Below are 72,089 nucleotides of genomic sequence, written 5' to 3' on the forward strand. Positions count from 1 at the left end.
AATATTTCCTTCTTCTGACCATTTTGCTTAAGTGTTGCTACTGTATTGTTCAAACACTCTTGTTGAAAAGAAGTTGAATATTGAAATTTTATAAATTTCTGGCACAGCAACTTCTTGCATTTTTTCAAATTTTGTTAGTTCTTCTTTGGTAAAAGTTTTTTTTTCTCCAATTACATCTCCAAGTTGAATTGCTTATAATTCTTCTTGAGATATTTTTTGACTATCTATGTTAGTCATCATGAAGATTAATTCTTCATTTGAACTTTCTTCATCACTAGAAATTTCATACAAGATTTCTTCTTCATCAAAAATTTCTATTATTTTAAAATCTTGTTCTTCAAGAACTGTGATAATTTTTTTTGCACTTTTTTCCCTTTTTGGGCATTCGGGTGCATAGTGACCTTCTTCGTTACAAATGTAACATTTACAAGTTTTCTTTTTCGAAACACTTGTTGGTTTCTTTTTTCGAATATACTTTTTCTTTTTTGAAAGTTTTGTTCTTTTTCCAAGGTTTCTATTTATATTTTCTGCGTTTTTTAGAAAATCCTTTTCGTTTGGGAAATGTATTACAACCAATTTTTCAATTTTCTTTCAAAATTTTATCACAACATTTTTGACTATATTGTGAGTTGAAAATTTGATTTTTCATTTGTTTTTTCACCTTTGCTTCTAGACATCGATCTGCTATTAGTCTTAGAACATAATTAATGTGAAAACCATGATATGTTTTAATACATAACTCATCCCATAGATTAGGAAGTTTATGGAAAAATTGATCTAACCAAGGTTGATTCGCTGGTGGATCAATAAGATAATAATATTTTTTTAAAGTTTGAACATAATCTTCAAAAAGATAAATATTACATAGTTCTAATTTAGTCAAAATATAATTTGTATCTGCTTGCAAATCCGTGTCTCCTGCAAAACCACATAAGTTTTCTTTTGTGATTTTTGCAAACTCAGCTAAAACTATGTCAAGTGTGAGAAAATTTGCTAACAAAGCCGTTTTTTGACTGTTTTCAATTTTAGATTTTTCCCACTAACCATTGCAACACATCTCCCTAGAGAGTTGGTGCAATATAATTAAGGAATTTTTCCTTTGACTAACTATTTTTGTAATTGGTAATAATGGCAAAGATTGTGCCCAATCATCAATTGCTTGTGGCTGATTCTTAAATGAAACATGAGACAAGTCTAAATAAGTACCATTTTGAGTTATTGGATACTTATGATTATTATCTTTTCTCGATATTATTGGCTCAGGTGTAGGATTGAAGGTACTTCTAGTGTTAGTATCATTTTTAACTTCATTTGTTTGAATAAAGTCAAAATTTTCTCCATCTCCCCATGTGCCAAATAATTTGGGATCAATTGACTCTTCTGCCTTTCTTTTCCCCTTATTTATTTTTGGTGAAATATCTTAATCTAATATTTCTTCAGATGAGGATGATTGACTGTCATCATCATTAATTGACATATTAATATCATAATTAAAGTGTTGTAAAAGGGCTTCATGTTCTAGACAAGTTTCTCTTATCTGATCTAGTAGCCTATTTTTTTCATCAATACCTAACTCTGGATCTTTGTATAAGTTTCTCCAATAATCCAATATTTCAACAACATTTCATATTCAGTCCTATTATAGGTATTGGTTTGAAGTACCATAATATCTTTTGTACCATAAAATAGCCTAGGAATGGAGTTATGTCTTGTACTATTCATTCCATCATTGTTTATGAAGGGTATAGTTTCTAATTTTGTCACCAAATTGTTTATTTGGTTTTTGCTTCTTTGTTTAAGTCAATATTTATTATAGAACCTAAATTGTCTATTTTAGATTCTATAGACTCAACTTTGGTTTCTAGATAATTTTGATTTATTTTTTTATTTTTATCTAATTTAGAAAACCAAGAACACTTAATATCAGTAATATTACTTAAACTAGAACACACACTATTTTTATTTGCAGATTCTTTAGTAGTATGCAAACTATGGTCATGTTTATTATTAACATTATTTTTTGTATTTCCAAAGTATTTTATATCTTCATAATTATTTGTTTCATTTATAGTTGTTGTAAAACATATATGCTTAGTGTATACTAAGAGGGTCTTAGGTACTAACAACAATTAGGCATTTTTGACTAGTGGCCATAATTAGGCATTTTTAAGTCTTTAAGATCATAAAGAGAGGTTTTAGGCACCAGATTATACACTAGAAGGGTCTTAGGTACCAATAACAATCTATAATGGCAATTAACCCTGAAGATATAAAATACAAAGGACACACAATTAAAACTAAACTTGACGAATAATATTTTTTGAATTTTTTTTTTATATCATTAAGAACACCATACACACTTATATATATCAATATATATATATATATAGAAATACTTACATAGCTTGATTTTGCTTTTAAAAGCTCTTCACCAAGCTCTAATACCAAAGGAAAGGAGCTTTATACTATTTCTGTTCTACTATTTTTATCAAGTTAAGCAACAAAAAGAGATCAAGGAGAAGTTAGGCAACAAAGAAGATAGAAAGAATTTTCATTGTCTATTATGTTGGTGTAAAAGCCAATATATAGAATACAAGATGGATACAAATAAAATCAAAAACTTAATATATACCTAACTTGGTTAGACTTATGGCCAAAGTTTGCACAAAACTCCAACTACCTAGTCAAGCCTAGTCATAGGCTTTATAAAATGTCTACATAAAAATAAATATAAAGAGACAAAAAAGTCTAAAGGAAAAACTACAATTATTTGCCATATTCGGACAAACTACAATTATATACACTATTCATTTTTCTTTTGGGATGGCATTCCATTTAAATGAGATGATTGTAGCTCATGTATCTATGAATTGGAGTGATTTAGAAATCCCTCGACAATGGTTAATCCATGACCTAGTGGAACAAGGAGAATCTTCTAAAACAAAAAATCTTGCACAAATGCAAATACAAGCGTCAGGAAAAAAATTATATATTCAAAATACAGTTTCAAAAATTAAAATATCAATATCTGTATTTGAAAAAGATTTTCCTAACAAATCATTTTCAAATTTAAGCATTAGTGAATCGAGTAATAATTCTAATCAAGAATCTATTACTTCAACAAATGTTCAAATTCCTATTTTTCCAAGAACAAGAAGACAATCTGAACATATTAAGTCTGCATATATGTATCATTTTCAAATAAAAAATGATGATATTATTTTTTCTCCTAGCCAAGGAAAAAATAGATACACATATGTATTGGGAATATTTAATTTTATGGGTTATAAACCCTATAGCCACAGTGTTCTCATAGATACAGGAGCTACAATCAGCTTATGTAAATGGAATGTCATCCCAAAAGAAAAATGGACATTAATGAAATATTCAATTTTGATTACTGGAATTGATGGCAACCATACTTCCATACAATTCAAGACTAAAAATATAGCTATTTGGTTAAAAATATAGCCTCAGTGTATCATTCCCGTTCCGCGTGGTGATTTAACTCCCATCATTAAAACTATTAATGAATCACATTGGATTTATAAAATTCTTGAAGAAAATTTTAGTGAACATCCATTAAAACTATGACAACGAAGTCTGCATTATTGTAGTTTGAAATTAAAAGACCATAATGTTATCATTAGAGTAAGACCAATGATCTAATTTGATATTCAACTTCAGCAACTTTTAGACAAAAAATTAATCGAAGAAACTAGAAGCCCTCACTCTAATCTAACTTTTATGGTAAGAAACCATACTGAAATTAAAAGAAAAAAAGTCCGAATGGTAGTTAACTATAAACGGCTAAATGAAAATTTAGAATTTGATGGATATTTTATTTCAAGAAAAGATGTTTTGATTAACTTAACCAAATGATCAAAAATCTTTAGCAAATTTGATTGTAAGAGTAGATTATGGCAAATTCAATTGACTGAAGAGTCAAAAAAATTGACAGCTTTCAATACACCTAGAGGACATTACTACTAGAATGTTATGCCTTTTGGGTTAAATATAGCACTACCGGTATTTTAACAGTGGATAGATACAATTTTTAAAGATCTTAAAGATTGTCGTATAACTTATATTGATGATATACTTATCTTCTCCAAAACCCGGGAGGAGCATAAGAAATATTTAAAATTACTTTGTGAAAATTCCAAGCACATGGAATTATTTTGTCTCCAAAAAAGATTGAACAAGAAAAAGAATCAATTGAATTTTGGGGAATAATTTTAGACCAAAAAGGTTTAAAATTACAAGAACATATTTTGTCCAAAGTACGAGATTTTCCTGATACTCTTGAAAATATAACACAATTACAGAGTTTATTACGTATTTTAAATTATAGACAAAATTTTATCAAAAATCTTTCAAAAATAGAAATTCCTTGGTTCACCAAATTAAGGAAAAATGTTTTTTTTTTTAATGGATAGCAGAAGATGTTGCTTTAATTAAACAAATTAAAGAAAATGTTAAAACTCTACCAGATGTTTATCTTTCTAAAACAGGTGATAAATCAATTTTAGAAACAGATACCTCAGAAGCATGCTGGGGATGTGTTCTTAAAGCAATACCAAGTAATTTATGACATGATAAAAAGATACCTTTATTAGAAAATGAGATTAGACCAAGAAAAAATTCAATACACATAAAATTACAAAAAAAAAATTAATTAATTTATGGATATAATTCTAGAACATTTAAACGAAATGAACAGAAATGTATTGTTTTTGAAAAAGAATTGCTTGCGATAAAATTGGCAATAAAAAGTTTTCATATTCATTTAGCCCTAGAAAATTTTATTGTACGCACTGATAATAAGGCAGCAAGAGATTTCTTGATCAATAAAAAATCTATTGAGCAAGGAAGAAGATTAGCCTGGTATGATAAAATTTCTGAATATACTTTTGAGGTATAACATCTTAAAAGTACTAACAATTTTCTTGCAGATTTTCTTAGTAGGAATTGTTTCAAGAAAATTAAATTACTAAACAAGTAATTTTAATTTTTACAAAAGACCTCTAGACAAAGAGGAAACAATGGATAAGGGTAAATAATCTGCTCAAGGAGATTGGGAGACAATTGCTAAAAAAGCAATCCCCAGACAAGAAAAAATTTATGTTGTTTTTTCAGGAAGACAATCTGGAATTTACATAGAGTGGAGTGATTGCAAAACGCAAGCTATAAATCTTATGATAGTATGTTCAAAGCTAAAAAAAGCTTTATCAAAATAATTTTTGTCAAATAAGAACTAACCTAGTTCCAACTAATATTCAGACATCTAAACCAGATGAATCTGAGATAAAAGATTTTCTCAACCCTGGTATATCCAGAGAAATTTATACATAATTTAATGGAGTTTGGAAAACTCACATTGTAGACAACAAAGTGAAATTTCGAAAACACATGGGAGTTCTGGCCAACAAATTAGTTGAGCAAACAACTAAATTAAAAGATTTGCAAAATCTTTGTTTCAATATCCTTAAACAAATGAATTGGAATGAAGATTTTAATTTTGAAAAAATAAACAATTTTCTTTAGCTATCAGACCTCATATCAAATGAGTTTTCTAATCCAATTTTTGAACAAATAAAAAAAAATTGTCTTTTTGAAAAAGCAAAAACTTTGCTTCCAAAGGAGATTTTTATGATAATAAAAAATCGAGTTGAGGATCATCGTGATAAGATTAGACAAATCTTAGAACGATCCTATGATAAATTAAATTTTAAAGATGGAATTCCCAAAATAACCCTCATGGTAAACTAATCAAGTTATTTTCCAAATTTTAGATCCAATCCAATGGATAGAATATCCAATGATCATAAAAGCAATGCTCTCATGGGTAGTAAAAGGCTTCCGATGGAGTAAATATTTTACTTTCTGGATCTCTAACACTGTTGGTTGGCGAGAACGAGAACATTTTTTCCAACCATACCAAATTTGGTATCTTAATGAAACTGAAGATTTTGAATTTGAAGATGATTATTTGGATGAAGATCGCAGGAGGAAGCGATTGGAAACCAATCAAAAACTTTCTTTAACAGAATATTGGATAGACAATCTTCTGTTTCACAAGCAGCTTCTAATATCCATGGCTTTGCAACGTTGCCATTTATCGTCACAGATGGTAGAATATTATTTGTAACTCACTTTCCCATAATATATCAAAGGTTTCTTGTACAAATTAATGAGGTTCTTGACATGTTATTAAATCTCAAAAAAAGAAATAATTTGGATCTTCCGTTGGAACTAGTGATGACCGTGGATGATGTAGAACATTTTGGAATGAGCAATACAGTTAGGATCCTGATTCTCCTCCATCAGAGAATGATGAAGAGTGTCACAATCTCATCAACATGATGGAAACATAATGGACCCCACTATCACATGCAGTTGTCTCCTGATCGACTCCAACCTTACCTAGGACACATGAAGCAACCTGCATTATTAGGCGGAAAGTGGTCAGACAAATCTTTTCAGCCGACGCTACAAGACAGAAAAGATCAGCCAAATTTTATCTGTTTCAATCTATTCCTTTGAAAACCGGGGAGAGTAGACAGTATATATAATTGTAGTTTGTCAGAATATGGCAAATAATTATAGGCTTTTTACTTTTTTTTCTCTGTTTGTATTTATTTTTATGTAAGACATTTTATAAAGCCTATGACTAGATTTGACTAGGTAGTTAGAATTTTGTGCAAACTTTGGCTGTAAATTTAACCAAGTTAAGTATGCATTAAATTTTTGATTTTTTTTGTATCCATATGATATTCTATATATTGACTTTTACGCCAACATAATAAACAATATAAATTTTTTCCATCTTATTCATTGCCTAACTTCTCATTTTCTTTTTATTACTTAACTTGATAAAAATAGTAAAACATAAATAGTATAAAGCTCTGTACCAGGATTCCCATAAAGATGGAGTTCGGATCCTCGGCCGCACAAGTCTGCAGCCATCCCTGCGGCACCCCCAAAACGACGTCGTTTTGGGAAAAATTTCAATTTAAAAAAAAAAAAAAAACAGAACAGAAACCAGAGGAGAGGGGAAGAAGAGAGTGAGAAAGGGAGAAGAAGGGAGAAGAAGGAAGAGGGCGCCGCCGCAGTCGCCGGAGGCGCAGTGGCCTCGGAAGGTGGCGAGGTCATGTAATGAACAATATAGATTAATGGGTAATAGTTCTATCACCATCTTGGTTGTCTATATATATGTATGTATAAAGTACACCCATGTTAGAAAAAACCGAGTACAAAGCCGGCCACAACTTTCTCACATCAACAACACTGCAAATTATCTTTCTCCATTATCATCTTTTGTTCTTGTTTATTGATTTTGATTTGGGTTTTTCTTTCTCTTGATTGAGCTTATTGGGTTTAGATTTATTTATGTATAGAGAGAAGATGAATCATCTGATTTTTCGATCCATTTTTGATACGATGAGTGGGAGGAGAATATGAAGAAGAGTTTATCCATTTCTGAGCTACATCGAAATTGATTTTAAGAAAGAAAAATAAATAAATAAATAAATAAAAGGGATTTTGGAAGAGGGGTTTTAGATTTAGGAGGGAGAAGATAAATGGGTTGTTTTTCGTGTTTTGATTCAAGGGAAGATGAAAAACCCAATCTTCATAATGAAAGAGATCATCCCAATGAAAGCCTCCCAACAACTCCTTCCAACAAATTTAGATTGTCTTCTGGTTAGTCTCCTCCCTCTCTCTCTATGTGCATGGTTGTTTGATCTGGGCATCTCGATTTTGTCAATAACTTTCATATTTGTTTGATCTGGGCATCTCGGTTTTGTCAATAACTTTCATATTTGTTTTTTCAAATTATTTTAGTTGATTTAATCTAATCAGATTGATGATGTTTTCTTTTTGTTTAATTTGATTTAGGCCCAACAAAACTTAGTTGCAGTTCACTCCCTTCTTCTCCCCTCTTCTTCTCCCTTCCTTTCTCTCTTCTTCCCCTCCTCTTTGATTTCTGTTCTACCTTCTTTTTTTTTTAAATTGAAATTTTTTTTAAAACGTCATTTTGGAAGTGCCGCGGGCTTGTGTGGACGAAGATTCGGACTCATAAAGATGATAGCCTTTTTTAGTGGAAAAGCCTAAAGCTTACGGGCCCATGGTCTAGAAATATCCACCTCCACGATTTTCCCTTCAGTGGGACCCTTTGCAACGATTTCCATTTCCACTCCAAAAACCCAACAAACTTCTTCGCTGCTTTCAATTTCAGGTTGTCTCGGAAGTAGATGTTTTAATTTTTAGTTATTTTAATAAATTAAAATAATTATGATTAAAAAAAATTAATTTTTTTTATAATTAAATATAATATTTATAAAAATAATAAAATAATTATAAATTTAATAGATGTTTTATATTATTAGTTATTTTAATTTATTTTATATTTTAATACTATTTTAATTTTTTTAAAAAGAACTTATTGCCCAAAAAACACCCAAAGCCATCAATCAGGTTTGCTTATTTCTCAATTTTTTCATCTGGGTCTGCTTCATTACTCACTAATAAGTGGTCTCAGTTCTTCGAGTCTCTCGGAAGCAAATCGTTGAACAGTTAATGGGGTCTATTGGGTCTCTTACCATGGAAAGTTCAGTTCTTGTCCATAATGGGAATCACGGGCGTCCGAGGTTACCTTTGTTTGCTTATCGGCTGAGGAGCTCTCTTGATTCTGCGGATTCGAATGTTTCGGCATTTGGGTATGCGAAAGTTTTGTTTAAAGATGTTGCTGGGGCGTCTTTGTGCTATGCGAGATTGATGAGCGGATGTAGAGAAACACGGCGGCGAAGCATGAAGCGTTTGAAAGCAACAGAGAAGGGGCCTGGGGAAGGTGAGGATGGGGACGAACCAGTGGATACTCTTCAGGCCGCAATTGAAAAGAGCAAGAAGGCTCTAGCCATGCAAAGAGACTTAATGCAACAGGTACTTTTCTTCATCGCTCTAATTGTAATGTTTCATTTTAACTGAACCACAGGCCATTGCTTTTGAGCAGTGAATTTCTGTTAAGGTTTCCATGTAAAAGAAGTGCAATTCAAAGCAATATGGCCCCTCCTTTCTTTTTAATCACTCATATATGTAGCCATCTCAACATATGCTAAAAAATATTCTTTCTTGAATACTAACGTTCTGCCATAGAACATTGGCTGGTTGTTTAGATACCCAATAGTATGTGTTAGATTATGTTACTATTGTATCAGTCACACTCTCATGATGATCTATCACAAGATTTCAGACGGTTGTTTCATTTTCCAGTAATGAAGATTGTAATATCTGTTTCTTAATTTTGACTCAGTGAGGATAGCATCTGAATTTGAACACTGTAGATTGTATGTTGTTTTTGTTTCTGTAGCCATACTTTACGTTAGGGTGGAGATTGGGGGAGAATGGACACACTAATGCTATCCTTAATGGCTTGATTGTATTCCAGCTGCTGGTTACTAGTCTGGTGGCCATCGATTTCCTTTCAACAAATATACTCTTTTTTCCATTAAAAAAAACAGAGTTTAATTCCCTTTTCTATTAGGAAATCAAAATCTGATTATCCCAAGCTTTATAGATTCTCTCCTCATTCATTTTTTTGTTGTAGAAAACATGCATTTAAATAAAACAAATAAATTCATATTTAATAAATTAAATTACAGAACAAGAAAAACATGCTAGAAAGTTCACCCAAATTGAACATAAATATATTATACAATAAAATGGTAAAGGAAAACAAATCGAAACCTGTGTGATACCACATTCTCCTTAAAACAGATTCGCTACCTCACCGTGGGTGTTAGAGGTATGTCGGCGTCTGTCTCTCAGGATACGACGGCTTAAATCCGCTAACGCAGAAGTATCTTCTGTTAGCTTTGGCAAACTAACAATGACAGCAGGCAAAAAATTCTATGTATCAACCAAAGAAGTTGGTCTCTATTTATACACCATGTGGGAGAGAGGAGGAGCCTCTAATCATGAAGGCTAGTAACCAATGCAACCCATTACTCTTGCAAAACTGTTAGAGTAATGCATAAAATTGATGGGGATTAATGTGTGAGTTACACACAATATAGGACAAGGTTCTTACGAATATTCGGCACATATAGGATATCATTTAGAGCCAGCTCTTTTCCTGAAATCATCTTCAGGACCACCTCGCCTTTACCCTCAACAGCTGAGGTCGCAGAATTCCCCATAAACAACTTCTCACTGTTTGAAACTGATTCGAAAGTTGTGAACATCTTCTTTTCCGCAAAGATGTAGCGAGTGGCCCCAGTGTCTACCCACCATTCCTTCGGGTTGGACCCCACCGTGTTCACCTCTGAGATGACTGTAGACAGATGCATGTTGTTCATATCTTGAGACAAATCCTCCATCTTAGCCACGTGAGCCCGGCTTTTGTTCTGTGGAAGGTACTTCTTGTAGGGCTTCTTCTTCTTACGACAGTCAACCGCCCGATGCCCATCGCTTCCACATTTGAAGCACTTTTCATTGAACCTAAAAGTAGGTTCCTGCGGCTTGTAGACCGGCCTTTTAGAGACACGGCCTCTTGCCTCCAGCTTTGAGCTTTTGCCTGTCACTGATTTCTTTTTTACCCTCGAGGACTAGCCATGCTCAACCACATTTGCTTTCACAGTGGAGGTATTCCCCCCTTTCCTCCTGTTGTCTTCCTTAATTCGGAGCCTGACAACGAGCTCTTTGACTGTCATCTCCTCTTGTTTATGCTTCAAGTAGTTCTTGAACCCTTTCCAACCATTAAACAGCTTCTCAATCAACGCAGCTGCCTGGAATGATTCACTCAGAAACATTCCTTCTGCATGAATCTCGTGCAGAATTACTTGGAACTCTTGGACTTGACTAATGACGGTTTTTGAGTCTACTATTTTGAAGTCCAGAAACCGGCTAATGACAAATTTCTTCGTCCCAGCATCCTCAATCTTGTACTTCTTGTCCAAAGCATCTCACAGCTCCTTTACCAACTTCTTGGCATAAAACACGTTGAAAAGTGAATCTGCCAAGCCATTCAGAACATAGTTTCGGCAAAGGAAGTCTGATTGCTTCTAAGCATCTAGAGCCATGAGTTTTTGCTTGTCTTGCTCATTGTCCTCCACGGCTGGTGGATTCTTACTCAAAAACCTTGCAAGGCTAAGTAGTCAGGTAGAACAATACCTTCTGCTGCCACCTCTTGAAATTCACTCTCGTGAATTTCTCTGGGCGCTCATGATGGTTAAACGAGTCTCCCGGAACAACAGGAGCGGCAACAAGGTTGACCACAAAGGTCACAGTAGCAAGGGTTGGCAAGCCAGTTTCCCCAGGATTCTGATTCCCCACCAACATTAGCAACAGCAGCATCGGTAACAGTTGCCATTTTTGAAAAATACATCAGAATTTCACTATTTGCTTTTCCAAAAATTAAACTTAACACTAGAAAATCCCAGAGTTGGCAATTTAATTCAAAACTAGCCTCACCACTTCCTTAGAATCGAACATGGTTAGAAATGTTTTCAGGAAGACTGGATGGGTCACATCGATCCCACTTAAAACACAGTTAACCTTAGACAAAACTTTCAAGAGTATGTTGATTCCTAATCCATGAGAAATAATTTTTAGAATTAAATTTTCTAGGGGGATGAACTAGGTTAAAACAAACCAAATTCCAAACTGATATGCAATTAAAAAATTGCTAAAAATTACAAGCAATTAAAAAAAAAAAAATTTGTTACAACAATTATAAGCAAACAAAACTTGCTTCTACAAATTGGTAAACAACCACTATTAAAACTCAAGTAAAAATTGCTTCTTTTTTTTTTTTGATTCAAAGGAAGTTCAAACAAACAAAAGAACAGAAACAGGAAAATAAAGAGAAACAAATATATGAAGAACTAATCCCTCAACACACTAACTCCAGTCATGTCATCAATGATCAGAGCCTTCACTTCTTCAGGAGGTTCTTCAAGCACCAGTACATGTTCATCTTGGGCAACTCCCATATTTGTAAGAAGATCAGCACATTTGTTGCCCTCCCTTGGGTTATGTCGCAGGGAGCAGTTGCACCTTTTCAACAGGAATTTTGCATCTTCTATTAGAGCTTTATATGGTGAGCTAAGGCATGGATCTTTCTGTATTTGGTTGATAGCCAGTTCTAAATCAGATTCAATATCCACTCCCTTGGTGCCTTTCTGGAATAAGATTGTGAGTCCTCTGTAAATAGCCCACAGTTCTGCTTCGAGATTGGAACAATGTCCCAGTTAAAATTGCTTCAATTAAAAGAAAAGTAACCAATCCATGAAGATTCTATTAGATCCAAAATTTCTTTCCACGATTAGGTATTTCTATTCAATCAAAAAGATTAGTAGTCCAAATTTTTATTGCAATCCCAAATTTTATTCAATTGGATTTGTATATATTTTTTTTTTTCCATTCCCTTGCGCATAGGTATTCCTGAAAGTTAGCAAAGAAACACAGCAAATAATTGAAAGAAACTGTAAAAGCAACAAATGTATTTAACCCTTCTTGCAATATGCTATACAAGTTACATAAATAATACTTAAAACTCCACAATTAAATATAAAATTTAATTTACTCAATAAACATGTAAATAACCATAGACAAGTTATAAAATTTTATAACTCCAAATACTTAAATTAAAAATCTAATAGGCAATAGTTATATAATTTTTTTACAAAACAATAACCATGTGAATGTTTCTAGCAATTAACACATGTAAAATATTTTAACATGTAAAATATTTTAGAAATAAGGTCATGCAAATATTTTTATAAACATAAACTAAAATTTAGAAAATTTAGAACATGCAAATAATCCTACAAATCTAGGATCTAATAAACATGTGAAGTAGACTAGAATGTAAAATTATTGAACATGTTGATTATACTAGAAACTAGAAAATAATTCACATAAAAAAATTTAAACACTCATAAGCATGTAAATTATATTATAAAATTATAAAATAAAAAGAACATACAAATCATGGTAGGAAATTAAACATCATGCTCATAAAATAAAATTCTACTAGAAACAAATAAGCATGCAACTTTAGCATGAAGTTCATGTAACTAATTTCATTATTTTAATAAAACACTTTATATCACAAACAGTAACCTTATTATTAAATTGAGTGTCAAGTCAAAACCAGCATGTAAATTATTGAAAGCTATATACATGCTGTAATGGAAGGGGGGGAAAAAACACTCTAATCACGCATTTAAGTACTTGAATAAAAGAGCAGTACAATACTCTAGAATTAGACACTAATAGTTAGAAACAACTAGTATGCAAATATAATTGAATTTTTAATTATGGATTCACATATAAAACAGTGGCCTTTTATGACTGGCATGTAATGAATTCATATTTAAAACAGTGGCCTTGTACACTGTACCACGTCTTGGCTTTTCCAGAAAATAAACATAGCAATAGCAATAAGCAAGTCTAGGAGGAAATAAAATTAATTCAATTTCTTATGCAACTATAGATGCAGACTACGAATATAATAAAATCAATTAATCTATTATACACTGCAAATATGACACAGTGTACAATTCTAATTATATATGAATCTATTTGTTAATTTCATGGAAACATTGAATCTGTTTTAAGATTGTTGTAGAAAACATGCAATTAAATAAAACAAATAAATTCATAGTTAATAAATTAAATTATAGACCAAGAAAAACATGCTAGAAAGTACACCTAGATTGAACAGAAATACATTATACAATAAAATAGTAAAGGAAAGCAAATCGAAGCCTGTGCGATATCATAGTCTCCTTAAGATATATTCGCCGCCTCCCCGTGGGTGCTGGATGTATGTCGGCGTCTGTCTCTCAAGATACAACGGCTTGGACCCCGTTAACGCAGAAGCACCTTCTGTTAGTTTTGGCGAACCGACAATGGCAGCACTTTTTCACACAGGAAGAAGATTATAGGAGCAAACTGACTATATACTATGAAAGGTAAAAAATTTTGTGCATCAACCATAGAAATTGGTCTCTATTTATACACCATGGAGGAGAGAGAAGGAGCCTCCAGCCATGAAGGATAGCCACCAATGTAGCCCATTACTTCTGCAAAACTGTTGAAGTAATGCACAAAACTGATGGAGATTCAATGTGTGAGTTACACATAATATACACGTTTGTATATACCTATCTGCAGTCACTTGATAGACTTGGCCCAAAAAGATTAGATTGGTGGACCACCAATTCGGCCCAACCCAAACCTAACCCATTCCTCAAGCCCAAGATCCGGTCCGGGGCGGGCGCGTGTGGCAATTTTTGCATAACCAACTTGGACCATAGTTTTGGTCCAAGCCCATCCTTGAAGCATCCATAACTCCCTTCCTTCCGAAAATTTAGATGCCCCAAAAGGCTCATGCCCTTATCAAAATTTTGAGATTTAAATACCCATTTAAGTTTTCCACTACAATCAATGTGGGATTGGTAGTTATACACAATTCCCAACGCCTCATTCATAAGGCCAACTTTATGAGACAATTTCTCATTCAATTCTTAATAATTTTTTGTCATTCTTTTTGTGGTGTAAAGATTTTGTTACAAAGAATCTAAATTCATTTAATCCCACCTCAAACAATGGTTGGGACCTATGAAGCACGGATACTTCAAAAATGGTGACGTATCCGTATCGGATACTTATCGGATACCGATACTCCTCGGATACTCGCGGATACGTATCGAATACTTCTTAATTAATTTTTTATTAATTTTGAAGTATCGGATACTTAATTTTGAAGTATCGGATACTCGAAGTTACATATTACTTATAATATTTTGTTTAATTCTTTCATAAGAGGAATATAGTAAGAGCTTAAGTAATAGAATTTGTCAAATTGATGTATCCTTGTTGTCTCTCTCACTTCTCTGTCGCTTTCTCACTCTCTCACGTTTCTTCTCTCTACTCTCATTCTTTTTTTGGTGTTGGCATGTAAGGATGATATTTAATTTGCATTTGCATTTACTTTTGCTTTTAGTTTTGGATGTTTTATGAATGTTTGAGCACTTTTAGGTTAATAGGAATCCCCCTCTTTATTTATTAATTTACTTTAAGTTTTATTTTCATGCATATTACATTATTAAAATAAAAAAATAAAAAAATTATGAATGTATCCCCGCTATACCCGTATCATACTTTTTCAAATTTTGACATATCGCCATATCCACATCTCCATATCACCATATTCGTATCCGTGCTTCCTAGGCTATCATTGATGACTTAAAAAAGTATATTTGCTGAAATTTTTATTTAAGAATGGTTTTTTGGCTTTGGCTTTGGCTTTGGCTTTAGCTATTCACTGATGAAGGGGAACAAGTTGAAGCTATTGACCTTGAAGACTCTTAGTTTTGTAGGAATCTTTCTTCTTTATCAAGTTGTATTTTGCTTTAAGTTTTATTTTTATGCATACTGCATTACTAAAAATTGTTAAAATAATATTTTTTACGAACGTATCCCCGCCGTACCCGTATCCTAGTTTTTCAAATTTTGTCGTATCGCCGTATCGTATCCGTATCCGTATCCGTATTCGTGCTTCCTAGGTTGGGACCTACTTTAATTTCACATTAAAGTCACCATAAAACCATTTTTTCCAACAATTTTCTCATGTAGTGTTGAAATGATGCTCTTATTAAGCTTCCCTGCCCATTGCAGATTGCTGAAAGAAGGAAACTAGTTTCATCTATAAAAAGTAGTATTATTAACCTAGAAAGCGATGAAGTTTATACTACTTCAGATGGTGGTAAAGATACTAATGAAGATTACACTAGTAGTGTTTCATCAAGCAGCAATGTGAACTCGACAGTAGATAATGCACTGGAAACCCTACCTCCAGCTATTAGTCAAGATCTTGGTAAAGGTACAAAGGAACCTGAAAATGACTCATCTCATGAAAAGGCATCCTCAGATTTGGATTACCAGAGACTGTTGAGAGACAAAACTTCAAAAACAGTTTGGTCTGATGAGCTGCCATCCTTTCTTTCAAGTTCACCTGCAACATCCAGTATAAAAGAAGAAAAGCATGAAGATTTGAAAGAATCTAGTTTGAAGGAGTTGGATATTGAGGCAAATATGCCTACAAGTGAAGGTGAGAAGCCCCCTCCTTTGGCTGGGCCCAATGTCATGAATGTCATATTGGTAGCTGCTGAATGTGCTCCTTGGTCTAAAACAGGTAATTTAGCTTAAACCCTCGATCTGAGATGGCAAAAATATATTTCAGGAAAAGTTTCCTCCCTCATTATGAGTGACACATTTTCTTTAGGACATATCTGAATTTTTAGTTATGATCATACTTGCACAATATTCATACTGCTATATAAAGCATGTGTCTTTTCATTTTTAATGTATTCTTGTATGAAAAGTTTTTATGTCTGTCACCAATATAAGTGATCCATTTGAGAGGAAATATCAAAGTAAATGGACGGAGCAAGAGTGTGCACCAGCATATTAGCAGTGCCAAACAGGCTGGGCTTGCATGAACTCCATATTTTCTAGTTAACATTTTCAGCATGAAAAAATACTAAATTTAATCTCCTTCTAATTGTTTCCATATTCTATTATAGATGACTGGACAATGGGCTCCATCACAAATCAGTAAAGCAAATATCAAGGTATATTTTGTATGAAGCTCACAGGAAAATGAAAGCTAAAGAAGAGAAAGAGGACAATGGGTGAAACAAAAATGGAGAAAATAATAAAATGAAAATGAAAATATATTTTTCCTCACAAGCCAAAACAAAAACAAATTTTTTTGGGGCCTATAATCCTGAAATAGTTATCATTTAATAATGTTGCATATTCAAAATTCCTTGTATTATTAGCAATAGCCAATGGGCAATAGCACCGTATGAGTATCTAGATCTTGCTTGAGATTCTAATCACTTCATTATTGCACGTCCTCTTGTTGCTTTGTCAGATAATAATTCTCACTTATCTATACTTCCAATCTACTAAACCCTTTTGTGTGTAAGAATAATAGAATAAAAGAACTAGCAATTCTCTTAGCCCAATCAGAAGGATATTAGGGAATAATTATTTTAGTCAATAAGTTGGGGATCTATGATGCATGGACACGGAACACGACACAGACACGCGAACACACAAATTTTCAAAAAATAAAAGACATGACATGTTGGAGATACGCTCAAAATATATAATTTTTTTGTATATATCATAAAAATAAAAATTAGAATGGACTTCACTATTAAATGTAGAATTTAATAAGTGTTGGGTATTGAAAGAAAAAGAACATTAACAAAAGAGACGAGGAAATATTTTATTTTCTAATATATTTATTGTTCAAGCTTAATAGAAGGGGTCCGGATCCTCTAGAGTGATCCTCTAGAGTGATCCTCTAGAGTGATCCCTTATGGTGCAACACGTGTCCCATTAATGTATCCAACGGCTGAGATGATCCTTCTTCAAAACGGCGTCGTTTTGGTGAGCCAGACCCAAAAAAAAAAAAAAAAAAAAAAAAATTGCAGAGTTGCTGCAGATCGAGTCGAGAGGAGGAAGAAGAAGAAGAAAATGGATTTGAAAGGAGGAGGAAGAAGAAAATGTAAGAAAACTGGAAGAAGAAAATGGATTTGAAGAAGAAAAGTTTTTTTGCTGTGTTGGGTTAATGGGTTTGGTTTGGTCGCTCAAGAAGTTCATCACCATGGATGAACTTCCATTTTCTTCTGTGAGCCAGACCCAAAAAAAAAAAAAAATTGCAGAGTTTTCTTCTTCCTCAAAAAATTTTCTTCTTCCTCAAATTGCAGAGCCAGACCCAAAAAATTTTCTTCTTCCTCAAATCTTCTTCCTCAAATTTTCCTCAAATCTTCTTCCTCAAATTGCAGACCCAAAAAATTTTCTCTCAAACCCAGAGTTTTCTTCTTCCTCAAATCTGTTTTCTTCCGGTTTCTCTCAAATCCATTTTCTTCTTCTTCCTCCTCCCTCTCAATCTGCAACTCTGCAACTCTGCAAATTTTTTTCTTCTTCTTCCTCTCCCCGAATCTGGGTTTTCTTTTTTTTTTTTTTTTTTTTGAAAGTCTTCACCAAAACGACGTCGTTTTGGTGAGGCTTAACCACAGCCGTCCGATCATCCACTTTAGGAGATCACTCTAGAGAGTTACTCTAGAGGATCCGCTCGCTAACCCACTTGAGCCTCTCACTTTTCTTGGAAGACTAAACGAAAAAGAAAAGAGAATGGCTCTTTCTCTCTCCATTGCAAGCTCTCTATATCCATCTCAAGCTCTCTCCATCGCAGGCTCTCTCTCTTTTAAAAACATCTGGATCGCAGCTTTGAATCAAACCCTAGGGTCGTTTTCTGGGTGGAATCGACTTCGCAAAGTTGGGTTTCAACTCTCCTTCGATTCAGTCTAGTTCGCGACTAGTGTTCACATTTCGATCTTGCTTCATGACTTGACTTGCTTCGCGAAGTTGGGTTTTAACCCTCTCTCTCTATCTCTCAGGCTTTCGAGCAATCTCAACATGGTCCAAGATGAGTCCAAGAGGGGAAAAAGAAAAAAAAAAAAAAAAAGACACGCCAGATTGCGTGTCGGACACGTGTCCACTACATGTTGAACACGTGTCAATGTCCACCACGTGTTCGACGCTGGTACAAAGCCCTTGGAAATGTGTCAGTGCTTCATAGTTGGGGATCATCGAAACACACACTGTCTAACGTAAAGATTGTTTTCAGTGCTAGTGACATAGATACAGAACAAAAGGGACCTAAAAAATATGAATATCTGGAGTTTAGTTTATTTTTGTATGTCATAGTGGTTGATCTGATCCGCAATGAGATTGGGAATTGTTTGATCTTCTTTCTCTAAGGAAGACGCAAAATATTCAAACTGGCTCCAAACAAAAGCCTATGTAGTAGTGCTACACCGTGGACCACTTGCCTATCTCTCCTTCATAATATATGGCCCTCTTGACTAAGGGAAAGCTAGCTACTCATGTAGACGAAATATAATAGCGATAAGCACCTCTCAATGTAAGTACGTTGCCACATGGCCAACTTCTTCCACCTTGTACTTGCTATTTAGGCAAAACCGTATTATACATTAGCACAATTCTATTAACACGAGCCAACGACTCCATACTCGATGTTTGTTTACTAAGCTGGACACTCCCAAACTCTTTCTTATCAAACATGCATGCCCCTTGGTGACAGGAAATGGGAAGCAAGTATCTAGGTCAGAAAATGAGCATAATAATGTATGTGAAGCTATCCAGCATCCTAGCCCTCCCTCATGTGTAGCCCTATCTTGCACATGGAGATGGAGTTTACCTCTATACTGATAGATCTGCGTCAGCAGTGGCAGCTCACACCTGAATTGGTCAATACACTATACCTCATCCACATACCTAAAATTAGATATATATATATATATATATATTAGCCCCAATAATTCATTCTCTTGGATTATTGCTAAGGCAATCCGAAATGAAAAAAGGCAAAACAAAATAAAGATTCATTATAACATTATAAGAACAGTATTATCGATAAATAGAAACATTCCAAATACAAATATAGGCTTAAAATAGACTATTTTTTAAACTAGTCAATGATAGCCTTCCATGGATATACCTATATAAGCTACCGAAAAAATTGCTAAAATAAGAGCTTGAATGGCGCTTGTAAACAATCCCAGTACCCTTGGCTGACATTCTTCAAGTATCACAAAGATCCGATTAAGTTTGAATATGTTCAGGTGGTAGCTGGGCTCTCCTACTTCATTTTTATTTACTATAGTTTTATTAGTATTTAATCTCTCTCTCTCCCTCTCTCTCTCTCTCTCTCTCTCTCTCTCTCTCTCTCCGTATGTCTTTGTTTTGCGTAGATGCGTAATTGGGTCTACAAGTGTGTACTCTTTTTGCATTTGATTTAGATATTGATTTATGGAGAGTTTTTTTAGGTGGGCTTGGAGATGTTGCTGGAGCATTACCAAAGGCTTTGGCTCAGCGTGGACACAGGGTTATGGTAATTTCTCTAATTTCTTCTTACAGTCAATAACATGGCTGTATTGAAACTTGGTTGTTGCAGATGGGTAAAATCTATGCTTTTGAAATTTCAGCCTTGGAGTCCGAACTGGGTTGAACTAAACTAGGTTTAAGTTACTGTTTTCATCATGTTTAGTCATGCCAAATGTGCTATTCTTACCATCTTGATAATAAATAGTTAATGTATTAAAAAGTTGGAATTTCTTTCTTACCCAAAAAAATAGAAGGCTTTTACTTTTCGTTTGTCAAGATGAGGGAAGTCAAATGATTAAGATTTAAGAGAATTTTGAAGAGCCTGCATTCCAACATTTTAGTCTATTTTTGGGACCAATTCAGTAGCTACAAGTTTCTTGGTTTTGTTGAGATGCATTAAGTGTTATTCCCATGTATTTACTTTTTTTCTTTGAACTTTTAGGTTGTGGCACCTCGGTATGGTAATTATGCTGAACCTCAAGATACAGGTGTTAGGAAAATGTATAGGGTGGATGGGCAGGTAACAACTGCAGCTGCACATGAATTTAACTTTTTTTGTTATTTATGTATGATCTATATAACTAAAAATTAATTGCTACTTTGTTGTCTAAATCTGCAGGATATGGAGGTGATCTACTTCCAAGCCTATATTGATGGTGTAGATTTTGTTTTTATTGACAGTCATGTTTTTCGACATATTGAAAATAATATATATGGAGGAAACCATGTGGTAAGATTTCTTTTCTTGCGATGTTATCTTTAATTAGTCTCCAAGAGAAGTAGTCATAGCCTGAGCTGTTGGTGATCCTCCTTTTATTGTTATTTTTGGAATTGACTGTTATGCATTTTGGTCCTAAACATCAAACTCATCATTTGACAATTGACACTTTGCACTCAGAAGATTAAATATTTCAGATAGTTTTTGTAACTAACTTTCCTCTCAATTATGCAGGACATTTTAAAACGTATGGTTTTATTTTGCAAAGCAGCTGTTGAGGTATGATGTTAGATTAGGTCACAAAGAATATGAATCAGGAAGTTGTCTATAATTTTATGCATAAGGGCAGATGATGAACAATGGGTATTTGCAATTTTTTGAATATATGGAAGTACCAATTGATTGCTAAGGAGGACAATCAACTTGCTACTACCTGCGCCAGAATTAGAGGGAGGGGGGATAACAGATTCTATGACTCCCCCTTCTCTTTATATTTTTAAAGTCTGTCTTGTATCAATGTTAATGCTACGTAGTCTAGCATTTGTGTTGTGGTTGGCTTTATTCCCTATTGGAATTCTTCATTTCCACTTTTTGGTTAGCCCAAATATTATATGAAGTGGAGAATTGGTGACTTTCAGGTTCCTTGGCATGTTCCATGTGGTGGGGTCTGCTATGGAGATGGAAATTTGGTTTTCGTTGCCAATGATTGGCACACTGCATTGTTACCAGTTTATTTAAAGGCATACTATCGTGACCATGGATTAATGAAGTATACGAGGTCCATCATTGTGATTCATAATATAGCCCACCAGGTTTGTTCCCTAAACATTGTCAATTGTCCATTATACTCAAATGCACAATTCTGTACTGAGCTTGGCCTTGTTTAGCTGATCATCTCTTTGGCATGCACAACATAATCATCAAGGAATTCCTTGTACATGTACTGTATGGCCTTGTTTGTTTGGGAGCAATAATCCTACAAAATCCATAATCCCATGTTTGGCTAGTCCACCCGGACATGATATCCCTTATATGGGAGACTATTGAATCTCAAGAGGGCGGGTGTGATATAAAATGAGGAATTAAGGAGAGGTTCAGGCTAATTGGCAAAATTACAAAATTTATAGAATTGTGTCTATCCCTCACAATTATGGGCCAATCCAAACAAAGTAATACAATCCAAAGGGATTGATAATCCCAAGAATGTTTTAGGAATGCTAATCTCATCTAATCCAGTCCACCCAAACAAATGCGGCCTATAGTTTCTTTGTGTTAGTATTACTAAGGCTTACACTATGTCCTTAAGTAGCATAAGGTGCCATGCAGTCAGCATGCCAAGCTCACTAAAATGTTTGTCTATTCCTTAGATCAAACTGATAGACACCCTTGAATATGGTTGTGAGGAGTGAACATGCCAAGCTTATATAATCTTCCTCAAACACCCTATTTTCATTTTTCTGACCATTTATCATGTATAGATGTTTCCATAACCTTGAGGTTATGGGTTCAAGTTTTGGAGCCACCACTTTGTGCATTATGCCAAAGGTTAGGTGTGTACTCAATATTTCCCCTCCCAAATACACATTAATGTGTACTAATTAGTTTTCAAACCGAACAGTGACCATACAAGAATGAAAAGCAGAGCTAGTGATATTGAGGATATGTTCTAAACTTGTCATAAGATATCGGACTATTTTATAAGCATATCCTCTCTATAAAAGTCTCATATAACATAGGCAGTTCAAGTTAATATCAATTGTGTAATAATCTTGATCTTGTTGCTTCAGATTCCTCTTTCAAATTCTCGGTCATTTTTAAAGTAGCATTGAACTGAGGTCATATTTGGTCATGCAGCAATCAAATCATATGATGTTTTCTGTGTTACTTTTGAAAGAATAAATTCATCTTGTTGATTTAATCTGCAGGATATTCTGAACAAATTTGCAATCATCATCATTTAGCTCTTATCAAATTCAAAGTAATATATTCTCTGTTATCCAGATGTTTCTATTTCCTGTTATAAGTGATCTGTAATTGCATCCAGGGTCGCGGTCCGGTGGATGATTTTTCCTACGTTGATCTTCCACTGCACTACGTGGACCTTTTTAAACTGTATGATCCAGTAGGAGGTGAGCACTTCAATATCTTTGCAGCTGGTCTAAAGACAGCTGACCGTATTGTTACAGTGAGTAATGGGTATGCTTGGGAGGTGAAAACTTTTGAAGGTGGTTGGGGTCTGCATGGTATAATTAATGAGAACGACTGGAAATTAAAGGGGATTGTGAATGGCATTGATACAAAAGAGTGGAACCCACAATTCGATGTTCACTTGAAATCCGATGGTTATACTAATTACTCCCTCGAGACCCTTCAGAGCGGAAAGGCCCAGTGCAAGGCAGCATTACAGAAGGAGCTTGGTTTGCCCATTCATGATAATGTCCCATTAATTGGTTTCATAGGGAGGTTAGATCACCAAAAAGGTGTCGATCTAATAGCCGAGGCAGTTCCTTGGATGATGGGTCAGGATGTGCAGCTGATCATGTTGGGCTCGGGGAGGCCCGACCTTGAACGGATGCTCAGGCAGTTCGAGTCTCAACATCATGACAAAATCCGGGGATGGGTCGGATTCTCCATAAAGACTGCTCATCGGATAACTGCGGGTTCCGACATTTTACTGATGCCATCGAGATTTGAGCCCTGTGGACTGAACCAGCTCTATGCAATGAGCTATGGGACTGTTCCCGTCATTCATGCCGTGGGTGGACTAAGAGATACAGTGCAGCCTTTTGATCCTTATAATGAGTCGGGGCTTGGGTGGACATTTGATAGGGCTGAGAAAGATAAGCTAATTCACGCATTGGGGAACTGCTTACTGACATACCGGGAATACAAGAAGAGTTGGGAGGGGGTACAGAGGCGTGGAATGATGCAAGATCTTAGTTGGGATCATGCTGCTGAGATATATGAAGATGTCCTTGTAGCTGCCAAGTACCACTGGTGAAGGAAAGAAACAGCAATAGTTGATTGCTGGGTAAATATTGTCAGAACGTTACTTTCACTGTTTTTTTCCCAGGCTAGTAAATCGACAGGTCTGTCCGGGTTCTTTTCGACCACTGACTATCTTGTCATACAATTCTAGAGGAATGAAGCCCTGCCACAATTCAACTACTGTCGTCTTTTTTCTTTTTATTTTTTTAATAAAGAGATCATGCAGAGGGCTAACTGTGCACTTGGTGGACTGGTAGACTTGTAGTTTGTTATCATTTATATTGACTGAAATGTCACATCCTATGTACAAGATCATAATTGAAAATCCTTCACTGATGACCCTCCAAACAAAATTTTGCACTGATATTAATTCTACTCAGATCAAGGTCTCTCTTTAGATCCGGTTAATTATGCTCGACTTAGGCCACTGAATCAAGGCATGCAAGCCTGAATTGGCAGTGAAACCCTGGGGAAGATGAATTTCCTAATCGAACAAATTAGGAGGGACCATGAGAGGTACCTTCTGACAAACTCAATTCTGTAAAGAAAGACATAATTCAGTAAAAGTTCATTCCCTCGTACCCACCAGAGCATAATCAATAATGTCATACTGCAACCATGTTTCAAAGATACTATCAAAACCCACTCTTATCTCTAATCCAGATGATCACATAATGGCCTTGCAACAATACTTACCTCTTTGAGTGAGAGGTCTGGCCATGTCTATCAAATTGCTGAAATAAATCAGCAACTTGAATAATAATCAAGAACACAAAAAGAAAACTTCATTAAAGAGACCAGTTCCACAAGGAAAGTGACAAATACAATGAAGATACAAGTTCCATGGATAGTTTACGCCAATTGAGCCTTGTCGAGTTTTCCTTGGGATGACGTATGGTACCACTCAATGCCGGACAACTCTCAGAAAATCACCCAAGACGTCAAATCTGTATCATCATAACAGAGGGCATAGGACTCTGTCCAGGTGCAGATAGTCCACATTACCAGACAAACGGCTGCCGTTCACCAAGACTTCAGTTGTTGATTCCTGTCATCAAGTCATCAGCTTCCTTGACCTTCAGGCACTGGGCATCAGCGAAAACCATTTCTCATCATGTAAGTAGCATGGGAAACAAGACAATGAAATACTCTGCAACTTGAATTTGTTACTGAAAGTAGTGATGATAATTTTGATAAGCATGCAATGGAACCACAAGTTCATATTTCTATTCTGCCTATTCGCCAAAAACACATACCAAATTATAAGGGCATGCAACAGGGAAGGAAGAACATTTCAGAATCTTAAAGCATGAAAAATAGTTGCCTGGTAAGAAAACATGAGTCATGACATGAATTCAATCATTAAAACAATGCTCCAACTAAACTGATAACAAACAGTGACAGTGTCCATCCAGAAAAAGGTAAAACTAAATCCATCAAAGAAGCCTCAGAGCAGACTGCAATCACTCAACCACCAAATATTAGTAATTACAATCAAACTTCAATGTATGAAAACTAAAACAAAATGGCAATTGGGGATAGTTTTATTGATTTTGCCAGTCAAACGATGAAACATGTAGTACATATAAGTTACAAACGCATGCAAAGCAAATAAAGAAAACCATATCAACTCATAGTAGGTAACTTCCATGCTTTTTATTCTGAGGGGAGATCTATGTATAGGAGACTCTCCTTTCCCTATCAAACTGCAAACAGGACCGACCTGAGAAGAGCCCCGCAAATCCCTTGGATAGACAACCTTCAACGGCACATGGAGACTTTGAGCAACCTAACATGCCATTGTGTTTGACAATGTCCATGGAGTCATCTGATGCATTCCCAAGTAAATTCTCCACCCAGTTCACTGGTTTGTCAGTGACAAGAGTGTGCCTTCTCTTAGAATTCAGTAGGAGCTTGGAGCCAACAAATTTATCTGAGGATTCCAGTTCATCTCTTTGAAAGTCTTCGGATATCTTCCTCTTCAAACCTGGAAAGATTTTCAACCCTGCCATATGATCACATTGTAGTTAAGTCGAAAGACTAATTTATATGTGAAAATTCATTACAGTCAACTTGTGGCAAAAATGATGTATTTTCCAAAATGGCAGAATACCAGGGAGAGGATCTTCAAATGGCTGGTTTTCCGATACACCACAGCTACAAAATAAGTTTGAATTGTCATTGGATCCCATGATCCTGCAATGTAAAGCACAATTTCAGGCAAATCAATTTTATCACTAAAAATAATGAAAACCCAAATATATATATATATATATGAAGGTGGTGCAGGATAGGTGTAAGAAAAGTAGTGGTGCCAATCAATAGTTGTCATAAAATCAGTTTAACAGTGGCCTCGTTTGGGAAGTGGCTATTTTAGAGGCTTTTTGGCTTTTTGGCCATTTTAGTTTTTGTGTTTGGGAAGATGAGATGGATTTTTATTTGAGTTGTTGTATTGAAAAATGTGTTGAAATGATGTTTGAAGTTAAAATGACAAATTTGTCCCTAAAATTACAATTTTTTAAATTGATGTAAAGGGGCAAAATCGTAATTTACCAAGTGATGTAACAATTTGTCAATGTGACAGTGTAGGCTGTGCCTACACTGTCCGGCAGCTGCACCTTTTTTTTTTTTTTTTTTTTCCTAAATAAAAAGGGTTGAACAGTGGGGCTTTTTGGCTTATTTTTAATTTAAGGCTATATTAGCCTGAACCCTTGTTTCCCAAACAGCGCCAGTATGTTTAAGGCCATCTCTAGGGGCCAACTACACAAATCTTTTCACCATTCAGATCAATGGAGACCATAGCTTTGCCAGTGCATGGTTTAACATCTAAAAATTTTCAGCCTTGCTATACATATCATGGCAACCGCCAAGAAAATCAAGTAGTTCAAAGTGCTTTGCCCACAAAATAGATTTCTTACTTCTCATTGTGTCCTAGCACTGGATGAAACCAACAGTCACGTGGATACTATGGTTTGGTGATACCTATGAAACACGGGTACTCTGAAAATAGTGTCGTACACGTACCGGGTACTTACCGGGTGCGGGTACGCGTACCGATATGGCTGCACGCATACCGGGTACGGCAAAAAGTAGTCAGGTACATCTGGTTCGGTCGGGTACGGAATGGGTACGGCATGGGTACGTCTTGGGTACGGCATGGGTACGCCTTTGGTGCGTTTCGGGTACGTTGGGGGCAAAAATCAAATTTTCTGGAGAATTGAGGGGTACCGGAGCAATATTAAGAAAAATTTAAAAAAGAAAAAGAAAAAATGATATATACAAATGAAGTTTGTTTTGCCCTAATCTCATCACTTTTGCCCTATTCTCATCAGTTGAGCAACACAGCACCAAGAGGCGACATAGAAGCAAAGAGGCAACGGCGACCCCGCCATTCCCTTCCAGTGACGGCGACGCAAGGAGTTCCAGTGAGTCTTCTTCCTCTTCTTCTTCGTCTTCATCTTCTTCTTCGCCTTCTTCTTCTTTGTTTCATCTTCCACCCTCGCCTTCTCTCATCTTCTTCGTTTCTTCTTCTTTATCTCATTTTTTTTTTTTTTTTTTTTTTTTTTGCAGAGATCAGCAAGCATCTATTTTCGTCCCCTGCATATCAGCCATACCTAGCAACCAAGCAACTGATATGATTTTGTTTTTTGGTTTTTTTTGTCCCTTGTTGCATAACTTGTTTTTGTCCCTGAATAACTGGTCAGAATTTTTTTCCCCTGAATAACTTGTTTTTGTCCCTTCATTTTTTTCCCCTGGTCAGAATCTCTTCATCTTTATTTTTTTTGTTTTTTTTCTTGTTTCTTGTTTCTTCTTCAGAGAGGTATAATCTAATGTAGAACCAAAAAAAATTAGAGAGGTATAGAACCAAGTTATTCAATCATATTTAGAACAAAAAAAAAAATTAGATCAAAAAAATTAATAAATTAGAACACAAAAATTAATAATCAATCATACTTACATAATGTTAATAATCAAAAAAATTAATTAGAACAAAATTATCCCTCACCAGAAGAATGTTAATCAAAAAAATTAATTAGAAATTTAAAACAAAGTTATTCCTCAACAGAATGTTAATAATCACAAATATTATTTTTAATAATCAAAAATATTATTTTTTATGTTTATAGGAAAATGAGTTCGTCAAGCAGTTTAGGTTCATCTGCTGCAAGTGCTTCTGCTCCTTCCATTGATCAATCTGGAGATGAAAATGCTCCTCTTTGGGGCTATGTTACAAAATTAGTTATAAGGGGAGAAGGAGGAAGTGGTAATACAAAATTTAAGTGTAATTTTTGTAACACTGAATACCAAGGGTCATATTCTAGAGTTAGAGCCCATTTGTTGCTACTTACTGGCCATGGAATTAGAGTGTGTGCAATTGTGAAGAACAAAAGTGATCTTCTTTATGAAATTCGAAAGGCAGATCAAGAAGCTGAGAACCGGAAAAAAATGGCAAAGCCAAAAAATGTTCCTTTACCACCTCTATCTTCTCAAATTAGTGCTAGCCACGGCGGTATTGAAGATGTTGGAACATTTAGAATGGAAGGTTATGCACCAAGAAAGAGAAAGGCAATTAGGAGTAGTCCTTTAGATAAGGCATTCAATCAAAGTGCTAGAGAACATTTACATTCTTTAATTGCTCGTATGTTCTATTCAGCCGGTTTGCCTTTCCATTTTGCTAGGAATCCATACTTTGTGGATGCTTTTCAATATGCTGCTGAGAATCAAATTGTCGGGTATGTCCCTCGTGGATATAATTTGTTGAGGACTACCTTACTTCAAAAAGAAAGGGAGTCATGGAATGAGAAGGGGTTGAGTATAGTATCTGATGGATGGACTGATGCACAAAGGAGGCCTCTCATTAATTTTATGGCAACATGTAATGGTGGAGCTATGTTTATAAAAGCTGTTAATTGTGAGGGTGAGACCAAGGACAAGTATCATATTGCCAAATTAATTAGTGAAGTAATTGATGAAGTGGGTCCTAATAATGTAATTTAGGTAATCACTGACAATGCTCTTGTTTGTAGTGCAGCTGGATCAATTATTCAAGGTAATTATCCGAAGATCTTTTGGACACCTTGTGTAGTGCACACTCTTAATCTTGCTCTTAAGAACATTTGTGCTGCAAAGGAAATTGGAGTTGCTGCATATGCTTATGATGAATGCCATTGGATCACTACTGTGATTGATGATGTAATGTTTGTGAAAAATTTCATCATGAATCATTCTATGAGATTAGCTATTTTTAATGAGTTTGTACGTTTGAAGCTACTTTCTGTTGTAAATACACGCTTTGCATCTGCAATTGTTATGCTAAAAAAGTTTAAACTTATATATCATGGTCTCCAAACAATGGTGATAAGTGACAAATGGGCTTCTTACAAGGAAGATGATGTTGGGAAAGCAGCTGTTGTAAAGGAAAAGTTGTTGAATGATGTTTGGTGGGATAAGATTGAATATATACTCTCATTCACATTTGCCTATTTATGAGATGCTTAGATTTTGTGACACCGATAAGCCATGTCTACATTTGGTTTATGAGATGGATTAAATGATTGAACAAGTGAAGGCATCCATCTATAGGCGTGAAGGGAAGTCAGAAAATGAAGAGTCGTCCTTTTACTCTGTAGTGCATCAAATATTAGTGGAAAGGTGAACAAAAAGTAGCACACCTCTTCATTGCCTTGCTCATTCCTTGAATCCAAGATATAATTCACATTAGACTCATAGTTTATACTTTAATTTTTTTCATTGCATAATTTACTTATTATTTTTTTCTAATTATGAAATCTAGGTATTATAGTGGGATGTGGCTTCATGAAAATCCCATTCGTGTTCCTCCTCACAAAGATATTGAAATTTTTGAGATGAGAATCAAGTGTTTTAAGAGATACTTTCCTGATTCAGATGAGAGAAGGGTTGTTAATACAGAGCATGCAAAGTTTTCAGGTTGTTTAGAAAGTTTTAGTGACTCTGACTCAATATGTGATAGAGGAGTAATGGAACCAGTGGTTTGGTGGTTGGCACATGGCTCTTCTGCACCTATGCTCCAATCCTTGGCAGTGAAATTACTTAGCCAACCATGTTCCTCATCATGTTGTGAAAGGAATTGGAGCAACTACTCTTTCATTCACTCCATGAGGAGGAATAAAATGACACCACAACAGTGCGAGGATTTGGTTTTTGTGCACTCCAATATTCGCCTCTTATCAAGGAGGAGTCAACTATACACAGAAGGAGAGACCAAGTTATGGGACGTTGGGGGAGATGCATTTGATTCATTGGAGGGTTCTGGTTTCCTTGAAATTGCAAATCTTTCACTTGATGAGCCAGAGATGGAAGCTATTTTATTCAATGATGAAGTTGATGGAAGTGAACATTGAAGTGTCAAGTTTAGATATATAAGGCTTTCTTTTGTTTTTTTTTCTTTGTTTGTGTTATGGACTGAATTGGCCTTGTTTTTCTTTTGGTGTTGGTTGTTTTTCCTTTGCTTGGATTATGGACTGAATTGGTGTTGGTTATTTTGAATTGAAATATATTAATATTTGTCTTTTAGTTTTATAGTTCTCTTTTTAGTTTTGATATTTAATTTCAATTTGTAGGTTGGATCTTTTAACCGTAATTATAAAAAATAAAAAAATAAAAAAAATATCGGCATACCGTAGCCGTACCCGTATCCTACTTTTTTGGGATTTTGCCGTATCGGCGTACCCGCACTCGTACCCGCACCGTACTCGTACCCGCACCCGTGCTTCCTAGGGTGATACAGATACTAGTGTCAAGTGCCAATACAGACAGTTGTTGCCAATGTCTCAATGTATGTCAAAAAAAATAATTTAAAAAATAATACAATATTTTTTTAAAAAATGTACATATGTACCTCAATACGCAAGTTCATACTCCTGTATCGCCTATTCCTCAATGGCATTTATCCCATTCATTTATGGAGCTGGGGCTGACCCATCTTTCAAAGTTGAATTTTAAGGTTCAAAAGACATGAGAATAAGTCTTGCCATTGGAGCATAAAGAGCTCCATGAACAAGTAAAAACGATAGGGAAGAACTCTACCTTATATATTTTATTTCTCCTGCTGCTGCTATAAAGGTCAGTTTCTATGGGACAAAATTTATGGTTTCCTGTATTCAACGTTGAAGGAGGTAGATTGGGTACTGCAGCCATCTCGCATCAAGAGCCAAGAGTATCTGAATGAAGAGAATCTCTATCTATCTCTCTGGTTCTCTCTATCTCTTTTTGTTTGTTCCTTTTTTTTCCTTTTGAATGAAACCAACAGTCAAATTTGTTTTTCTTTTTTGCTTTGGAATATATAAAATTATGAAAATGCACTTTTGATCACATCTTCAAATCAAACACATAATATCAACGAATGATTCCATCCTTTCTCAGAGCTAGCAGAGAATTAGTAATAATGAGAACAATAACAATAAAAGCAACAATGACAACAATAAAAGCAATTATGACAACAATAACAATAAAAGCAGTTACGACAACAATAACAATAAAAGGAACACACTACAAATTCTGTAAGAAAAAGATCAATGGATAGAGATCAAACCTATACATGTGCTCAACAAAGTCATCTATTAAAACAGGCCAAGCCCCTGCAGAAAAGGAATGAAAACAAGCACCATTACTTCCATTCCTAATATAGTGAGATCCAACATTTCTTTCTATTGTATATTAAAACGGAATTCTATGCTAAGCCATTAATGTTCTAGTATTATAAGAGAGTAATATTTGAGCAACTTCAACCACAGCAACAAAGTTCCTCATCAGAAACTCAACTTTTAGTGAAGGTAGCCCTTATTGATGAAAACGATGTTACAATGGAGATGAGAAACAACCTTTGGTCCCCAAGAGGAGGTGGGGCATTTAGTTCAAGACATTCAACAAGAGAAAACGACTAAGGTTTCCAAATGCAGGCATACCACAACCTTCACATCTGTGAAGAGACCACAGAGCAAGTGATACCTTTGAATATCGATGAAAAGGAAAAAACAACAATGTTAAGTTGAAGACTCATATGAAATTAACATGGTTTTGTTTTTTGCATTCCCACAGTAACCCTAGTCAAACTAACAACAGAAGAAGAAAATTAACGAAGTCAAAAACATGGAAGAAACAATAAAAAGGAAAATCCATGAAATAGGCTGACCAATAATAAGATAAAAAAAAAAAACAATCAATAATTTTGCCTGCAGCCCAACAAAAAATGGAAGGGAAAGCAGCCGTGTACTTCCTCCTCAATAAGTCTACATACATGAATCTTTTAAAGTGCCACAGTAACCATCAAACTCAGGAACACAAGTGTCGGTCAAAGAGTTTCCAAAATAAACATCACATATAAGCAAACAAGCTGATATAAAGCAGTCAAGTGATTGAAAAACAGTACACAAAATAGAAGAACCAAACAAGCAATGCTGACAACAGCTAATAAAATAAAATGAAGAGAGATTAGGCCAAGTTTGGGAAAACTAAATAAGTGCACTTTTTGACTTTTTATGAAATATGGGTTGGATTTGGGTTAGGTTTGAAGTGATGTATTAGAGAGATGATGTGACTTAAATAAGATGATGTGACTTAAATAGGATAGTGACTTTTTGACTTTTTGGATTTTTTGGAGTATGCCAAACTTGGACTAAGTTTCCAACATGGCCTACATGAGTGTGAAATAATGTACAAGCACCATACCTTCAGGATCATATCCTTCAAGGTTTTCATGTACACACCGGCTGAACGCTAAAACTTGCTTCCATGTGTCCTCCGATATGTTATGCCGCTGATTTTTCTAAGAGAAATTCAATAAATTAGTAATTTCATAAACTGATTGTTACTTTCTAGGGGGAAAACAGAGAGAATATCAGAAGGACAGGTATGTGGTTAAACCCAACTTGCACAGAACATCTAGAAAACCCAGTTTAAAACACCACCAAATGCAGAGAAAAAATGGCATAACATTTGGGCACACTGTTTAGAGTATTATAAATTAAATAAATTACATGAAACAATGTCTTTGTTATGCAACCATATGAACATTATGCTTTGAAGTTCTGATATACACAAAAAATAGTAAGCTCCACCACAAGAGTATTTCTACAGTCGTAGTGTGGACTTTCTAAATCTAAAATATGTAAAATCCAGAGATAATCTCTTTGAGCCAAATGTAACGAACAAAACACTTTTGAGGTTCAAGTTCAACTTGGTATTGAACAGAATCATGGAAAATGCTTTGAAGCTTCCATATTGTCCACATTACGCTACCCACTTGAACCATTAAAAATGAAAGATCTTTAAAAAAAAAATCCCCATCCTTCAATTCCTAAGAGGAAAGCCGAAATCTAGAATAAATATCTTTTTCCTATGGATTTGCTCTTGCCTTGGTAGTTTTTCTTTAATTTCTTTGGGATTCATTTCATATGTTAAAAAATGTTCCCATCCCAGTTGAAACCACAATTCTATCTCAACGTAAACACAATTCTATCTTGATTTGATAGCTCACTCCAATGGTGAGAATCAAAATTTTCATCAAATCTTTTTAAAGATACCGAGCCTATTCCAAAAATTTCCTCCAACCAATTTTGGTGAAAAAACCATCTCCAATCCTTATCTTTTAATAATTTCATCAAACTTAAGTGAAAAAAGGCTTGTCGGAAATTTGGTGAAAGATTTGGTTCATCTTTGATTTGACAAAAAAAGTGCTTCTCCCTTGATTTGATACAAGTTTGACGAAAGGATTGGACCTCATTTTCATCAAAATTTTCATCAAACTTAAATTTGACGAAGGATTTGGTGAAGGGATGGAGATGCTATGAATCCTTTAATTATGTATCTTAAATAAAAGACTCCTCACATGTCCTCGAATTCTTTTTATCTTTTTATCTTTTCCTAACTCAGTTCATTAAAATTGAACACCAAATTGAAAATAATACCTAGCACCTGTACTGATTTCAACACTCACAACCGACATGTATAAAGAACGTGAGGGATCTGATATCTAACTTGTGAAGAGAAGAAAAGACACAATGATGGCATTAAAGAAATCATAGTTGGCTATACCACAGGAGAAAGATCTACTGTGAATATGTAAGTGAATGAACAACTAGATTTGATATATGCATGCCGGTTGCATACATGAAACTCTATAAAGAAAGGGCAAGTACAGATCACCAATGATCATACAAAATATTTATAGACAGCAGGCATTTAAACTATCAGTATAATTTTGCAAAAGACGTTAACCAGCCAATGGAACTTTTGAGGAAATATTTAGAACAATGTAAGAAAGACAAACATAGAATTTGCCATTCTTTTTTTAATCTTTTACCGTATAAATATAAAACTAACCATATCTCTATAGACATATGGTGAACATTGAGTTTTTTTGACATAATATCATCATACCTCCACAAAATCGCACCATTGGTTTAGCAGTCTAAACCTTCCTGCTAACACTATTCTCCAACAAGTTACTGCCTTACTTACAGCTGAAAAATATTCAGAAGAGAAAGAGTGGGGTGCAGTTCAAGTTAGATATCTATAACCCACATTTTGACTCCAGATGGTAAGAACACATTACAATACTTACTGATATTCTTTTGACCATTTTCACGGCAAATGAAGAACACAAAATCATAGAAGCGTGAGAACTCTGAAAAGTCAACCTACAAACAAAAAAAATGTCCAGGTAAAATCTACTACTGCATATCATCTGGGTTCCAAAGGAGATATACAACAGACAAAGAGAGGAGACAATGGTGGATATGCTTCAGGTGAGACTGGCAATGAATATTGAATAATAAAAAGCAATTAAGCATAAAAGAAAAACATGTTCAACTAGACATATCAAAGTACAATATCTCACCATCAAGTCTAGCCCTGACATGAGCTGGAAGATTTCATCGAAAATCGACACCCTGTCACAAGAATAATGTCTTTCATGAAAATTGAAAAAATTTTAAATTGTTTAAAAAATGCAATCAAATGCTAATTTAACAGGAAAAATTTCAAAAGTAAATGCACAAATAAAATAGAAGACGAAGGTGGAGATAATGCCAAAATAGTTAGAATCTCAATATACTTCTTCACAAACATCAAGGCCATGCTACATGGACTCTTCATAATGACTTAAACAAACGTGTTGGACACCTGACACTAGGATAAGGGTGTAGGATATGTGTCTGATACTTTCCACTGAACACTTCTTTAACACTATCATTAAAAATAGTGTTAAATATTGTATGTCACATGTAACACTATTTTCTTTCACATAATAATAATAGATTAAAAATATGAAAATATGACCATATTTTACCGAGTCTGCATACCCTTAAATTCTAAGTTTGATGGGTCCAACCTCTAGATAAGCACATGCACCCGACACTAGGAGTGTTCAAAAAAGCGATTGACCCGACTAACCCGCTCAATCTGAATTGAACCAACGCTCTACGGTCGGCTTCATCACCACAAATGGTCAGCTATGGTTTCAAATCTTTCAAAACCATTGATTTTCAGTCGGTCAACAGTTCCAAGAACAAAATACATCTGCCATTTTTCTATTGGCAATTAAAGTTGCACATTATTACTAAATACATCTGCTATTTTTCTATTGGCCCTTGGGTATTACACTTATCACTTCCACTTAATTACTTTGCCAATATCAGTGCAAGTCTTAAAAGCAAACCCATGTGATGTATCGCATATATCAAATCATTCAACCTTTTCTCTTCCTTCACAAATAAATTTTCAGTTTTCAGTTCAAGCGTCTCTTTCTTTTTCTTTTTTTTTTGATAAATAGTGTTCTCTTTCTTTTTTTTTTTTCTCTCTCTCTCCACAAGCAGTCAAGCAACTCTTCATCTCTCTACAAACTGTTGGTGGCGACGAAGCAACAAGAAGATTGGCTGTGGCGATGCTTGACGCAATCTCAGAGGGATGGCAACATCTAACTCACTTCCTCTCTCACTCTCTGATCTCATTCCTCCATCTACCGTCATGAAACCCCTTCTACTTCCTCCCCTCTACAATTTACGTCCCCTCCTGAAGCCCCCTTTTCTCAATCCTCAACCTTTTTCTAAGATTAAAACAAATGTCAGATGTTGCTCGCCCAAACCGAAAATCAACCGTTGAAGATAGATCCGATGCTTTGTAGTTTTGGCAAGTGCTCAGTCGGAATTGGGTGCTTTTTTTCCATACCTGATCTAGTCAGGTCGAGTGACGTTTTGACAGTAAACCCGAGCCAACTCGACCCGTGAACAGCCCTACCCGACATTCATACCTAAGTCCGTGTAACTTAAAGTGAAACAACTTATGTTGATTGGAGGGAAAAAAAAACATGTGAACAAATCCTAAAAGTTCACATATTTTCAATGTTTGTCCAAGAACAATTTAACTTAAAAATAAAAAGGAATTCAACCTAATGGGTCCAACCTCTTCATTAGTTAATAAAATTCTATACTAACCTGAATCCAAGATAGGAAATGTTTTAAACTCTATATTTCACATGATAAGCATTTGGCTTGATACGTCATACTCTCACTAATCCTTTCACTCGTCCAAAATTTTTGGGTGAAAAAATCTTCGCAAAGACAACAATGATGCCTCAAAGATTGGTTAGTACTCTCATATATTCTCAAATTCCTTAAATTGTAGCACTTACTTTTGCATTTTAACAAAATCCATTCTGCCTTTTCAAAAAATAAAATAAAATAAAATTTGTTCTCTCAAATTTCTTCCGTAAATTATAAAATTTCCCCTTCATCTCTTGACATATTTGACATGTATTTCTTCGCAATAACATCCTCTCCAAAACAGAGCTGTGAGCAAGCTAGTACGCATATTATGCAGCACAGTATACTATATGTTGAAACCACAAATTTGTATTAGTCGTATGATTTGAATCCACATCCTGTAGAAACTTCACACATTTATTTCATGTGATACAACAACCACATCCCCCCCACCCCCCAATAAATACTGGCTAGTTGTATATTTAAAATAAAAACTATAAATTTTCTTCATGCTCAAGCTAAATTTTCCCTACTGCCAAAAAGAAAAGAAAAATAAATATTCGAAAAATTTCATCAAACTTCAAATATTTGTCCCCATCCACCACCTTATCAACACTAATTTCAATAAACCTCTCCCATTGCGGCAAAAAATTAAAAATTAAATTAAATGGTTTTCAAAAATAGTAATCTCAAAGTTATTATTGCAAGCCTAACCAGAGAACTCAAATCAACTATCATGAATCCAAAGTAATTGAACCTGTAAAACTCATTTGAAACTTGAGTTGGTCAAACCACACCTAAACTGTCCAACTTTAAATTTTGAGCTTCATCAGCCTCCATGTTTCCACAATTATGCACAGACATACCTTGTATGCACCCTTGACTCCATCAATTTCAAGAGATGACTCAATGCCTCTCTTGATAAATTGCCTTTCTGTGATTCATCACATGGTCTGTGGCCTTCCTCCCCACAAGCATATGCACCTGATGTAATGTCTGCAAAAGACGGCTCATAAATTGAATCTATCAAAAGAGATACCCATGGACTACAGGTGCACATAAACTAAATAGGATTGATTGATTGATTGACTAAAACCATGCAAGATGCAGTGTTCAGAAAAACTTCTGCGTCATGAACATCATTATTTCTTATAAATTACTACATGTACATGCTATATTATTAATTTATTGAGTGTCTTTAGTGCACCCATTTCACTGCATAGAATTATAAATTCTTATTGAGCCAAAGAATACTAAGTGTCATAGGCATCAATATAGCCAATTCAGGATAAACATTCTCTACGCATAATGATGAATGCGAATTTGTCCTATACATATAAAAGGAAACAACAAACATGCACACCATTCAAACTTCTTAAATGTCCGCTCAAGCTCTAAATATTTGATTAATTTCTTGATCAACTTAAACAATTCAATCTAAGAAAGCCTAGTATCACAATTACTAAGGGTTGACAACAAAAATCATTTCTCATTAATCATCTCCATATATGGCCAGATTTGTACAAATTTATTAAATCATAAAAAATAAAATAAAAATAAAAATAAAAAAGAGAATTCCATTGATTTTCCTATAAACAGAACCAACATTCTTCTTAATCGTTTTGTTAAATCATTAGTGTGTTTTACTTAAATCCAATACATCATTCCTTCTAATTAGATAGTCTTTATTGCTCAAAATCGTATCTTGTTTTCAACAATCACACCGACCCAAAAAAAAGAATTGTTTCACTATGGCAATAACGAAGTGCAAATCTCGGATAAGATACATTCGAATATTAATTATACAATCATCATCAAAGATTACATATATAAGCTCCGAAGCTTCAGCTTTAATTCAAAACAAACATCGATTGTCACCGAACAATTAATCACAAAAAAAAAAACATGAAATGGGTTGAAATAAAATCGGTAACTTACCACGATATCGTCTATAAATCTCATAAATATCAAATTGAATTGAATCGGACGAGTCCATGGCGGAATGGTATGGAAGCTGAACGGAACTAGGGATCCTTGAGCACAGAGATCCCTAGCTGATTCGCGGGTTGAAAAAAATGAAACCCTAGAAGAACTCAATAAAAGCTCTATAGAGAGAGTATCTGTCTTTGTTTCAGGGTGAGGGTGTGGGTGTGGGTGTGGGTGTGGGTGTGTGTATTACGCAAGGTCGCCATAGATTGATTTTTGATTATATCGTGAAACTCCTCTTCCACCTGGAAAGAGAGAATGAGGTGTTGCCGTTCCGCGGCTTGTACACGTAACACGGTGTTAATTCGAGTGAGTGAGTGAAAATAGCATTCGAAACGCACCGGGTTTTATGTCGAACCGGATCTCTTGTCGGTTCGGTTTTTTTTTGCTACCTTCCGGTTTAGTCAGTCCTGTTACTTTCTCGATCTAATTTTAGGCCAAGTTTGAGAAGACTAAATAAGTGTACTTTTTGTCTTTTTGGACTAAAAATTTGAGGTTGAAAATATGGATGTTTGGGTTAACTTTTTGACTTTTTATTGGAAAATGTGTAATAAAAAATTGTAAAAATTGATTTGTAGGGAAAAATTTGAATTGGGAGTTGTGCAAGCCGTAATTGTTGACTTTTGGTGAATAGTGTTAACTTTTTAACTTTTTGAGTAACTTTTTGGCTTTTTGGCTTTTTTGGAACATCCCAAACTTGGCCTTAGTGTCTCTTTAGATCCGCTTATTTTCAGTGGTGGAGTGAAAAAAATTGATAGTGAAGAGATTAATAGTAAGTGGATTAATAGTGATGAATTATTAAATTATTTTTATATAAAATAATAAAACAAATAAAGAAATATAAAAAATCAAACATTAATATTTTAAAAAAAATTCCCAATATATAAAAAATAAAAAAAATTCTAATCCTCTCACTATTTTTCTAATACCATCTCTACATCCTCTTTCTCAATCCCCCTTTCAAGGCTTTTACTAATACCAAGGGATTAGGAGTCTCCTACCCATCTCTCAAAACAAACACCACATATAATAGTCTCACCTCACTATCAATCTCAATTCTCTCCCTAAAACCCCAAACCATCTCTCAAAACAAACACTACATATAGTAGTCTCACCTCAATATCAATCTCAATTCTCTCCCTAAAACCCCAAATAAACGGGACCCTTGAGATATAGGGATTGTTTGGGTTTGTTTATTTAGTATATATATATATATATTTTTTTTATAAAAAGTTGCGTGAAAAAGTATAAAGTTAGGTCTTGTTCGGCAATTTATTATTTTAGGTTAAAAATTACTAAAAAAATTTAAAAGTCAGCAATCTATATTAAAAATTTAAAAATTTTATTTTCTCTCTATTTTTTGCACATCTTTTCATAAAAAATTAAAAAATCATTCTAAACATACTAAGCTTTCGTTTGACATGTGAATTTTTAGGATTAAAATGCTAAAATAGTCACAAAAAGACAAAATAAACTAAAAAGTCGATAAGATAAAACGTCACATCCAGACCATAATTATTTTATTTTTTCTCTCCTACAAATCAAAAAAGTAAAAAAACTCATCCCAAATAAGGCTTTTTAAAAAAGTCAAAAGTCAACCTACATTCCAAACGAAACTTAATTTTTTTTACATCATATTTTAACAAAAAAAATTAAAAATTTACTAAAATAATTTATTCCCAAACGTAATATAACCTAAGTAAGTGCACATATTTAGATTATTCTCAAACAATCTCTTACTTAGGGTTCGTTTGGGAAGCGAGTTGACTTTTTGACTTTTTTATTTTTTGACAATTTTAGTCTGAGAATAAAAAATCTCGTTTGGGAATGACTTTTTGATTTTTTTATGAGAGAAAGAAAATAATGATTATAAATTAGATGTGATATTTTATCTTATTAAGCTAAAAAATCTATTTTATTTTTTTTATGATTATTTTAACCCAAAAAAAAAAAACCCAAATCCAAACTCAAACTCAAACTCAAACTCAAACTCAAACTCAAATTTTCCGAACGTGGTGATTTTTATTTCTTTTCATCTATAATGATGTTTTTTTTGTTAACAACATTTATATTCAGGTTGACGAGACAAATTAAAATATTTAAAATTAAAAAAAAAATTAGAAAACACAATAGGTAAGTGAAAAGTAAGAAATTTTTTATAGATTCATCTACGCAAGACAAATTAAAAAATAAATAAATTTTGACATAATTTTTTTTAAAAGTACTAAAGACAAAAAAATGAAAAAAATTATTATTTTTTAGGTGTTGCCAAACAACATTTCTAAAAAAATTAATCTAAAATTTTGTTTAGTGAAAATTATTATTATTTTATTTAACTAATTTATATTTTAAAACATATATAAAACAGTTAAATTACATTTACAATTTCGCTCCATCTGTTTTGACAGAAAATATTTTTAATTAGAAATATTTTTTATCGAAAAACGTTTGGTGGTAGCGGCGAACCAAAGGTAGAAGTAGAAGTAATAGAATGGTGGTAGGGCAATGACGGAGGTGATAGTGACAGTGATACTGTTAGTAGCCGTGGTGATGGTGGGCTGAAGTGACGGTAATATTATGGTGATATTGGCAAGTTTTTAGTCTGAAAATTATTTTATGTCTTTTAAAGATGTAAAACATTTTCTACTTGTATAGACTTATTTTATGTTGACCATAAAAAATATTTTCTACTAACTTCCATTTTTTATTATACCAAACATAAAAAAATATATATAAATAAAAAATTTTAAAAAAAATATTTTTTGTACAAACAAAACAGAGTGCTTGTTTTAGCATATCATACTATCTTCACACTAGGTAAGATGAATAAAAGAATTTGAGATTGAAAATCATATAGTTTGTGTGGGGACATATTTTGTGAATGGCAACACGTAGCCAAGGTGACGCCGAAGTGTCAGCCGAGGTGCCACATGTCTTGGTTATGACGCCGAGGTGATTTCAGCTAGGCCGGGGTTATCTACGGAGATATCAGAATCCGAGATGAATAGATAAGGGACAAAAGTCTTAAAATGGAGGAGGACCTCAGTCTGGATAAAGATAGAGCTCTTAGGGAGTTTATCTCTATCTAGTTGGGAGTCCAAGATGAGCATTAAGCCAAAGTCTATTGAAGCTAAGCTTCTATAGGGATCAGGTTAATGGTAGCTATAAAAGTAAGGCATCCTCGTGGGTCTAAGGTACGCTTTTTGTATTCTGGCTAGTGAGTTAAGCACTATTTACTATCTTTGAGAGATAACTGAGTACTGACTTGATCGTCGAAGTGCCCTCCGGGTGGACGAACCACCGCCGAAGTCTTATCTTTTTGTGGCAAGTTATTCGGGCGTGATCTATTTTGTCTGTGCTCTCCTGTTGAGTTCCTGTTTGGCAGTGTGGTCGAAAATTAGCACCCATAATTTGGCGCCATCTGTGGGAAACGTAAAGTGAATAGATGGCCAACGACGGACAGAAAGAAAAGATTGGGGGCAACATCCCTAGTGGGAGTGATAAAAACCCCGATCCTAACGTTGATGAGGACAACTGTAATGAAGAACCTCAGGATAAAAATCTCGGAGAAAATGACGTCAGCCAAGAGGGAGACACACCGAAGAAAGCATGTCAAGACGGGTATTACAACGAAAGCGACCTCCAGATATGGAAAGATAAATGCCTAAGAAGGGAGGACGAGATGAAAGGAATGGAAAACAAGTTGGCAGACCTACAATCAGTTGTCAACTTTATAATACAGAACAACATCATGCAGCCACCGTTTCCATTGGAGGACACGCCGATTCCAGCAGCCAATAACGATGCCCATAAAGGGGGACAAAAAACAATCCCTGCAGTCCCTCAGCATGACAAGGCAAAGGAGTATTCGCATCGACCTTTACCGGAGGACGAACGAGAAGAATCGATGAGAGGAAAGTCTCAGAAAACACCTCGGGCCAAGGAAACTTATGTCAAGGAACATCGGCATGTTTAAAGGAATGAGCTTTGTTTTGACACGATGAATGAAGGGAAGTCCAAGAGGACTCATAACGACACCGGTAGCAGCGCACCAAAAAAGCTAAAATCCGTTGACAACCAAGCTCCTGGACGGACTAAGGAGGATTTGAAGGACTACCTCTAGAGGAAGCGACAAGATGTCGACATCACATCTCTGGTCAAGCCGATAATGCCATTTCTTAGTAGAATTGGATAAGTTTGAGGCCCCGAAAAGGTTCCACATGCCAAGATTCCAGATATACGGCGGCAAGTCTGATCCTAACTTTCACGTCGACTTATATTTGAACTCAATGGCACTGTATGCTGGGAACGAATCGTTGCTTTGCAAGGTGTTCCTATTATCTTTTGAGGAAATCGCATTAGATTGGTTTCACAAGTTGCTAAAAGGAACTGTGAAAAGTTGGGAAGGCCTGGGCGAGATGTTTGTGGCCAGGTTCGTTACAAATAAACTGCAGCCGTTGAGGGTAGACTCCCTGATGGCTCTGAGAATTGGCAAGGATGAAAGCCCTAGGGTTTATGCCAAAAGGTATTATGAGTTTTTCAATTGAATACCGGGGTGCAACCAAGAGTTGGCGGTCGTATCTTTTAAGAATGGCCTGAACGATGACTACCTGTTTCGAAAGTCACTGGCAAAGACGCTGCCAAAAATCATGGATGAACTCATGGCCAGGATCGAGAAATATGCAAGAGCTAAATAAGACATGCCAAGGACAAAGGCGTCGAAACAGGGGAAGAGAAATGGCTCGCCGAAGTGAAGCTGAGGTAATACTGGATATAACAAGCAAAAGGCAGGACTAAGGGCTGCACAGGCAGTCACCACTGTATTTCGGATTTCAGTTTATAAAGTTCTGGAAAGAATCAGGAACCAGCCGTATTATAGAGCACCAGAAAAGATTCCTAGCGAATTCATGGGAAGAAGCCTAGAAAAGCATTGTGCTTACCACAATGAAAATGGACACTTGACACAGGGTTGTAGAGTCCTAAAAGCACATTTGGAAGATCTGGTAAGACAAGGTCACTTAAGAGACCTAGCAGATGAGGCCAGAACAAGGGAAGAACAAGCAAGGCTGCCCCAGGCACCGGCAGCACCACCTCCACCAGCACCACAATCGCAAGCAGACGGACCTCGAGTAATCAATGTGATTCACTCAAAGGTCAATGAGAACAAGATACGTGGGGAGACTCAGAGGGTAAAGCACTTACAACATGTGTATTAGGTCTAGCAAAAAAGGCCCAGGGCAGACGAGTACTAAGGACTAATGGTGTTTTTTACTGATGCCGACCTAGACATAGTGCAACATCCACACAACGATGCTCTGGTGATATCCTTCAAGATTAGAGAATGCCAGGTAAGGCGCATTCTGATTGACTAAAGCAGCTCTTGTGACATCATGTATGTCAGATGTTACAAAGAGCTCGGCCTTCACCGAGATGATTTGGAGCAATCCAACAGTCTAATGGTTGGGTTCAATGGAATGCCGATATGGCCCCTGGGAGTAATAAGTTTGGAGGTGCAGGCAGGCACCAAGAAGGTAAGTACAAAGTTCACAGTGATTGACACCCCATCTCCTTACAATGTTATCTTGGGGAGGCCATGGTTGCACGCAATGAGGGTTGTTCCCTCAACACTGCACCAGCTGTTGCGGTTCCCAACAGAACATGGAATTGAGGAAGTCAGAGGGGATCAGGTGCAGGCAAAGAATTGCTCCATGGTGTAGACACCCCAATTTTGACCGGCCCTAAAACTTTAGCGCTTTCTTTTGATTACCCAATGATGACAAGTAGAATGTATTTCTCACAGAATCCTCAGTAAGAGAGATGGAATTTGAATTTTAATCCCAACCTTCACCATTATGGCCAAATTGTTTTAAAATACTAAATATTTTATTAGTTTAATATTTTTATAATTTTGCATAATTTTATGTGTTTATTCATATTTTTGGTGTTTGTATATAAATTGGTATAAAAAAATATATATATATATATATAAAAGAAAATAATAAAAAAAGTTATATTATTATATTATGTGTTTAATATTATTATATTATATGTTTAGTATTTTGGTATAAATTATATATTTTATATATTATACTATATTATAATAAAAGAAAAATAATAAAAAAATTATATTGATGTCGGTCAGCCCTCGGCTGCCGACATCAATCTCAGCAAACATATATAAATATGTATAATCTTTATATACTTTATATTATTATATTACATATAGATATATATTATATAGATTTATATTATTATATTATCTATTTGTTGCTTATATAAAGCAACCAAATAGAGAGATTTCAAGGGCAAAAGAAATTGATTCAAGAAGCAAAAAAATAACAAATTGATTCAAGAGAGAGTTAGAGAAACAAGAGAGTAAAAGAGGAAAATTTGTCTACATTTCAATCTTGAGCCAAAACACTTCCAGGCTTCCATAGCTACTGAAGATTTGAGAACACACTTCCTACACTTGAGAGTGATCAAGATGGAGTTTATAAACTAAGGAGTTCATCCTTTCATTAGCAGGGTGGAGCAGAAAGGATAAACATCCATTGGAAACACTTTGTTTGTGCTTTATTTATTTTCTATGGCAGCAAGGCAGTATCAAAAATCAGTGGCCATTCTCATGGCAAAACAGAAAAGAGACTGGGATGAAAACATATTATTTTTCTGACTGCGAAATAGAACAAAAACTAGACACTAAACAGAGAGTTTCCGGGAGGATATTCTTATTCATATGTGTGCGGCTCCTCGCTTCCCATGCCTTTGATTTAATGCTTCAATAGTAATATGTCATAATTATTACTTAGATCAATTTGAATTTGTAATAATTAGTTAATTTAGCTTGTTAATTCATTTGGATTTGTAATAAGTGGTTAATTCGGACACTCAGATATTCGGACTCTTCTGCGCGAGGACAAATTTGTAATAATTTGTGTATGTCTTCCAACCCCTATTCTTTCTCCCTTTTATTTATCTGCTTATAATGGATAGTATATAGCATCATGTTTTCCTTAGAATTTTCCATGAATTGCATCTGTTCGTTTTGCATGCATAAAAGTTCAGCTCATCATATTACTCAAATGTCAATTTCAAACTCCTTACTTAAATACATGCGCTATCACATGCCTTAGATTGACTCACATGCCATGTTAGTAGCCAAGTCTATTAATTGCACATTATATGTGTTACATTAGTCATATTACATTATTTAGAATCATGCATTCTTTTTCTCTAACTATTTTCTTTCTTTTGACTCGCCTTCGGACATTTGAGGTAAGTATTTTTGCTTTAGTATAATGCATGAGTGTGATTGCTGCCATATCAAACATATTACCATGAGGCTAAATGCTTAGTTGATATACTTGTTTGAATGCCTGTGGATGAAGGCTATTTCCTGAAATTGGAATATTTTGATTAATGTATCTATATAAGATCATTTCTTCAAGTGGTACATATTCAAAACACTTTTTCAAAACAAACAGAAATCAAAATGTTCAAACTTTCGTGAAAATTAGTTTATACTTGTGTGCGCATCACATAGTAATACTAGCCTAATAATTCGAACAAGAGCATATAATGTAAATAAGATTCATATCATGAGTAGTAGAGGCTGATCTTTGATCAAGCGAGCGGGGGTGCTCAATTCATGACCTTCCCCTCTCGTACCCAAGTTCCCGAGCCTAGATAATCTTGGCGATGACGAACACGTGGCCTTTGGCAAGAGTCATGGATTTCTAAATTTCCAAAAATATATATATTTAGATGGCAACTCTGTATCTAGCAAAGCAGTCCATTTTTGGCAATTTGATTCAAAATCAAATTTTCAAAAGATTTGTTAGATTTGGACTTTTTGGTATTTATCTATTTTACATTACAATTGTGGAATCAGATTCAGAACCGCGGGAGTCCGATACTGTAGGGCTTATTTCGTCTTCCGAAAGAAGAGCGAAAAAGCGAGTTATACATGGCAGCAATGAAATCCACCTGCAACGTACGAGAAGCAGAAACAGTAGAGATTGAGGACGAGGACATGGAGGTCCTGGATGACGTCAGCAAAAAGCTAGCCGACAAAAGCGAGGAAGCTTTGAAGAGAATTCTAGTCCAGCAAGGGGATGAAAAGCGCTTCTTCTTCCTTGGCTCAGGCTTGGCCGAGAATAAGGAAAGAGAGTTAGAAGCATTCTTGCGAGCAAACATAGAGGTGTTTGCCTGGACGCTATACGAAATGCCTAACATTGACCCGAGGTTACATGCTACAAACTGAATGTAGACAAGTAGGCTAAACTCGCCATTGTTGGTTCATATGGAGGCCATAGAGGAGGAAGTGGACAAATTGTTAGAGGCTAGAGCCATTCGAGAGGTAAACTACCCTACCTGGCTGTCTAACACTATGGTTGTAAAAAAGAAGAATGAAAAGTGGAGGGTCTACGTGGACTTCACTAGCCTGAATAAGGTTTTTCCCAAAGACAGTTTCCCACTCCCCAAGATCGATCAATTAGTGGATGCCACTTCAAGGTACGGAAGGATAAGCTTCCTGGACGCTTACAGGGGGTCCCATCAGATAGCAATGTACCCCATGATTAAGAAAAGACTGTATTTATCACCTCAAAAGGGTTATATTGCTGCAGAGTGATGCCTTTCGGATTGAAAAATACAAGAGCAACGTACCAGAGGTTAGTGTCCAAGATGTTCAGACATCTAATTGGCAAAATAGTAGAAGTATACATTGATGACATGGTCGTGAAGACCAAAGAACCTGAGGATCATCTGGCCGACTTCAAGACAGTTTTCGACATCCTTAGAACATATCGGCTGTAACTCAATGTTTCAAAATGTGTATTTGGAGTTGGATCTGGTAAGTTCTTGGGATACTTGGTTACCAGAAGGGGCATTGAAGCAAGCCCAGATCAAATTAAGGCCATCCTAGATTTGAAAAAACCAATGTTGGTAAAACAAGTGCAGATATTGACTGGAAGGGCCGCAGCCCTGAACAAATTTATAAGAAGTTCAGATAAGTGTAAACCATTTTTCAGTCTGTTGAAAAATGCCACAGATTTCTTGTGGACAGAGGAATGTGAAGTCACCTTGGCCGACTTGAAAAAATATCTGACCACAACTTCAATTATCTCAAATCCGGTACCTGGAGAGAAACTGTTCTTAGACTTGGCGGTTTCGGAGCATGTAGCAAGTGCAGTGGTAATCAGAGAAGAGAATGGAGAACAAAGGGCAGCATATTAAGTGAGTAAAACCCTAACAGACGCAGAGACCAAGTATTTACCCTTGGAAAACTTGACATTGGCCTTAATGATGGCCTCCAAGAAGTTGAACCATTATTTCCAGGCCCACAAGATTGTGGTATTAACTGAGTATCCCTTGAAGTCCCTGCTATAATAAGGAGATCTGACAAGTAGGGTAGCTAGATAGACAGTAATATTGGGCCAATACGACCTGAAATTTAGACCCAGAACAACAATTAAAGGCCAGGTTCTGGTCGACTTTGTGGCCGAGTTCACACCTAGAGCCATCCTACGTCGGGCTGCGGTGAGTCGCGACTTAGGATGTCCAGGGGAACAAGAAGAGACCCAACTGGGAATGAAAAACCCCACAGTAGAGCAGAAAAAAGCAGAGAAACTCAAGCCCTACGATATTTACATCGACGACTCCTTCCGCCTGTTTGTTGATGGGAGTTCAAACTGTCAAGGAGCGGGGGTGGGGGCGAGGGCGGGAGTGGTATTGGTATCTCCAGATGGGCGAATGTTAGAGCAGTCTATTCGTTTGGGGTTCAAAGCCTCAAACAATGAAGCAGAATATGAAGCACTGATTGTAGGATTGAAGTTAACAGCAACAATAGAAGCCGACGAGGTGGTATTCTTCTGTGACTCCCAACTTATAGTGAACCAGGCAACAGGCGAGTATGCAGCCCGAGATGAAAGAATGATAGCCTATGTCAAAGAAGTTGTTAGACTGTTAGCCTTATTTCAAGACGGCCGACTACAGCAGGTTAGCCGAGATGATAACAGCCATACCAATGCCTTGGCTAACCTGGCTAGTGCAATGAAATTAGAGGAGGTGATGACAATAATTGTTGGTTATTTGTCAGGCCCAAGTGTAGAGCCACTGATCACAGAGTACGAAACAATGTGTGTGGGGATGGACCCAAGTTGAATGGATGCAATAGTAATGTTCCTTAGAGATGGGAAGCTGCCAGATAATCGTAAAGAAGCACACAAGACCAGACTAAAGTCGGCTAGGTTTAGCCTAACAGCAGAAGGACATCTCTACATAAGGTATTTTACTGGTCCCCTTTTGAGATGTGTGCATCCCTCCCAAGTTGAAGACTTCTTGTATGAAATACATGAAGGAGTATGTGGAAGCCATACTGGGGGCAGATCACTTGCTCATAGGGCCATTACTCAGGGATACCGGTGGCCCTACATATAGAAGGATGCTGAAACCTATGTCAAAAAGTATGAGAAGTGTCAAAGGTTCGCACCTTTGATACATCAACCAGTAGCAGATTTAAACCTAGTGTCCAGTCCTTGACCATTTGTCCAGTGGGGCATGGATCTTGTTGGACAACTACCCTAAGCAATTGGACAAAGAAAGTTCTTGCTGGTAGCAACTGACTATTTCACAAAGTGGGTAGAAGCTGAACCCCTTGCGAAAATTCGGGATATTGATGTGAAGAACTTCATATGGAAGAACATCATTACCAGGTTTAGGATCTCAAGGGCAATAATAGCAAACAATGGTACACAATTTGACAGTAAGTTAATCAAAAGTTTCTGTGCAAAGTAGAAAATCAAGAACTATTACTCTACTCTAAGTTTCCTTCAGAGTAATGGTCAGGCAGAAGCATCTAATAAGACTATCTTAGATAGGATCAAAAAGAGATTGGCAGAAGCAAAGGGAAAATGGGTGGAAAAGTTGCCCAATATACTCTGGGCATATCAGACTACTCCGAGAAGATCAACTAGGGAGTCTCCATTTGCCATGGCTTATGGCACTGAAGCAGTTATCTCATTAGAAGTTAGCATTCCAGGGATCAGAACCCAGGGAGTGCAAAAGAGAGAGAGAGCAGCAATTCGACTGGGGACATACCAGCAACAACTTGCTTGGGCTTACAATAAGAAAGTCAACCCAAGAGAGTTTCAAGTTGGGGACTTCGTTCTAAGGAAGGTCGTCGGCAACAAGAAGGATCCCAGAAAAAGAAAACTTGGCCTAAATTGAGAGGGGCTTTATAGAATTATCTCGGTCGCTCGCAATAGGGCATATCGGCTTGAAGACAATGATAGCAAAAAGTTACCAAGACCCTAGAACACTAGCAACTTGAAATTTTTTTACCATTAGATTTTTGTTTTTTCGAAATTTATGTCGTTAGCCGAAGTAATAATAAAATTTTAGCTTGATTTTGAAATTTGTGTAATAGGACTGATCAGTCCTTTAGCAATGTTTCTAATTAAAACATGATGAATAACTTAGACTTATTATATGGCAGAGTTGAATTATACTTGCACATAATAAAGTTGAACTACGTTGGCGATGTTTCTAATTGAAACATGACGAATAACTTAGACTTATTATATGGTAGAGTTGAATTATACTTGCATATAATAGAGTTAAACTAAGTTGGTGATGTTTCTCATTGAAACATAACGAATTACTTAGACTTATTATATGGCAGAGTTGAATTATACTTGCATATAATAGAGTTGAACTAAGTTGGCGATGTTTCTCATTGAAACATGACGAATAACTTAGACTTATTATATGGCAGAGTTGAATTATATTTGCATATAATAGAGTTGAACTAAGTTGGCGGTGTTTTTGATTGAAACATGACAAATAACTTAAACTTGTTATATTGTAATAACCCTCCCCACTGCTTACCGATAAACATTGATTACCGCTAAACTGAACTGATTATGACTGATAATTGAACTGATTAAAGTACTGAACTGACTGACTGAAAACTGGAACTGAATTGACTGAGTATGTGTATTAATCTGTATTCTATCTGTTTGATTGTTTACTTGATCTGTTCATGTTTATGTTTAAACTGCTAATTGAAGGCCTTATCGGCGGCCAAACTGGGAATTGATTGATGTTTTATGATCCTCATACTTAATGTGATTTTATGGTGTATTCATCTGAAAACTGACTAGGTATGATTAAATTAGATTAAATATTGATAGATTGCATAATTTGACTTAATTACCTTAATGCCACTTAAGTGGCCCACTACTTGAATCATCTTTGAGCCTCATTACACTCATACATACACATTTCATCAGCTCATTCCTTAGACTCAACCGACCAAGATAGAGAGTGAGAGAGAATTGAGTGGATCTTGAGTTCATTGGTAGAATTGCTTGAAGAATTGAAGTGTAGATTGCTATTTGAGCTCCTAAATCTTGAATTCAAGCCCTAAGGTAGAGTAATTACCCTCTTGTTTGTGAATTGAGCTTGTTCTTACATGATTCATGTCAAATTTAGTGAATTGAGCCATGGATTAGTTCTAGCATGTTGAAATAGAGCATAATTCATGCATGCATGTTAGTATTGTTGGATTTTGAGTTGAGTTCATGGCAAATTGTCACATGCATGTCCATGTTTTGAGTGTAGGCCATGTTTGCATCTTGTTTTGGAATCAATTGGCTCATTAGAGCATGTCTTGAAGCTTGAAAGTTATTTAAAGATCATGCATGTCATGTTTGAGGATTGTTCTTGAAAAATGGTTTGAAATTGGATTTGAATTAAACACCCTTGGGCTTTGATTTCTCAAAATTGAGCTTTGAACCATGTTATTCTATGCGTTTACAAATGTTTTCTGGAAATTCAGCCCAAGAGGTCGAGTTTTGAGTTGTTAAAACTTGGTTTGAGCTTGGAGGTGCAATCTGGGTTTTCCAGATTCTGCACTTCCGCTCGAGCGGGGACTAGTGACGCTCGAGCGTGGAATCCGAGCATCCAGTATTTTCTCTGCACTGTTTTACAGTCCGCTCGAGCGGAGTCATGTGTCTCAAGCTCGAGCGGGCGTCGAGCGTCCGTCGAGCGGAGATTTCACCCATCCAATACTTTTACAGTACGCTCGAGCGGGATATTTGACGCTCGAGCGTGTACCTTTGTTGCATGACCGCTCGAGCGGGGAAACCTGAGCTCGAGCGGGACTCTGTTTTTCTGAAAACTCCTGAAACTGTTTTCTGATCACATCTTTGCATCCTCATCTCATCCTAGGCATTCTTAGGCCTAGTTTAAGACATCTTATTGAGGATATAGATGTAGAACACACCGAGGCAAATTAGGGATTAAGTTATTATCTTTCCCAGCTGTGTAGCTTAGTGTGTTCAATCTGTTAACTGTGTAGGGTTGGCGACTGGGGAGACACGCTCTAGCGTACTGTAGCCCAAACTCTGTGAGTAACGATTGTGTAAAGATATGTTCAAAAATGATTATTTTCTGAACAACTGAACTGTACTGTTTCTGAATTGAATACTGTTAATTGAATGAATGTATGTCCTATATTCTGAACTGTATTGTGGCATCCTTAGCACCTACTGTTCACTGTTTACTGTTACTGTTACAGAGATCTCTGTCGGTTCCCTTGTTGGAACCACTACTGTTACTGACTGATGGCCATCATTACTGTTCGGTCTTTTAAGACCTACTGTTATGCTAATGGGTGTACCACATATGACTGTACTGATTGAACGACTGAAATACTGATTTAATGAACTGTTTTCATTACTGTAAGGACATTCATTCTTAACCTCTTTACGCATTATGTTATTCACTGGGCTTTAGCTCACTGCTCATATATATATGTAAGTGTACAGGCACCAGACCGCGGCTAGGAGCGTTAGGGTTACTCCAGTTTTGTCCAGCCAACTACTGTGCCTCACTGCGAGGTTCCAAGCCTATCATGCTAAGGCTTAGGGGTGTTTTAGGACTCCCCCTTCTGTACTGTCTTGCTGTTTTGTAATAACTGAATCGATTGTATAAACTGAATGTTTACTGTACTGCTATGTAAGGGATGGAGTCCCTAGTCTGAATAATTGTATATACTGTGCATACTGTTCTGTACTGTTTATGTATATATGTATGAAAAGTCTTTTTGCATACAGACTGTCACAGCTCATTGGACGTTGTTTCTTTACTGTTTTGGCTTCCGCCAGGCCCTGTACTCTGTTTTACTGTGCTACTGTTAAGCAGGCCTTTGGTAATCTCGGATTACTGGCCGGTTACGGTGCTAAACCCATAGGGCCGGGTTTGGGTCGTGACATATATGATAGAGTTGAATTATTCTTGCATATAATAGAGTTGAACTAAGTTGAATTGAAACTAGACTTGCCATTAAACTTTGAGTGGAACTAAGTGCATTTTAGTTAGATTAACAAAGAAACCAAGGTTGAGAACCTCGGCTACTCTTTGTTTGAATCTGACTTCGGCGAAAGATTTTACGTGCTTAATGTGAACATAAGTGAAACTTAGGTTTACATTAGGGAGCAGAAAGCTGGAGAATGATGAGTAAAAGTTTAAAGTGCTTGGGACTTGTTGAAATTTTATAGAAAAATTTATAAGCTAGAATTGGTTTAACACTTGTTGAAATTTTAGGAAAATTTATAGGCTGAAGATTAGCCGAAGTAATATCAAAAGAAGTATCCGAGATATATATTAGCTAAGATGGCCAACCAGGTTGCCAAGCTTGGAAAGGGTGAAGTCTTGAAAGACGATAGCATGTGAAAGTAAAAAAGAAATACTAGATAACAATTGTAAAAATATTTTGGGATTGTTAAAGTGTTAAACGAGGTATACAAATGGTTGGCCGAGAAAAACATTCAAGGTTATGTCCGAGATATTACATCTCGAAGTTATTACACAGTTAAGGTATACTTTGACGAAGTGCAAAAATATTCTAAGTATGGAAGCATGAAAAGCATGAAAAAAAGCAATAAAACATACATGAGACAAACATTCAACACTTAGAAAAAAAAAGAGAAGACTTGCATCTAGAAAAAAGGCACTTTGGCTTGGCAAAATATTACTTGTTCAAAATTACAAAAGGGGCGCTTCGGCCAAATTGCAAACTAAACATTGTTCTAACAAAGTAGAAGTACAAAGTAGAGATGAAATATCCTAAGTACTAGGATTGGTCTGTGATTTCTCAACCTCGGCGGACGGTGTTGCATTCTTTGCGGCCGCTATCTCGGTGTCTATTTCTAGCAAAGTCTGATCCAGACTCCTTTTGGCGCACTAGACCTCGGCCTCAGAGGTGGTTGGTTTGGGAGAGACGCCCTTGGAAACCAAGTCATCCTCCTCATCTTGAGTGAAGTCTATTTGCTCGTTGAGGATGAGGGATCAGTGGCAGCCTCTTCCTCCACCTCATCAATTTCACCATTCTCGGCTTTATTGCCAAAGTCCTTGGGCTCTAGAAGGAAAGACACTTGAAGTTAATTGATGTCTCGGAGGTCGGAGTCCATTGGAACAAGTAATTTGTTGAGCGACATCGTTCAACCAAGGTAATAATCTCGGTTGCAAGCCAGGTTGACTTGCTGTTTGTACAAGTTACGGGCGGCGGCCTGCCCTTCTTCATAAACCTTTTCATCGGTCGCCTTCACCTCGGCCTCCTTAGAGTCTAGGGCCTCTTGAAGCTTGGCCTTTAAATCAGCAGCCTTGGCCTTGGCAGCCTCGAGATCGGCTTTGGCGGCCTGGGCTTCAGCATCTGCCATTTTAGCTTTTTCCTTGGCCAAATCCTAAATAGCTTTGGAAGTCTTGGCCTAATCCAGCAGAGCTTGATTGTTGGCTTCGACACGGTTGAGTAAGAAATAGAGTTTGGTAGCTTCCTTAGTCTTTTATGCCAACTCCTTCTTTGTCATCTCAGTCTTGACTGCGTATGAATAAGCCTGCTAGATGACTTGTAAGAAGAAAAATAGATTAGTGAAATTTGACTAAGTATATGAAGACTACAAAAGAGTAAGAAATAGACTTCCCAAGACCGAGTGCTGGATCATAAGGGTGAAGTTTTCGTATTCATGCAACTCGGTCATACGGTTTATGTCTTCTGGTAAAAAAATAGCCATTGACAGGGCTGCACCAACTTCAAGGTTCATTGCGTTGCCGCCAGCTGTCAGGGGCCTGTCATCCACTATGACCTCGGGAGCCCAGGTCATATTGCGAGGGAAATATGGCTACCCTCAGGCTTCTTAGATCTCAACCTTTTGGGCGATTGGGAATCAGATGCTTCGATCTTGGCTGGCCTTTTCTCAGTGGCCGTTTGACTCTTCTCAACCTTAGCCAATTTCGAAATTGGCACAATGTCCTCAGATTCAATCTGAGTCACTGTGGCCTTGGCTTTGGCCTTGTTCAATTTTTTCGGCTTTGGTTTTGATTAGGATGGAGAAGGCAAGGATTGCACCGTCACAACCCCTAGGATGTTGGCTAAAAGGTCTTCAACAACTGTCGGTTTGCGGCCTATTTCGTCAGTAGTGGAAGCGACCATTACTTTGGTACCGAAATGGATTGCTAGAAGTACGGTAGGTGGGTTTATAGGATCGTAAGCCGATGCCTCAGAACCTTGACGTTTGCGGCTACAAGTTCTGCTTGTTAGTACATTTGGCAGACCTCGACGTCGGCATCGGCGTCGTGATGTCTGGATAAGTTGGGGAGCAGACGTTGATACAACCTTAACTGGATCAGAAGAAGAGGTCTGGTCTGGCCTTGGTGAGGAGGCGACTGTTGGAGTTGTAGCAGAGGAAGGAGTCCTGCTCCACTTGGGAACGTCGGGCAAGGTAGATTTGTAAGTTGGAATATAGTTGAGCAGTAGAGGGGCTTTGCGCTAGTCAACCGGCAAGCCCAGTAGCCTTTTCAAGTCCTTATTGGGAAAGAAGGATTGACGAAAATCTTGTGAGGGTTGAGGGAGAGCTACAAGAACAAAATTCATACATTATAACATATAAGGGGAATAAAGTGATAGGTTTTAAAGTAGAAAAGTTGACACTTGGTTCTTATCCTCATCCTCTTTAAACACCAATCGGCGCAGAGGATAGAGATGAAGGTCGTCGTCAGGTGCAAATTCCTAGTTGCTTGAGACGATGAAGTAATCATCTCCAGCACCTTTGTTGGAGTCTGGGAGGTTGGCTATGAGTTTATAGGCTGTGGATTTCAGCTTGAGGTAATAGATGTAGGTTTTTTTGAATTTCAGGCCACCCATAGTATAACAATATTGGGTGTCGGCTAGTGTTATTCTAGCGTTTTCTCGGCTAGCTAGAGCAATTATACCATTGATGACCCTATAGGAGTTAATGGCAGTTGCATCGGGTTAAGCTTGTAATAATGAAGGATTTCTCAAAAAAGAGTGTCTATAGGGAACCTAAATCCACACTCTATGAAAGCAACTACTGGGAAGGGCATTGAATCCCCATTAGGCATGATAGAGTCCTCCTCCCCAGCCAGCCTAAGGTGAACATCGGCTGGGATGGAGAACTCTCGACGAAAATACACTATTTTTTCTGGGGTATCTGTCATCCACCTAAACATACCCATGATGTTGGCTAAAGGAAGAAGGTGCAAGATTTTAGAAGAGAGTGGTTGGTATGGGTTTAAAAGGCCTCGGCTAAACCTTAAACAGGAACTGGGTCAAGGGTTTTTCAAGATCTAGGGGAATTTGTTTCAATTTTCCTAGAGATAGTGATTTCTATCAAAACCCAAGACCTAGATTTATACGGAAACAAGAAATCAATGGAAAGATCTGGAAATAAACAAGAAAAACAGAAAAGAGCAATAATTCAGACTCAAGAAAACAAACAGAAATTCAAGAAAACTGTATAAGTGTGTGCAACTGTGCAAAAGTCAAGAACAGTGACAAACTGTTAAAGCATCAAACACATGAACAGTGTGTATGTGTGCACAAGGGCCATGAACCATGTATGTATACCCAAAGACAGATTGAACAACTAAGTCGTAAACCAGCACATTTAACACCCAAAATGATGAAATTCAAAGTACAAGTAAAGATTCAAAAACACAAAACAGATTCACAATAGCAGCAAACGGCGTATAAACATGTAATAGAGTTCAAAATAAACCAGAGATCGAACTTAAGGGGGAAGGAATTGTGAACTTACTAAGTGAAATGAATGCCGATGTGAAGGTCGCCAGAGTCAGATGACGAGAGTGGTCGAAAGTAGATGATGAAAAGTGCGTCGGAGGTGGTAAAATACGATAGTGGCAGAGCTTGAAAGGAACGACAATGGAGGATTTGGAAGAGAAGCTTTAGAAAGAGAAAGCTTGAGCAAAAACGAAGGAATGCAAACTGAAACGAAAGGTAGATAGAAGTTGTTTTTGTTAAAAATTCAAAAGGGCGGCAAACCATAATGGAATGCCTTGGACGATGTGTTTGTTAGGCGGCGTACGCAGATGAGAAGCGACGCGACTTGATAGCGTGTGTTAGGTGTGAACCAATGAGAGAGCGACGCGTGGAGAAAACGGTTAAGTAAACCATGCGTGACAGCTCATGTGCAGATAAAACTCTTGGAGTTCTTGATTTAATGAAACAAAAACCTTGGCTATAGGAGCGATCTCAGTTAAGGAACTTGAAGAACTTGATTCTTGGTTCTTGGTTCTTGGCCATTGATAAAGTAGACTGCAGAGTCTTGGTCATGAGAAGCTGACGTGTGATAATATCGGCCATGGAGGATGGAGTAAGTCTTAGCCGATGTGCTATGTAGACAAACGATATAGGTTTCATCACCTCAGGATGCTGATGTAATAAAACCTAGGGGCAGTTAAGGAGACATATTTTGTGAATGACAACACGTGGCCAAGGTGATACCGAAGTGTCAGCTGAGGTGCCATGTGTCTTGGTCATGACGCCGAGGTGATCTCGGTTAGGCCGGGGTTATCTGCGGAGATATCGGAATCCGAAATGAACGGATAAGGGACAAGAGTCCTTGAATGGAGGAGGACCTCAGTCTGGATAAAAATAGAGCTCTTAGAGAGTTTATCTCTATCTAGCTAGAACTCCAAGATGAGCATTAAGTCAAAGTTCATTGAAGCTAGGCTTTTATAGGGATCAGGTTAGTGCTAGTTATAAAAGTAAGGCACTCTCGTGGGTTTAAGGTACACTTTTTGTATTCTAGCTAGTGAGTTAAGTACTATTTGCTATTTTTGAGAGACAACTAAGTATTGACTTGATCGTCGGAGTGCCCCCGGGTGGACGAACCACTGCCGAAGTCTTATTTTTTTGTGGTAGGTTGTTTGGGTATGATCTATTCTGCCTGTGCTCTCCTGCTAAGTTCATGTTTGGCAGTGTGGTCGGAAATCAGCACCCATAGTTTGAATTTTATTTTTCTAATTTAATGGTAATTTGCAAAATTAAATTTTAGCAAATTACACTTAGCACTGTTATATTTTACATGGAATTCCATTCTGTTTTTTCTATTTTCAATTGTTACCATCAACTTATTTTATTTTTGTAATAATTAATAAATAAAAAAATAGCCAAGTGGCTCTACTATGAAAATGATGAGATTTTTTTGACTTTAAAAAAAAAATCAAACACGGTCTCAATAATGTGTTTAAAATTTCCTTCAATAAGTCACGTGAATATGAAAATTACAAATCAGTCCCTTCAAAATAGATGTACATATGGGTCTAATGGCATAGTAAGCCCATCCATAATTTGTAAAGTTTGAAATTATGGTTTAAGCCCATAAGCTAAGTTAATGGGACAGGAAGAGACTTGAGAGAATGCTTCAAATCCGACCAATCCACAAATTGTATTATGTAATTATATGTCTATTTTATGTTATTTAATTTTATTTTTTATAAACAAAAATTACATATACACATGTAAAAGAACTGGTTAAAAAATTTAAATTACCAATCTTAATGTTAAAATAAGAAAAATAAAATTATATTTAGACTATATAAATTATTTATTTATATTTAAATAAATTTGGGAATAAATTATAGACCCGATATTGAGAGAAAACTAGAATTAAAAAATTATTTGAAATGTTATTATGTTAGAGACTCTAAAATCTCTATTAAATTTTTTTTTATCAAATATTCACATAGATTTGGAGTAAACAATTTAATAAAAAATTGGGTAAATTATATTAAACCCCTACCATTTACACTTTAATCCCTAATGTTTTAAACCCAACACCCCCTCAAACTATTTGAAATTGAATATTAAATCCTTCTATTAGTCATCTATTAGATATTTGAATAAAAAATTGTCAAGTGTTGTGCACATGATAATTATATTAAATTTTTACAAAAGATAAAATAGGATAATTTTGGTTATAAAATTTTATATAATCATCATGTATATAATACTTGATAATTTTTCATCTAAATATCTAACAGATGATTAACAGAAAGACTTAATGTTTAAATTCAAATAATTTTAAGGAAATAATTGTTAAATTTAAAACATTAGAAGAGTAAAATATGGATGGTCAATAAGTCAAAAGGGTTTAATATAATTTGTCCTAAAAAATTTTGTATCCCAAACAACATATATGATATAGGTTCGACCCAACCCAATATAGCCCATGTCCGGGAGGTTCTATTTACACACACACATTCCTCTTTTTACACATCATTCTTAATTCACACACCAAAAAAAAAAAAAAAAAAGATTTACTCATCACACACAATTTTGTTCCAGTTATATCCCCATACACACTCCCAATCCACACACCTTCTTCCACACCAGCAAGCAACGATCAAACCCTAACCCTAATCCTAACCCTAGGCAGCAACCATCTTGCAGGCGGCGACGCAGCACCGGTGACGTACCGCGACCCCCCCTCTCTCTCTCTCCTCTCAGTCGCGAAAAGGAAGGCGACGACGACTCGCAGACGAAAGGCAACGGCGACTCCCAAATGAAAAAGGGTTCGGATGTTGATGGTCAAACCAATGTGTTTTGTTCGAATGGTGATAGTTAAACCAAATTCATTGGTTCGATGGTTGATTTCCGAACGGAGGCGATTCTTTCGACACTGGTAGTCTGAATGGTAAGAAAATGAGGCGATTCCACGATGCCCGACGCGGTGGGGAAGAGAAGCGGGAAGGCCATGGGTTCACAGATGAAAGGGAGTTACAGTGGTGGAGGAAGAGGTAACGGCGGTGATGAAGAAAAAGAGAGGCGACGGTCATGGAGGATGGTGGTCACTGATGGTTAGGGTTAAGGTTAGGTTTTTGATAGTTTAAAGAAGAAAGTGGAATTTTGATAATTTCATTTTAGGACTGAAATGTAATAAAAAAAATTTATTAAGTGTATGTGAAGAAGATAAATGGTGTGTTCAAATAGAAGCTCCCTTATGTCCGGCCCTACTTGGAAGCCATGTGAGCAATGCCAGAATTGCCTATTTTCAGTCTTTTATTACCAATCAAGTCCTCATCCGTATAGAATACGCATTCAATCACCACCATATCTAACCCCCACCGCCACGTAATCTAAGCCTTACTCCAGTCCATGACACATCTGTGGGCAGAAACATTCTGGACTCTTCCACAACCTTCTTCTCTTCTAGCCGCCCTCTCCTTTCTCTTAAAATCTTTCTCTATCCCCTAATTCCAATTACTTTCTCAATCTTCAATTCAAATCCTCTTTTTTTCTCTTCTCTCTCAATTTGATCGATCAATCAACCAGCAAAACAATGGCGTCGTCCGATTCCGACATGTCATTCGAGCACTCATCACCTCCCGACGATCAAACGCAATTTCGAAACCAAAGCTTACCTTTCCTCCTTCCCTGGATCTTAGGGCTCGTCACAGCCGCTCCTCCCCAAGACGGTGAGAATCGAACCGTCTCTGAACGATTCGTGCTAGTCCATCCACTCACAGGAGCGCTGATCATGATCGACGGTCTCGGAAGCTTGGAGCTGTCGAGCAAAGACGGGCCGTTACCGGCGTCGAAGGCGTCCATTGAAGCTATGCCGGTGGTGAAGGTAGTCGAAGAGGGGTTGGAGTGTGCGATATGTTTGGGGGAGTATGAGGTTGGTGGAGAGGCCAAGGAGATGCCATGTAAGCACAGGTACCATTCGGATTGTATCGAGAAGTGGTTGGGGATGCATGGATCGTGCCCGGTTTGCAGGTACAATATGCCTGTGGAGGAAGGTGAGGAGAAGAAGAAGGGAGGTGATGGTAATGAAGGAGAAAACGGAGCGAGGAGAGCGGAGAGAGAGATTCAGATTAGCTTCTTCGTTAGAGGCGGTGGTGATCGAACCGATTCGAATTGGAGTCCAGAAAGCGGTTCTGATGATGATAGTGTTGCAACTGATGAATCATCAACTCAAGATGTGGAAATTGAAATTGATTGATTGATTGTGTGTTTGTGATTCTTTTTGTTTGTTGCTTTTTGTTAAATTTTTTAGTTGACAATTGGACATTGTTTTGTACATAGAGATACAAAGCCGGTGTTTGGGAAATGAGTTTTTGTGTAGATTTTTTTAATTGTAAGATATTATTAGAATTTTTTTTTTTATGTTTGAAAAGGTAATTGAGTTTTTTTTGTGGTTGGGTGTTATGTTTGTTAGAGAAAAAGTAAAATGATTATGGGATTAATATGATATTTTATTTGGATGTGTTTTTTTTTTTTTTTTTTATTTTGTAAAAAATTTGTCTTTTTGTGAAAAAAATAAAAAAAATCATAAGTCCTAAACTTCCCAAAAACCACCGAGAATTGTTGAAGTTTTCTATTTAATTAGTTTTTTTTTTAATATCATATTTTCCTTTCTTTGACGTACCGTATTTAATTAGTTTTTATTTAAATTATTTGGCAGAAACTGGAGAAAAAAAAGAAGGAAAAAAAAATGGAATAAGAGAAAATTAGGAAGGCAATTTCAGTCTTTAATTAAAAGATATCTAAATCTTAATCATATATATTTATTTAATTGAGTAATGTTAGAAACTTTAAATATTCTACCAAAAGTTTTACTAAATGTCTTACGGTGGTGTGGTATTCACACCCATGTGAGACATGTGGTAAAATTTTTAGTAGAATTTTTTAGGCCTCTAGTATTTTTGTATTTAATTTAAAGTGATAGAATTACAATGAAGCACATGACTTGCACAGCAGCATTAATGGAGAAATAAGTGTATTCATGATTGTTTGGTGTAACTTATTGTAAGTTAAAAATTAATAATTCAAAAATAAAAATTAGAAGTATTTTTTTTTCAACTTTTGAATAATAAATTTAAAAAAAATTAACTTAAGATCCTTCTCATATTTAGTAACTAGCGGTAACCGGTGCGATGCACGAAAAAATAAACTATATACATTTTGTGTGATATATAAATTATTCTAATCTTGAATTATATTTTAATAGCAGCAAACCATGATGTTAGGCCATCTTGGTTGATGTTAACAATAATTAATCTACAAAATTTGACAATAAAAATTTGATATACATAAAAAATTGTTAATTATAAAGATTGTTAGGATAATAGTATTACAATCACTTGCTAACATAAATAATTTGTATCAGACTATAGTGTTATGCAAAAAAAAAAAAAACAAAAACAAAAACAAAAACAAAAACAAAAACAAAGCATTAAAAGAAATGAATTGTATAAGTTATCATAAATTTACATATTTTAAATCAATGATTTATATTATTATTGTGGGACCAAATTATGAATAAATCTCAACTTTTAATTATAATTTGTAAGTAATCATTCTCCATAACTTGAATAATACTTGCATAGTTTCTACAACATTTTTTTAAAAAAATCAAGATAAGAATTTCGTAGGATTATAAAAATTATATAAGAAAATAGTTTAATCCATTTTATTTATAAAAAAAAATGATGACAAATTATTTGAATTGTATTTGAAGAAATATAACATATAATAGCATTAATCATTATATACCCAAAAAAAAAAATTATATAGATTACTCAACAACAAAATGGTCGAATATAACTAAAGTCATGGACATTAAATTAAATGATATGGGCTCTAAATTGATTATATAATCTAATAAGTCAACTAAAAATAAAAGAGAGGTATCAACAAATATGTAGTATTTCTCTACCATCTTTGTATTATATTCATTAATTTCGTATATCATATGAAAGTTTTACTTGTCTCAATCTTTCAATAAAATAAGCACCAAGAAAACAAATTTGATAAGAAATTAGTTCTAAACTTTATTATTAAAAAAATAGAAATTTCAAAGAGAAAATTTAGAGATGGGATTGAAAAAATACTATAACAAATGACAATCTTATAAAAAAAATAAAAAGAAAGAAAAAGAAAAAACACATAGCAAGGATCTAATGTAAATTATTTTTAAAAATTAAAAGAAAGAATATCAAATTATTACCTTGGATAAATATAGAGACGGAAAATAATTTTGTGAGATTTTTGTATTGCCTTCTCCCATATAGCTTTCATTATTTAATTATTAATACTCTTCTTATTCATAGCCAACCATTCTTTTTTTATATATATCTTTATCACTTGGTAGATAATAACAAATAATAAAAATTATGAGGAGTAGGTTAAGAGGAGATAAGAAGTTATAGATAAAAGTATATCACAAGATAAAAAATTCAAAATAAAAAAAGATAATATGTGATAAAAGGAAAAAAAATATAAGTAAATCAAAATAAAGATTTAGATAGATATGTTTTTGATAGATATGGATTAACAAATCATATATTTATCTAAATTTTATTATTTTTAATTTTTTTTTTTGTAAATCAATTAGTTAATCTTTATCTTTATCTGTAGACCATGGAATTAATTTTTATAAATTATTTATCAATTCTTATATGTTTATTTATCTATAAGTCATGAAATTATTATTTTTCAAATAATTTTTAAAATTTTTATCTTTATCTACATGTCATGAAATAAATTTCCATAAATTATTTATGATTTTTTATATGTTTATTTATAATGAAATTAATTAAAGTACAAAATGAAGGGCAAAAAACATGAGTGATTTTTTTTAAATCAATTTTTTAACCTTTATTTTTATCAGTAGGCCATGAAATTAATTTTTATAAATTATTTATCAATTTTTATATGCTTATTTATTGGAAGAAATTTTAAATTATTTATAAGATATGAAATTAAGTATTTAATTTTTATCTTTATCTGTATACCATAAAATTAATTTTCATAAATTATTTATCAGTTTTTATATCTTTATCTATATGGAGGAATTTTGAAATTCAAATCTTTATCCATAAGCCATGAAATTAATTTTCATTTTAATTAATCAAACAAATAGAAAATAGAGGAAAATAGAAAACACGAAAGACAATCAAAAGGGTTGCCACGTAGAAAAGAGATAATTTTAAAATTATGAGAATTTAAGAATAAATATTTACAAACTTTTAACAAAACCACTACATTTGATTATATATATATATAATATATAATATATATAGTATATAGTATATATAGTATAGATATAGATAGTATAAATATAAGAAATCTATAATATTATTTAATTATATCTAAGATCCTTAACCCCCCACTCATATATATCACAGAAAAATTTTCAAATCAATCCCACCACTATCTCTCTCTTTCTCCCAGGTCCATCACTAAGCTGAACCCAAACTTTGTAGTGTAAAGAATCAATCACTCATAAAACCTGAATCCACTGATCAAACCTGCGACTACTCACATTCTCTCACTACGAAAACTCCTCTCATAGTCTTACTCCATGCCATCAACGAAATTCAACGATCAAACAGTATATACACACACAAAAAGCATCAGTTTAGGGCTCTGTTTTCAGCGATGAAGCCCAATCTCTCGGTTCTTCTGTCATCTTCCTCTCGGCGGTATGTATATGTATGTTTGTGTGTATGTATATATGTATGCATGTGTGTTGTTTAAGCTGTAAGAAGAGTCCATCATGATGTTTTTGTCCGAAATAAAGAAATCATGGTCTACGTACGCCATTGATGGGTGAGTTCGAGCTCTGGTCTTATTTGATTTTCTATGTGTGTGTGTGTGTGTGTGTGTGAGAGAGAGAGAGAGAGAGAGAGAGAGAGATAAAAGCATGGGTCGTTAGATTTGGGGAAGAAGATGGGGGGTTTTGTGATCTGAGCCGTAACTAGTTAGACACACACATATATATATGGATCTGGTTTTAGTGGATTTCTTTGCAGGGTCGGTCTTGGGCTAAAGCTGGTGAGGACAGTGCTTAGGGTCTCAAAAATTAAGTCTAAAAAAAAGTCTCCAAAACTATATTAAAAATTTAAAATAATTTAACTCTGTTTAATTAATTTAGGCCATTTTAAAGAGAGCTTCAAAAAATTTATTTGGCCCAATTGATAAAATGCCAATTAAAAAATATTTATAAATTTTAGTTGTTAGTCCAATTAAAAAATAAAAAATAAAATATATGTATATGTATATGTATTAGTCGTTAGCCTAATTTTGTGTCGCCTATTTTTTTTTCTCTTTATGGCCAAATTATGTGTTTTTAAGTATTTTTTAAAAAAAACATTTTACAAAATTCTTATTTATTTAGTTATTTTGTAGATACATGTAATTTAGATACACTTAAAAACTATAATATTTATACTTTTTTTTTAAAAAAAATGTTTCCAAATACAAAAAATATAAAAAAATACGAACCGTAAATTATAGACAATTATTTTTGAAAACTCTAAATCAAACAGAGTGATTTTTATTTTTATTTTTTATAAATATCTAAAAAAGCCCCGAAAAATTATTTCGCCTTAGACTCCTGAAAACTCAGGGTTGACCCTATTTCTTTGGATCGAAAGGGTATTTTCTTTGCGTTTCAGTAAATTTCTCTAGATTTGAGAGGAATTTTCTCTGAGCTTGAGTGAATTTCTTTGGTTTTTAGAGAATTTTTTTAGGTTGAAGTGAAAGTGTAGAGAATTTCTCTAGTGAGATTTTATATGTGAAGTCAAATTTTCTCTGAATTAATTTGAGGGACTTAGACATTATTAAAATATTGAATATTCTTTATGCTATAAAATCTTAATAACAGGGACTCTATAAAAAATCTCCTTAACTTTTCTCAATTTATTTAAACTATTTCTATTTAGAAAATTATACAAAATAATCTAATATAAATTTATAAATTAAAATAAATTATAATCACCCCTATAATCTATATCAAAACCCCTCGTAATGGTCTAGAAGCCACCAAAACCAAAAATATATGGAAAATACTAGAGTTTCTAAATTTTCTACTAAATAAATGATCAAATATATTACATGAGTGTGTGATTTACAAAATTGCGGATCCCACATCCATGTGAGACATTTGATCATTTATTTAATAGAAAATTTGGTGTTCTTAGCACCACCAAAATATATATATTGCACTTATGGCGTCATTGTTATGCCATTTACATGACCAAATAGGTAGCTTACATGTGTCCTCATATTCGTACTTTTCGCTTGACGAGAACAAAAAAAAAAAAAAAAGAAGTAGTGACCAATTGTAACCATGGCGTTGTTGAGGAAGTTGGCTATTTAAGTAGGTTATTTTAGTTTTTGATTATTTTAATAGGTTAAAATTTTTGTACTTGAGAAGATAGTTGTATTTTTTTTGTAATTGGATGTAATGTTTGTAAGAGAAAAAGTAAAATGATTATGAATTTGATGTGATATTTTGTTTTATTGACTATTTTAAACTATTTTATCTTTTTGTAAATTTTAATCTAAAATTAGCTATTTTAGCCTTTGCCAAACAAGGCCAAGATTTTACAATTGAGAATATGAAGTGAGGTGGGATTAAAAAAATATAAAAAGATAAAATAAATTAAAATATTATATTTAAATTATAATTATTTTATTTTTTTTGTAAAAAATAAAAAAAGTTAATTTTTTTTTCTCAAATTAAACTAATTTGGTCAGATTAAATTAGACAAAAGGTTAAAAAGTCAAGTTAAAAAAATTCTTTCCAATTAACGCTGTATTTTTTTTTTTTTGATCAGTAAAGAAAAATTTCATTAAAAGTATGAAATTAAAGGTACATGAAGATGACATGCATCGAGAGAGATTCAGAAAGTACAAAATACCCCCACTACTGCTACTCGTATCTATACAACCAACCCCTTGACCTCACGATTTTTTTTTTTTTTTTTTTCAAAAAAAGTTAAGAAGAACTTAACTAAAAAATAAAATACATGAATCCCCACAAAATCAGCCCACAAAACCCAAAGCCAAAGCCAAAACTCCACACCAAATCCAAGTTGCTTCACTATTTTTGAAACTAAAACTATTCACCTAGGTTGCTACAACTCCCAACACCCATCTACTAATTTTGAAACTAAATCTTTTCACCTAGGCTTCACTCCCAACGCCCACCCAACCAAAATTTTTCAACAACCTGCTTCACTCCCACCTGCTTCACCTAGGCTGCTACAAGACCCACGCCTGACAACACTATACCATGCCAAAACCCACGCTTGCTGCACGCTTCGCTGATCCGACTGAGGATGTTCTATGGCCGGAAACCTCCATAGCCAATAGCTCCATGATCACAAGCCATCGAAAGAATCACCTGGAAAAAATCTCCAAGAAAAATCACTCTCCCTAAAACTCCCTTGATCGAAAAAACTATGGCCGGAACACACCTCCATCCATTGATTTTCCCAATCCCACCTCTGCCACTATAGCAGCAAGCTCACCCACGCAGCCTAACATTACTCCTACAACCTCCATGGTAATAGTTCTGATCAACCTTTGCTACAAGACCCACGCCTGACAACACTATACCATGCCAAGACCCACGCCTGCTGCACACTCCTACTAGTAATCTACCACACTGTGTGAAGCAAAACTGGAATCAGTTACAATTCTGATCAAGCCTCCACTAACACACCTGCTACAAAAACTCGTAAGATGACGATCCAATCACCGATCAACCGCTGAGACACCTCCATACATCTGGACGGAGATCACCCCTCAAACTCCCACTCGAAGAGGAGCGCTCGAATGAAAACCAGACAGATCTGGATCAAGTTTAACACCCATGTTCGAAAACTTCCTTTTTTTCCCAAAACAAAGCATCGATACTACTCTATAAATCTGAACCATAGTTCACCCCTCAAGCTCCTACTCGTGAAAGAGCGCACGAATGAAGATCCTAACCAAATTTGGACGTCCTCTAGCCGAACCAACACCGACCTCCTCCTCTAAAATGACCTTTGTTCCCGGCATTCCCTGATGAACTCTTCCTACAGCAGCTCACAAAGCATTCCAAGGTGGGAAGATAATGGGGGAATCAAGTTTATTAAAAGGAAACTAATGAACAAACACAAGAAAGAAACTGGGCCAGCCAACCGCCATAGTTGAAGGCGGCGGCCGTCCGGCCCAAAATGAGACCCGGGTAGGAGGTTTTCAGAGAGAGAAAGAGAGATTTTCAGTACTTTCAAATTAACGCTGTATTTGGTTAAGAGATTTGGAAAGAGAGTTGAAAATGGAAAGGGAAAAAAGAATGTGAAACTAAGTTAAATGTAGATATATTTTATTTATATTTTACTTGCTTTTTTTTTATTTAGAAAGAGAAAAAGAAAAAGTGTATAGATCTAGGTGAAATGTAAATATATTTTTATTTACATATCACCTACTTTTTTCTTTTCTCTTTCTAATTTTTTTTTTTTTTTCAAATCTCATAATCAAACATAGCGGAAGAGACTCCACATCATTCTAGGTGTGATGATTTAGAATAATTTGGAATTGATGATAATTTAGATTTTTATTGACACCTTAATGGTGGTGTCTTGATAGATCAATCTGTTTGATCTACGACAATCACAAAATGGTACAATGCGCAACATAGCATTGGGCCAGTATTTGACAAGACCGGTCGTTTTAGGTCAGTATTTGATAAGATCGGTCGTTTTAGGTCAGTATTTGACAAGACCAGTTATTTTAGTTGACTTATTTTTATTTAATTATTATTAAAAGATGTATATAAAAATAAAAAGGTGATATAACCTTAATAAGTCAATAAATTATTTATATTTTGTGTACGATCTCGATGGTCAAAGAGAAATTAGGTTGGCTTCAACTTTGCGGAGTTAAAGGGCCTCACGGACCCAAAAAAAAATTTCGTTGCGTCTCTAAAAGCGTTAGCCTCTTAAGGATCACTGATAATGCCAGTAAAGAATATGTGCAGAAGTTAAAAAATATGTTCAAGAACTAATTGTATAATTTACGTTTGTTAAACCATCCTTGGAATAATACACCCTCATAATACCGGTGGTATGATTAACCAAACACCAAGTGTAGCACTCTATTTATACGCACCATCATGAAGAAATATCATCTCAAAAGTTTCATCTTTGTATAAATAATTCGAATAATCCAATAAAGAGAAATATGAAATAATTGGCATGAGTAGGGCTTCATGGATTCACTTTGCATCAACCAAGTAAAGTTCAGTAATTATGGGTAAATCGCCTAATTAAAACTTTGCATCACCCAAGTAAAGTTCAGTAATTATGCGTAAATCTCCTAATTCTAGTTTGTTTGTGCATCACAACCCAACAAAAACATAAAGAAAGTAGGGCTTCATTGATTCACTTCGCATCAACCACGTAGAGTTCAGTAATTATGGGTAAATTTCCTAATTCTAGATTGAATGTGCATCACAACCCAACAAAAACATAAAGAATAAAACTTTGAATGTGTATTATAAGCCCAACGAAAACTAAAAAGAATAAAACAAGAAAACTAAACGTCTTAGTAACTGATAACCCAGAAGAGAATTTTAAAATTTTGAAAATTAGCAAAGCATGAACAATGGATATAAGATGAATATTTTAAAAAATGCAATTGAAAGAAGGAAAATGATGAAAAACTATTGTTAGTGAAAGGAATGATTCTTATATTTCTAACAGCCAACTTATATATTAATAATCCTTACAATTTATTCCCATGAGCTTATTTAAAGACAATAATATATAGTTCAAAGAAGATTGATCCGAAAAGGCATTCCTCTCTGTGCATTATATCTAGTCCTGATTCGAATATGCTTCATATGAAAAGTAACAAGAAGATGGACACTATTTCTTAACCTTTCGAGTCTTCTTTGGTCCCGGAACTTCCATTTTTCCGACAGAGCAACCACACCTTGATCGAAACACGAGAACAGCTCTTCCATTAGGGGGTGCCATCTTCTTAAGCTCAGCTTCCAATTCTCGATGGTGATCGCGTGGCAATTCAAATAAGCCTTTCTTTACTCCATCTTTTGACATACTAGTCGAATTCTTCACACACTCCTCTGTCTCAAGCTGGATATCGAATTCTGCCGCCTTACGTAGCCCACGACAATTGGGCTTACCACATTTCCTACTCATACACACTGCAATTGCCAAAACAGCCATCACTGCACATAAAATGCTGAGTCCTAAACACCCATAAATAATTGGATCCTCTGAAACCTCCTCTCTCACCACATAAACCATTGTTTCAACAATTTCAACACTATTAAATATTAAAAGCTTTATAGAGGGGAATATTAGAAACCCCAAAGCACCAATCACTGCGATCAAGATCAACACATCGATCGCAGCCGATCGAGATTGTTGGCAAGCTGGGATACTCGATTGATTCGGCGAATTGGGTATCTTCTTATTCCTCAATTTCGAACAAGGGTCGGTTGAATTCACAGATTTAGCCATACCCATCTGTTGATCAACCGGAACAGAGCTATGGAAACAGACCATTTGGATAGAACCCAGAAATCAAAACCGATCTTTCACAACAACCCACCAAATTATAGATCAAACAAACGCAATTGAACTCAAAATCAGATCGACCCCCCTTCAAAGAATCGGAAAAAAGGATAGAATTTTGGTCGGTGGACGATAGATGTTCCCTGATTTACCCCTGAAAAAGTCAAATATGGGGGTATTGAATCGAAGATTGGATTGAAACAGAGGAGCAGAGAGGACTGAGAGATAGAGAGGTGTTTTTGTTCGTCTTCTTGTTGTTGCTGGCCGGCTTCAGAGGTTTGAAAGGAGAGTCATTTTGAGTCATTCATTACACAATATATATATTCAGCTTTATCGCAATCTATGAAGTTGTTTCATCGCAATGGTTAGATTAGAGAGGACCATACACGCCAAGTAAAATAAATTTTCTTGTAGTGAATTGCGGTGGAGTTGAGTTTTGTGGGCTCAAGTTTGAATGTGTACATGTACTGTAGTGTGGACTTGACTTCGTAAACTACTTGAATGATTCGTTAATGATTTTTGTAGGACATGGATTCCAATGGGCCTACAAAAGGGCTTGGGCCTATTCTGGCCTATTTAATAATTTTTGGGACTTTTTATTTTATTTTAAAATTTTTACACTCCAAATTTTATTTATAATTTGCATTGACAATCTTGTCATGTGTAATATTCCACACTAAAGACAATAATTTTGGAGTATATTTTTATAAAGAAGTGTAGTGAAATAACATTTTAATAAAATTTTAAAATAATGACATTTATGTTTTATTTTTAGACTCTCACACTTCCCTTAGGAGAGGCAAAATGACAAAAATACTCATTTTCATTTTCATTTTCATTTTCTTAATTAAGCTCACTTTCTATAGCAAGACTTTTAAGTCTCTTTTTTTTTTTTGCCTTCACCATTTTGCAAATTTGTGTTAGTCTTTTTAACTTTCTAGGTTAAAAGACCCTAAAAAAAAGAATATATAGTTAAATTTGAAAAAATAATAAAACAAGTTTTTAATTTTTTTTAAAGATAATCTTTCAATAAAAATCAGATTTTTCATCTTTGGTATTTTTTAAAAATTTTGATCATAATTTCAAAAATATTTAGGATCTTTTAGAATAGAAGCACTTAAAAAAAAAGAATATTTTTGCAAAATATTTTTAAAATGCCAGAAAACAAAAACAAAAACAAAAAGAACTTAAAATGTCTTTTTTTTCCAAATGAGGTCGTCGACATATTTATTTTCACTTGTAAAGGAGACGGGTTGGAAAGAAGATTAGTCGACTTGACCTGAATTGAAATAAGAAAGAAGAGAATTTGAGCCTGCAACGCTTGGGCTTCAATTGTTTTGGGCCTTGTATTAAATAGCCCAATAGATTTTGTTGAGATGGTGGATCCTCATATACTAGTTCTCGTTTCGAAACGGATTATTTTAGTAATTTTTTAATTAAAGTATGAGATAAAAAAAATTAATATGTTTGAAATAATTTTTTACGAAAAGATTTACAAAAAAATAAAGAAAATGAAATTTTTTATTTTTTTGTATAGGTTATAATTTTTTTTATTTTTTTTAATATTTTTTAAATTTTTTAGCTAAAATACTCGCATACCAAACGAGGCCTTAATACTGTTAGAAATTAACTAGTCAAATAAGCTGCTTATTAGTTTATTTTTTTAGCTAAAATACTCGCATGCCAAACGAGGCCTTATTAATTTATTGACTTATTTTTATCATATTATTTTTTATTTTTTTATAAAAAATTTAAAAATAAATTATAACTTACGCCCATGGATCTTAAACCAGATAGCAATAGTACATGGATCAACTTTATAAAGAAAGATAATAAGGTGATCTGTGTGTACTTTCTACTATCTTGAGTACACTCTTATAAAGTAAACTTTCTTTTATTTTTTATTTTATTCAGATAAGGATGATAATATTAGAAAGAAGAAAGATTAAACTTGATGAAGTCATCCAAATTTAGGCCAAGTTTAGCTACTATAAAATAATTTTTTTTTATTACATCATCTTTTTATTTTTTTATATATTTTTTTTAAAAAAATAAAAAATATACTTATTTAAATCATCCTAAAGTGATATATGTTCTTCTACTATTAAGAGCACACCATGTAATTGTATCCTATGAACTACAACCTGTTTCTCCTTTTATTTTTTCCTTTTTTTCCTCAA

The 72,089-nt window shown here is 35.1% G+C and overlaps 4 protein-coding genes across 5 annotated transcripts; 2 read left to right on the forward strand and 2 right to left on the reverse strand.

The window, feature by feature from the left end:
- The first annotated feature begins 8,242 nt into the window (after positions 1-8,242).
- SS2 (starch synthase 2) lies at positions 8,243-24,054 on the forward strand. Its single transcript, XM_082899327.1, has 8 exons — positions 8,243-8,943; positions 15,688-16,204; positions 19,938-20,002; positions 20,438-20,515; positions 20,615-20,725; positions 20,948-20,992; positions 21,352-21,525; positions 22,758-24,054. Exons 1-8 carry the CDS (start codon positions 8,581-8,583, stop codon positions 23,712-23,714), a joined length of 2,310 nt encoding a protein of 769 aa, XP_082755453.1. The 5' UTR covers positions 8,243-8,580; the 3' UTR covers positions 23,715-24,054.
- Positions 24,055-24,322: 268 nt separating this feature from the next.
- Positions 24,323-38,527, reverse strand: AAR3 (defective in cullin neddylation protein (DUF298)). 2 transcript variants are annotated; one of them, XM_082899336.1, is made up of 10 exons: positions 38,161-38,527; positions 37,089-37,218; positions 34,581-34,632; positions 34,305-34,380; positions 34,121-34,203; positions 32,411-32,507; positions 31,275-31,320; positions 25,815-25,897; positions 25,425-25,706; positions 24,323-24,786 (listed from the first exon to the last, which is right to left on the reverse strand). In XM_082899336.1, the coding sequence occupies exons 1-10, from the start codon at positions 38,216-38,218 to the stop codon at positions 24,764-24,766; spliced, it is 930 nt and encodes a 309-aa protein (XP_082755462.1). In that variant the 5' UTR covers positions 38,219-38,527; the 3' UTR covers positions 24,323-24,763. The 2 variants fall into 2 exon arrangements, with proteins under 2 accessions (XP_082755462.1, XP_082755459.1); XM_082899333.1 differs by lacking the exon at positions 24,323-24,786 and having other exon boundaries at positions 25,225-25,706.
- A 20,990-nt stretch (positions 38,528-59,517) lies between these two features.
- Positions 59,518-60,795, forward strand: LOC114314432 (E3 ubiquitin-protein ligase MPSR1). The gene has a single exon (XM_028260908.2). It carries the CDS (start codon positions 59,874-59,876, stop codon positions 60,534-60,536), a length of 663 nt encoding a protein of 220 aa, XP_028116709.2. The 5' UTR covers positions 59,518-59,873; the 3' UTR covers positions 60,537-60,795.
- An 8,243-nt stretch (positions 60,796-69,038) lies between these two features.
- Positions 69,039-70,396, reverse strand: LOC114314430 (uncharacterized). The gene has a single exon (XM_028260902.2). The coding sequence runs from the start codon at positions 69,898-69,900 to the stop codon at positions 69,238-69,240; it is 663 nt and encodes a 220-aa protein (XP_028116703.1). The 5' UTR covers positions 69,901-70,396; the 3' UTR covers positions 69,039-69,237.
- Between the last annotated feature and the right edge of the window lie 1,693 nt (positions 70,397-72,089).

The sequence above is a fragment of the Camellia sinensis genome, chromosome 1, assembly GCF_055761805.1.
Source record: "Camellia sinensis isolate YWXY chromosome 1, ASM5576180v1, whole genome shotgun sequence".
NCBI classification, from domain to species: Eukaryota; Viridiplantae; Streptophyta; class Magnoliopsida; order Ericales; family Theaceae; genus Camellia; species Camellia sinensis.

Bases quoted from the DNA above. Each gene is read 5' to 3' on its own strand.
- SS2 (XM_082899327.1), top strand. From the start codon at position 8,581: ATGGGGTCTATTGGGTCTCTTACCATGGAAAGTTCAGTTCTTGTCCAT. The intron at 20,516-20,614 runs GTAACAACTGCA...CTAAATCTGCAG, and splicing joins TGTATAGGGTGGATGGGCAG to GATATGGAGGTGATCTACTT. The intron at 20,726-20,947 runs GTAAGATTTCTT...TCAATTATGCAG, and splicing joins TATATGGAGGAAACCATGTG to GACATTTTAAAACGTATGGT.
- AAR3 (XM_082899333.1), bottom strand. From the start codon at position 38,218: ATGGACTCGTCCGATTCAATTCAATTTGATATTTATGAGATTTATAGA. The intron at 34,633-37,088 runs GTATGTCTGTGC...TTCTTGTGACAG, and splicing joins GAGTCAAGGGTGCATACAAG to GGTGTCGATTTTCGATGAAA. The intron at 25,707-25,814 runs GTATTCTGCCAT...ATCATATGGCAG, and splicing joins ATTTGAAGATCCTCTCCCTG to GGTTGAAAATCTTTCCAGGT.
- LOC114314432 (XM_028260908.2), top strand. From the start codon at position 59,874: ATGGCGTCGTCCGATTCCGACATGTCATTCGAGCACTCATCACCTCCC.
- LOC114314430 (XM_028260902.2), bottom strand. From the start codon at position 69,900: ATGGTCTGTTTCCATAGCTCTGTTCCGGTTGATCAACAGATGGGTATG.